Source organism: Miscanthus floridulus, chromosome 7 (assembly GCF_019320115.1).
Source record: "Miscanthus floridulus cultivar M001 chromosome 7, ASM1932011v1, whole genome shotgun sequence".
NCBI classification, from domain to species: Eukaryota; Viridiplantae; Streptophyta; class Magnoliopsida; order Poales; family Poaceae; genus Miscanthus; species Miscanthus floridulus.
The window spans coordinates 13,539,479-13,607,329 of NC_089586.1; the positions used below are offsets into that span (position 1 = coordinate 13,539,479).

At 46.1% G+C, this 67,851-nt stretch overlaps 3 protein-coding genes, 2 long non-coding RNA genes and 2 other non-coding genes across 12 annotated transcripts; 5 read left to right on the forward strand and 2 right to left on the reverse strand.

Moving 5' to 3' along the window:
• Nucleotides 1–151: 151 nt before the first annotated feature.
• On the reverse strand, nt 152–3,945 carry LOC136466545 (putative disease resistance protein RGA3). The gene is made up of 4 exons (XM_066464987.1): nt 3,798–3,945; nt 3,592–3,689; nt 3,412–3,450; nt 152–3,023 (listed from the first exon to the last, which is right to left on the reverse strand). The coding sequence occupies exons 3-4, from the start codon at nt 3,420–3,422 to the stop codon at nt 566–568; spliced, it is 2,469 nt and encodes an 822-aa protein (XP_066321084.1). The 5' UTR covers nt 3,423–3,450; nt 3,592–3,689; nt 3,798–3,945; the 3' UTR covers nt 152–565.
• Nucleotides 3,946–18,493: 14,548 nt separating this feature from the next.
• LOC136464948 (uncharacterized) lies at nt 18,494–19,086 on the forward strand. The gene is made up of 3 exons (XR_010761307.1): nt 18,494–18,626; nt 18,732–18,872; nt 18,991–19,086. It is a non-coding gene; the product is annotated as an uncharacterized lncRNA (long non-coding RNA).
• Nucleotides 19,087–44,062: 24,976 nt separating this feature from the next.
• Nucleotides 44,063–44,135, reverse strand: TRNAA-AGC (transfer RNA alanine (anticodon AGC)). The gene has a single exon. It is a non-coding gene; the product is annotated as a tRNA-Ala (tRNA).
• An 84-nt stretch (nt 44,136–44,219) lies between these two features.
• Nucleotides 44,220–46,399, forward strand: LOC136462608 (uncharacterized). The gene is made up of 8 exons (XM_066461686.1): nt 44,220–44,378; nt 44,724–44,828; nt 45,095–45,181; nt 45,274–45,324; nt 45,409–45,502; nt 45,670–45,754; nt 45,860–46,022; nt 46,099–46,399. The coding sequence occupies exons 1-7, from the start codon at nt 44,220–44,222 to the stop codon at nt 46,014–46,016; spliced, it is 738 nt and encodes a 245-aa protein (XP_066317783.1). The 3' UTR covers nt 46,017–46,022; nt 46,099–46,399.
• A 359-nt stretch (nt 46,400–46,758) lies between these two features.
• On the forward strand, nt 46,759–46,831 carry TRNAR-CCU (transfer RNA arginine (anticodon CCU)). Its single transcript has one exon. It is a non-coding gene; the product is annotated as a tRNA-Arg (tRNA).
• A 2,365-nt stretch (nt 46,832–49,196) lies between these two features.
• Nucleotides 49,197–52,530, forward strand: LOC136462610 (uncharacterized). 6 transcript variants are annotated; one of them, XR_010760775.1, is made up of 8 exons: nt 49,197–49,576; nt 49,944–50,095; nt 50,209–50,244; nt 50,346–50,570; nt 50,646–50,737; nt 50,903–51,015; nt 51,096–51,854; nt 52,251–52,530. It is a non-coding gene; the product is annotated as an uncharacterized lncRNA (long non-coding RNA). The 6 variants fall into 6 exon arrangements; XR_010760774.1 differs by having other exon boundaries at nt 50,646–51,015; XR_010760773.1 differs by having other exon boundaries at nt 50,903–51,854.
• A 1,249-nt stretch (nt 52,531–53,779) lies between these two features.
• On the forward strand, nt 53,780–56,455 carry LOC136462611 (mevalonate kinase-like). Its single transcript, XM_066461687.1, has 5 exons — nt 53,780–54,086; nt 54,190–54,448; nt 54,572–54,831; nt 55,353–55,766; nt 56,275–56,455. The coding sequence occupies exons 1-5, from the start codon at nt 53,918–53,920 to the stop codon at nt 56,382–56,384; spliced, it is 1,212 nt and encodes a 403-aa protein (XP_066317784.1). The 5' UTR covers nt 53,780–53,917; the 3' UTR covers nt 56,385–56,455.
• The last annotated feature ends 11,396 nt before the right edge of the window (nt 56,456–67,851 follow it).

Sequence of the window (67,851 nt, forward strand, 5' to 3'; positions counted from 1 at the left end):
TGTTATGAACATCTAAATTTAGGACTCCCAACTCCACTTGATCTTTCGGCGTATATAATCTTTAACAATGTCACATTTAGATTTGTCACCTAGGCCTCTACCATTCCAACAAATCTGGGATAAAAGTACATTAGAATTACTCATGAAAAACTGAAGGTCCTGCCACCACAGAATACCGGTTCAAAGAACCCCAAAGTACATGAATACACCACACATGGGCAGGATGCAACAACTGAACAAGGGGGAAACTAATGACAGGGGCAACAAACTCCCTGACAGAGAACAGACACTTAAACTTTGAGCTAAGAGAAGACACATTACTACTAAAGAAGGCTAATCCTGATAATGCGAAGAAAAGAGATACATAACGGAATCTGAAGTTATTCCCTAAGAGTTGCCACCATGCTGACAAGGGTTATTGCTAACGAAAAGCTTACAATAATATAAGATCAGTGCCTATTTTTGGGGGGTAAATGCATAGAAAAATTACAGATGAAATCACTTCTTGGTACCATCACACCTTTGGAGGAGCTTTCAATCAATCCATATATGCATGAGGGACGTGCTAGATGAGATGATAATCCTCCTCACCGGAATCCTCTTCGAATCCCCTGCTCAGAGCTGGGCAGTCTTCAATCCAGATTTCAAGTGAAGAGAAATCTTGGATGAAACTTGGCAGCTCCTCCAACCCTGCGCATTCTAGGATGGCAAGATATTCAAGAGAGAGAGCGGCGGATCTAAAGCTATCCGGAAATGCCACCAGCTTGGGTAGGCCCTGTAGAGTGAGAGATCGAAGGCTGCACAGCCCACTCAGCGCTTCTTCTGGTTCCATCAGATCAAGCTCTTCACAGTCATGAATCATCAACCTGCAGAGTGCTGAGAGCTGCCTCATGGAAGAGGGAAGAGAAGCCAGCTTTGGACAGTTGGTAATGCGTATCTCTCTGAGTGCAGCCAGGCTGCCGAGTCCCTCTGTCAGTGATGTTAACTCATAGCAATCCATCAGATATAGAAATTCCAAGCAAAGCCAACCACAGAATCCACTTCTCAACAAATGCTCCTGCTTTGACGTTAGGACCAAATACGTAAGATTGACAAGTTTATGGACATCTCTTGGTAGGTCCATCAGTTGGTAACACTGATATAGAAAAAGCGTTTGTAGATTCACCAGCTTACACAGAGAATTCGGTAGGTATTTGATCTTCTGATTCCATTGTATAACTAGGTACCTTAGGTGCCGTAAATTCCCAACTGAACTCGGTAGCTCTTCAAATCTAGCCTCAGAAAAAACTAGGACACGAAGGTGTTTGAAAGTTGAGAAAAGGTCCCTAAGGAAGGCTTTACTCACGTTACCAAAGTAGTTTCTGATTCCAAAACTTCTAGCCCCACATGCCCTTTTCAACTGCTTAGGAAATTTTATCTCTGCTGATAAGTCATGTTGATCCCACATAAGGTGCCTCACCCTGTCAGATACGTTCACCTTTTCACAACTAACAACTGCGTACTCCTTTTGGGAAACTTTAATCGCAAGATCATGAAGAAGATCATGCATTTTACAAGATGAAATAGTCCCATCAAAACTAAAAACCTGGTCTTGGAGGAGAGATCTGTCTAAAAGTTCACGAACAAAATTTTCTCCACTGGACATCACCATGCCCTTCGTTTTGCTCCCTCTATGCAGCAACCCTGATGCCATCCAGAACATAGCAAGAGTCTCTCTGAAAAGCACATAGTCTTTTGGGAAAAAAGATAAGGACGCAAAGCATCCTCTTAGGTGGGGTGGTAGTGCGTCATAACTTAGTTTTAATGCTTCCAAGATACCATCTGTGTCTTGTTTAGCATGCCACGACTTGTCTTCTTTTATACGCCGCCACTCTTCAACATTTCGACTACTGGACAGTAGGGAACCCAATGTCTTGGCTACCAAAGGAATACCATAACATTGCTCTACAATGGACTTTCCAATTTCATACAGCTTGGCGTTCTTTGTTTCTTCATCTCCAAATGCATGCCGAACAAATATTTCCATGCACTTATCATGCGGTAGCTTAGCTACATGATATGGTTCCAACGTCTTCACCACAGATGCCACATTCGAACCCCGCGTAGTGACTATGATGACGCTTCCGCTTCCACCTCTACGTAGAAGTCCTCTAAGCTCTTCCCATTTACTAGCTTCATAATTCCACATATCATCTAGCACAAGCAAAAATCTCTTTTCATGTAAAAGATCATGAATCTTTCTTTGTATTGCCTCTAGGTTTAATTGCTTGTGGCTTTCACCAGTAGCTGATTGCATTATGTCATCCAAGATCTTCCTAGGATCATATACATCAGAGACACATGCCCATATCTTCATATCAAACTCATCAGTAACCTTCTCATCATTATAAATCAACTTTGCCAGTGCAGTTTTGCCTAGGCCTCCTAAACCAACAATAGGGAGCACCGACAAAGGAGCTCTGGATTCTGCAGCGGTTAAAATCCTTGCAATGATCTCATTTTTAGCTTCATCTCTTCCAATGATGTCAGGTTTGTTGACGAAGGAATGTGATTCTCTGTTGCTGCTCCTAGATTCCTGACATTCGATTGGCTGATCAGTTAATCCAAAACTTGCTCTGTTGGCTGCTATCTCATCAAGTTTTTCGCGAACCATTTTTACTTTGTGGCTTAACTTGAAAGGATAAACAAGCAGATGTCTTACTTTACTGAACAAAGGATTATTGACTTGTTGATCAAGAGCTTCGGTTGCCACGTCGTCAATTACATCATCTATGTCATAGACTGCATTTTTTAGATTGTCCAGCCATTCCTGAAGTCCATGACTAGTAGACTGCTTGCTCTCAGCATCTCTAAGAACAGCACAGATGGATCTTAGGGACGTTTCCAACCTGCCTATTTCTTTCTTGGTGTTCAATGCTGACTTGACCTCGCTAACAGCCCATTCAGTGCCAAAGGATGAAACCTTCTTTAAAACTGAGTTTGCCAAGTTCGATACAAGCACCTCCGCCATAGTGACTCTGCAACTGCATAGGTTTTAAGGGAAAAAAACATCCATAAGATGACCATACAGATATTGTGTTACTGTTGTTTTGCAGCATGAAGCATCAAATAACCACGGATGGAAATATCATGAATGTAAAAGAAGCTACAATTTAATGTTTAATTTAATAGCACAAGTACAGAAGCAGAGTATGGATTTATGGGAGACGAAACTGTCTCTAGTTTGGTCGAGTTGTGCAGCGTAAATCAAGTAACTACTCCCTTGGTTCCAAATTGTGATTTGTTCTGGCTTTGGCTTTTTTAGGTACATATATTTTACTAAGCACCTAAATGTACATTAAATCTGGATACATAGTAAAAGCTATGCAAATAAAAAGCTAGAAGGATGTACAACTTGGAACGGGGGAGTACCATATATTCATATACGTAGTTGCAGTTCCTTTGGAGGTGCTGTCAGGAGGGTAAAACTCTTACTCAAAAAAATACAGTAGAAAACATGATAGAACAAAGCAAGCAACTAGATTGAACTGTCTACTTTTTTTTTTTTAATAACTAGGGTGTGGGTGGGGTGGGGGGTGGGGGGGTCTTCACCTGGATTTTATTCCAGAAGAGCAACCATGAACAAGGTCACAGAGTTCTCAGCCGGCGGCGTTACAGGAGAGCAGGCGAGCTAATTTGAACTCCCGACGCTGTTCCATCAAACCATAACAATGGCAGAGGCAGAGTTAATTGAACATGCATGGACATGAACACGCGAGTCGATTTTGCTTAAGATTGAGCTAGGGGGCAGCATATACCTCAAGATGTCGTGCACCTTGGCATCTGATCTGAAGGGCGCAGGCGCAGCGTTCGTTTTGACACTTGTAGCTAGTTACCGAGATCTGGATGCCCAGGTCATCGGAGTCAACTACATCGGAGTTGATTGAAGGCAGGGAGGGGAGGGGAGGGGAGGGGAATCCTCGAGACTGATTGGAAGGGCCAGGTCCATATGGGACCCAGACTGACAATAGTTAAAAAATAATTATTTAATTAATTGGATAGACTGCTTTAAGATACTTGCAATTTTTAAATAGATGGCATGAACGCCGCACTAGATACGGCATCGCGGCGGCAGCTCTTCTCTAGCGCATAAGTTAGGGGGTGTTTAGTTACTCCAAATTCTAGAATTTGGCACTATGCAAAAAGAAGATTCTCCGTCACATTAAATTTGTAGTACGTGCATGGAGTACTAAATGTTGACGAAATCAAAAACTAATTGCACAGTTTAGTTGTACTTTGCGAGACGAACGTTTTGAGCCTAATTAGTTAACGATTGGACAATTATTACCAAATAAAAACAAAACGGCACTGTATCAGGCGGCGCCAACTCGGCGCAACTAAACGTGGCCTTATTTTTCCCCTCTGCCTAGCCGCCATTGCTACTGAGTGGATTAATTCCTCTATTTTTTTTTTCTTTAGGAGACTTCTAAAAGTTGACTCCAGATGAGACAAATGTCTCTGATCCTCAATCCAATCTAATACAGTAAGGCATCTTTTAGCACAATTCAAGTGGAGTCTATCTGGTTTTAAATGTTTCTTCCATTGAGAAGCTTTTTTCCTGATATTCTTGAGAACAGTGGCCATACAAGCTGCAACATTAGAACTGGACCTCTTCTGAGTCCAACAGATGCTTATTAAGTTTCTAAAATCTTCCTTGAAACGCCAGTTATTTTCATATATGAAAATAGATGGCTTGGGTATGTTTGTCTGTAGTTCCAATCTTAAAGGCCAGTGATGTGATGTAGTTTAGGCAAAGAAGTGAGATTGGAGTTTGGAAAGAGAGTGAAAGTCCAGATTTATCAGGAACCTGTCAAGTTTGCTCAACACTGGGTTGGGCTGCATGTTGGACCAAGTGAAGAAATAGTCCAGCAGAGGTAGATCTTGCAATTCACTGTGCCAAATGAAATTATTGAAAAGATTCATTTCTTGCGATGTGGCATGTCCAGAAGATCTGTCACTGTTTGCACGAATGGCGTTGAAGTCTCCTGCCAACAGCCATGGTCCTGATACATCTTGGCTTTGCCGTGTTTACTCTTCAAAGAAAGCTTCTCTCTCTGAATCTGAATTGGGTCCATAAACATTTGTGACCGTGAAAGAAAGAGATGTGAGAGTTGACTCGAATTTGGTATTGAGGCAGAAACTATTTGAAGTGGCTGATACGAGGGATAACTTATTGGAGTTCCAGGCAGAGATGATTCCACCCAAAGCTCCATTGGAGTGGACAGATTTGAAAGAACCGAGGCTGGAGGGTAAGAAGGATAAGATTTGATGAGAGGAAGGGTTTGAAAGTTTAGTTTCTTGGAGGAGAACCAGATCTGTTTGATTGGATTGGAAGAGATCTTTTTTTTAAAAGGGAATATATATTAATATTCCAGCTTCTGCATCGACCGATACATATTATTGTTCCTCGTTACAAACACAAGCACTGCAGTCCACGGAATCTGAAAAACAAAGTTTTGAGCCAAAGTGAATAAAAGAAACGATTCCAAAATCGACATCTATAAAGCAATTATATTGCTAAATCTCCAACCGTGTCTTGCAAACATCTCCATCGCGATTGTCTATTCATCATTTGGCTATCATCCTCCTTCTGTAATAGGGACCTGAACCTAGCCAGTAAGTCCCCGTGAAGATAACTTGCATAAGATGGTGCTGGGACCTTGTCAAAAACTATATCATTCTGGGTTAACCATATCGTCCAACAAATTGCACTTTCACCCACAAGAATCTGAGATTTCAATTTCCTATTTAACCCATCTAGCCAGCGGAAATATGAACAGTACACCACATGAATTTAACAAAATGACAGTCAAAGAGTAAATGTTGGATAGACTTGTCGGAAGAACAGAAACAACACTTCCTATCTCCTTGCCACCGCTGCCTTGCTAAATTATTTTTGTTAAAATTACTCCCATATACAAATACCACATAAATAATTTAATTTTGAGACGTGGGAGACCTATACATGGATTTGACTGAAAACAACCCATTCTGATGTAACCCCACACAAAGCGATCCATCTAGCTACAACCATAATGACCACATCGTGCCATGCTTATAAATTAACACCTACCAAAGATTTCTTGAAAGCCACATTTAACGGCGTCATAGACAACACCGTTGAGTGTTTCGTCTAGGGCCCTATTTAGTTGCACCCCAAAATGCCAAATTTTTCAAGATTTTCTGTCACATCGAATCTTTGGACGCATGCATGGAGCATTAAATATAAATAAAAAATAAAACTAATTACACAGTTTAGACGAAATCCACGAGACGAATCTTTTAAGCCTAATTAGACTATGATTAGACACTAATTACCAAATAACAACGAAAACGCTACAGTAGCGTTTTGCCAAAAATTTTGACATCCAAACGGTGCCTAGGACAAGCCAAGGCCTAAGAGTCGTATCAGTCCAGCGTCTGTACCCGAGAACGACCGTGGTGGTAGCCAGGGGCCTTCAGTCACCACTGCGTCTGTCCAGGAAATGTCTTCTAGTTGGTCGTCGCTTTTCTGTTTGCACTTGCGCCATCAGGCCGGCTGCCATTGGCTTTCAGCTCCACCGGCACTGCTCATCTTGCTCAGCTCCATGTATCTGTCCAACTGAATTCTGCCTAAGGAATGCCATGATCAGTTTCTCCTTTGGAGCTACATGGATGTGTGCTGCAACTTTCCTCCCTGCATTATTAATTTTTATGAACCAGAGTCTACTCCGTGCAACTGAAGATGGCCTGTGGAATGCCACGATACTTTTTTCCTCTTGTGATCCATGGATGATTGCTGCAGGTCTTCTCCCTGCATTCCGAACATCTCTGAAACAGGGGTTACAATCAGTTACATATGGCACAACGTAACTGTCAACTGCTGAATTGGAATGTTAGAGGGCTGAATGACGGCGTGCGGCGAGATACAGTCAATGAGCTGGTGAGATCCGCGGGAGCCATGATAGTTTGTGTGCAGGAAACAAAATTGCAGATTGTTGACCAGAATACCATTACCCGTACAGTTGGTCCACAATTCTCCAACTCTTTTGCGGTCTCCATTACCTCAGCCTCGCCGTCGCCTCGGCCCCCATCAACCCCGACTCGACTGATCTGGCAGCTCCAGCTCTGCCGCTTGGGGCGGATCTGGTCAGGCCCGCGCCGCCTGCTCTACGTCGCCTGGAAGGTGGTAAACCTGCCCTTCTACGTGATCGCGGGCGGAATAGGCGTCGTCCTGGGCACCCTGCGACTCGGCGCACGGGCGTTCAACGGCGCGCTCGCCTTCCTCGGCTTCTCTCCTGGGCAGCACAAGCTCTACTCAGATGCCGTTGGGACTAGGGCGACACACCTTCCCCACGATATCCTCCTGGAGATCGCTTGTCGTCTTGGTCCTCCAAGGCGCAATGTGCAAGCGATGCGTTCTACTTGCCCGGCGTGGAGAGCCAGGGTCCCAAACACAAATGGACCGCTGCTGATAATGTCGCGCTTGGATGATGAGGTAATGCGGTTCGGGGTAGACAAGATGCTTGCTCTGCAAATGGTTGCTTCTGAAGGAGGCGCTACCTCGCTCGTTCGTTGCCCTTGTTTCTGACGGCCTCCTCCTCCTCCTCCCGATGCACCATGGGGAGCCGCGCGCGGCCTCCTGCCTCATGCTTCAGTGTGGGGAGCCGCGCATGGCCTCGTGGCGTTCCAGCAGGAGGGCACCTTCAATGTCTACCTGTTCTGCCTCAACTGTGGCCAGAACAATGTGCGTCTCCCACGTCTGCCGTTTGGATGCACTACCGGTTGTCGATGGGGGATGGCATCACAAGTGGCGGTATCCAGCCCTGTTCGGTTGGCTGGTTCGTATCGTTCTGGTTCGTGAAGAAGTACTGCTGGCTGATTTATGTGAGAGAAAAATACCGTTCCGGCTGAAAATTTACGATCGTTTACGACAAGCCACGGCCAAACGAACAGGCTGATTATCTTCCATGAGCTTCCAACTACGCCGTTGGCCATCCTGTCCACGGGCCACTCAACCCGAATTTTTCATATTTTAGCCTTTTTCGGAAGTTTCTCACAAATATGCCTCCAGTGGTATCCTTTCAAAATCTAGACCTTTAACTTGGCGCCAGCGTCGGTGGCGTCAAGGTAACACGCCACGACGCCAGCAGCTTTGGCGTCAAGCCCCTTGTACACGTGGACAAGCGTTGGCTGACCTGGCAGTAAGCTTGGCGCCAAGCATGGCGCAGAGAACGGTGGCGCCAAGCTTGCTACTTTATCCCCACGCCCAACCTTCCTGCACGAGCCTTCTTCCCCTTCTTTCTCCTCCCTCTCGGGTTTTTTCTCTCCCCACCTCGTCCTACCTCACGAATCGGCATATTGGAGCTTGAAAACTTTGATTTGATCCGTAGATCTTCGAGACCAAGGTATCCTCGCTCCCTCTTAGTATTTTTTCACATCGATTCGGTATATATCAATCGCTTTTTTCAACTTTAGAATCGTCGTTACTTAGGGTTTCATGCATTTTTAAAATTTATATTATACAACCTTAGGATGCCAAGGCGTGAAAAATCTAGCAAACCAAGGTAACATCAACACACGTTGTTATGTTATGGGTTCGTTGTTGTGGATCAAATGGGAAACCCTAGGTGTAGGGTTTGATGTTAATTGCTTTCGTTTCTTAGAACTAAAAAGGCTAAATTGTAGTTATGGCCGGATGACCGGAAATTCCTTCGACCCATTGCCTCTGCCTAGTGGTGTTCCAGTGCCTATGTGCTTTTGTGGCGATCCTTGCAAGGTAGCCAAGTCCGATGAAGAGGATACGTATAGGCAGAGGTATTGGATGTGTTCCAATTTTACGTTTGAGCCTACACTTCGTCAGCGCAGCATTAACAAGATGGTGAGGAATTGATGTTGTGTAATATTTATTTTGTGTAATATGACATCTTGTATGATTTTTTTATTTTGGAACAATTGCATTTGTTGCAGACCCCTCCACAGCTCTGTGATTTTGAGCAGTAGATCGACACTGAGATCAAGCCTGAAGACAAGGAATGGATGCAGAAACTTTTGCGGTGGGAGGCTGAGGACAAGGAGATGATGGAGAAGAGACGCAGAGAGGAGGCTGCAGAAAAGGAGCACAAGGAAGAGGAGGAAAGGAGGCGTGTTGCTGCGTATAGGGAGGATAGGGAGAAGAAGCTTGAGCGTGCCTGCCGAGCGAAAGCAGCGATGGATGAGAATCCCGATGCCCTGAGGAAGGGAAAGTGGCCTCGTTGCACTCAGTAGTTCTTAGATTTCGTAGTTGTATGGTTTATTACTGAACAATGTTGTCCAGTACTAGAGTTTTCATTGTGTTGTCTTGTATTGCATTTGAAGTACCGATGGACTGTACCCTTGTGCTCAACTTTTCAGTTTGTTGTCGTGTACTTAAATTTGCACTGTCTTTATCATTGTAGCCTTTTCAGTGCCATTAAATTCCAACAGTACGAGCCTTTTCAGTGGCATTAATTTGCAACAGGACTAGCCTTTTTAGCCCCATTAATTTCCAACGGTACTAGCTTTTTCAGATGAATTTAATTTGAAATAGTTCAAGCCTTTTCAGATGAAATGACTGAACATAGTTGTAGGCTTTTCAGTTCTAGCATCTAGGTTTTTCAGTAGCTTTTTTAGATTCAATAAATGCACTTTGCAGACTTAAGTACTTATATTTTACAGATGTTTTGCTTGGTACCATTAATGATGAACCTGGCTTCGACTATATATACGTAGTGCTCCTTCTTTTGCTCCATACCTTCAAAACAAGTGTTCTGGGAACTTTGGAGTTGAAATGTCTGGTGGAGGCTCCTCTAGCGGAAAGTGTGTAGATAGAGGGAGAGGAAAGGGGGGAGTAAGGGACCTCCCATTCTGTGGGATGGTTCTCTTGGTCCAGACTTCTTTGATGAGCCATTAGATGAGTTTCCTTTGGAGAGCAAGAGTGATTTCACCAACGAGGCACCTCTTAGAAGATACGATAACCGAAAAGAAGACTGGCCAAAATGCCGCCACGGTCATGATTGCTTAGTGCAGATGTGCAACGACGCTGAAGGTGGAGGTCGTCGTTTCTTCAGATGCCCGCGAGGATGGGTATTTTTTATGAACTATCTCTTGTTGCAAATATGTTTATGATGTGTAGTAGTACTTATAGGAGAGACTGATCTTATTTCAGGATTCGAGCTATGAAGAGAATTGTGGCTACACTAGATGGGTCGATCCTCCACCTATTTATCCCCATCGACAATACATCTTGTACCTACAGGGACGTGTTTTTGACCTAGAAAGAGAGGTTGAAAGCGTTACCAAGGACGAGGAGGAGGATGATAACATCGATGGTGGAGAGGAGCCACTATGCACTGATCCATACTGCCAGTGCCCTTATCACAAGAAGAAGGGCCCTCCTCCGCCACCACCGCTGCCACCAACAATGGGAGGCTATTGTGGAGAGGGCGCAACTCAGTTTGCTATGTGGGAACATTATTAGGAGTAACCTGTTAGTCTTTTTCAATGTTGATGTTCCGTACTTTTTCAATTCCCTAAGGCATGTTAGGTTTAGTTTGCGACTTCTTTATCTTGTTTCTGCAGAGGACGCCACATGCCATTGCTAGTTTTTAGTGGGTCATGTGTGCAACGTTAGTTCTTGTACCATGATGTAATTGAATGAATGAAGTTCTTTGCCGCCCGTCCATCTATATGTATTGGAAAAAACAATTTAAAGAGTTGCTTGGTGGGTGATGATGTGGATATTTGACGGTGACATGACAAATTGATTACTTAATTAACCCAAAAAAACTGATGGCGCTGAGTAATACGAACTTTAGGCAGAAAATTTCCGCATAATTTCCCCTCTTTTATGAATCAATCTATACATAAATATGAGATGAATATTTAACCTCAATACAACATGTTCAAACATAGAAATATATGCCACATTCATCTGAAACCATATACATGAGTAGTTTAATAGTCCACACAGTCCATAATTATAGTCCATAGAGTCCTCAAAAGTTCATAATGAAAGTACACAAAGTCCATAATATTACATAATAACATGTACAAGGAATCATCACTGCCTCCTACTCTTACCCTTACCCTTGTGACCAAGTGCATCGATGCCTGGAGTGTAAGGGTCAGGTGGACGGCGTCGCCTAGTGCCCGAAGGCTATGTACGCTGAGTGGAGGGAGCGTCCTGGAGCTGAGACGGGCCAAGCTCCTCGTGCCTCAGATCCACATCGTCGTCATCCTCCTCCTCCTCCTCGTCGTACGCAAGGCCTATGGACCCTGTAGGTGCTTGGCTAGACGAACCTGGTCCTCGTCTACCTGCGGAAGGAACGTGCATGTCTTGCGTCGTGCCTGTCCTGCAACCACAACGAGCAGCCGAACGGCGTAGCCGATGTGACAGTCTCTGTTGTACAAAATTATGTTAACTGAAAAAATTATGTTAGCTGACGTGACGTGGGTGCGGGCGCGGAGGTGCGGCGGCGCCTGGCGCGCGGGGCAGAGGAAGAGGAGCGAGCGGGAGGGAGAGAGAGGAAGAGAGAAAGGAAGGGAGGGCCGATACGTAAGGCAAGCTTGGCGCCACCGTTCTCGGCGCCAAGCTTGGCGCCAAGATCTATGGTGCCAAGCTTGCTGCCAGGTCAGCCAACGCTTGTCCACGTGTACAAGGGGCTTGACGCCAAAGCTGCTGGCGCCGTGGCGTGTTACCTTGGCGCCACCGACGCTGGCGCCAAGCTAAGGGTCTAGATTTTGAAAGGATACCGCCAGGGGTATATTTGTGAGAAACTTTCGAAAAAGGGCTAAAATATGAAAAATTCGGCCACTCAACTATGTTTACTGATCAACGTATTGATGATTATGGGCGCCGCTGGTGGGCTTTTTATCCTGGTACTGAGGAAATACCCATGAGCTCTGTTGGTTTTCTAGACGGAACTCACTTCGTTGCAGTTTGTGCTAATCTTACCGTGGTGATTGGGCCAGTTGAAGTCACATATCCTGGGCCCGTTATACCAGAGCAGTTGATTTTCCTTGATATACCGGCGAAGGGGCTTCAGTGATAGTACCATGGGGCAGTTATGGTAATCATGTCTTCAGATGTGGTGAAAGAGTTTATGTCTGTGTCACGAAACATTCTGTATCTGATGAAGAAGTGGTGAGCAGTACAGTCTACTCTCTGGATAGCCTCCCTGGTGGTGGATATGCCTAGGGATGAAAACAGTACGGATATTTTCCGACCGTATTCGAGTCCGAATCCGTTTAGAGGGGTTCAGATCTGTCAGTATCCGAGTCCGAATATTCAACATCCGATACCATATCCGTATTCGAATACTTAAATCGCATATTTATGATGTTGACATCTAATCGTATCCTATCCGGCATGGCTGATACTATCCGTATTCGAATCCGAATCCGACAAGAAATGTAAAAACAAATATAATATCAGTGATATCCGTTCGTATCCGATCCGTTTTCATCCCTAGATATGCCCTTGTCCGCACATATGACATAGGTGACTTTGCAGTATACCTGGGGGCAAACCAGGCCCTGGTCGTTCCTACTGCAGTGTCAATGAATCAGCTTTCCAACACTATATACATAGCAGACGACGATGGACTAACCAGCACTGCGAGGATCTGGTCAGTCAACATTGCTTCAGGTGAGACGGAATCCATCCCGTTCCCACCTGGTGTGATTCCTGGTCATTATGCGCGTGCAACGTGGGCAGCTCCCCCACCTCTCAACATGCCGTTCTGGCACTGTGACACTACGATGGGACGCTGAAACAGCTTGTCTGAATATCTGGTGCCTATCAGTAAAACTTTCTTCTGATTCTCGATGTAGTATTACCAAGTCAGGACATTTTAATCAGTTGCGCTCTTTAATGTCTTGTTCTAGCTGTCTAATGTAATTTCAGTGCACCATTGTGCTGCGTTGATGGTATACCCACTTCCATATATGTGCGATCAGCCGTACTTTATTTTGGGTATGCTTCTTTAATTGCATGCAGTCGCTGCCCATGCTTAGAATCGTCCCCCCCCTATCCGCAGCATGCCAGTTCAACTTTACTTTATTTCATTGAAAATTGGTTCCATCTATCAGTTTCTTACTGTTATGTCTGCAGTGGAATGGTGCTGTAGCTTGTAGTTCCGAATTTTTCCTTTTCTTATTTACACAACGTGCGGTATTACTGTATTAGCTAGTTCCTTTTCTTCCCTGTCATATTTGCCCAAAATACTCGTTCTATGGTACGTTTCTCTTCTATTGCATTGTTTAGTTACTGATGATCTGTATTTCTGAAACTGTTGGTGACCATGTTTGCCTATTAAAAATAGAGAGCTTGGTTGAAGTTTTTACTTTGAATACTCATGTATGCACTCTGAACCTTGCTTAGTAGTTTGGTTTCTATTTGTTGGATAATTACTATCACGTCATGTTTTTTTATGTTCTCCTAGTTTGAAAGAGGAATGCTGTTGGCACACTTCTGAATCTGATTGCAGATTTGTAGACTGACTATATTCTGTAGATTGGCCTTCATCATTAGAGAATAACTGAAAATCGATTTGGTCCTCATTGCAGCACAACCTACTGGATTTTTAATCATGTTGGCAAGGTTGTTTGAAGTTTGTGCAAACTTGTGATTTGGACTCCTGCATACTCAGTACTCCTTCCGTTCCAAATTGTAGGTCGTTTTGGCAATACATATACATACTAACCAAAACGACCTACAATTTGGAACGGAGGGATGTGTTTTAGTTGTGCGCATATGAACTCTGTGTTGATTTCTTTGTTTGATGATTCCTGCTGATTTCTCTAGCTAAGTTTAGTTCTTGCTGGTTCCTTACTACTGCTACCGCTTGTGTGAGAATTTTACGGTACTCTGTATAAGTACATGGTCTTGTATAATCTATTTATGAAATCCCACCTTCTACGAGTGCTAGTGCTGCAATTGACTGTTGTAGTTTCTGTGAGTTTTACAAAATGCCTTTGACTGAAACTGAAAACCCAAATGCCTAATTTTACAGTACTCTGTAAAGTAGGAAGCTTTTCATTAATTTGGATGTACAAGCAAAGTTTCTAATGTAGTGTGCATGTAGAAGAATGATACTTTTGGCTATATGATAAAAACAAGTTATCATGTATGAATGAAAGCTGATATAATTATTCCTTAAGAAGAATGATAGTGAACCAAATTTTTTCTTTGTTAGTATTGAGTTATCCTGTATGAATGAAAGCTGATATAATTATTGCTCAAGAAGAATGATAGTGAACCAGATTTTTTCTTTGTTAGTATTGTTGGAACAAGTACCACAAGGGGACAAAAATGCGGAGGCCGAACATTGAAGAGGGTAATAAATATTCCAACAACCTCCTTCTATTACATTGGTTGCCCTCTCCTTTTATAGGGCTTCATACTACTAGTTTTATACATTACTCTTTTACCCTTCAACTGCCCTGGGATATCCCCAAGATATTCCTATTCTAGTTGAGACCCCTCGGGGCATTCATGTATCCTGACCTTCCATGAAGTCAGTTTGCTTTGAGCCCAGTAAAGCGGCCTAGTACCGGCCCATCCCTCGTTGTTGGATCGGGCCGCCTTCGTCGTCGCCTCTGGTGCCTTCGCTTCTCCTCCGAAGGTCCTGCCAACAGGGATTAATCCCGCCTTCGCTCAGTCACCGTCTTCAGGCGGAGGCCTCACGGGTTCCTCCCCGGAGCTCGCACGCCAGGACCTCCGTGCTTGCTCCACGAGTCTCCGCCTTTCTCTGTCCTTCGGGCGAAGGTCTTCCGGGGATGCCCTGCCCGACATCCTCCGGCACTTCACCGATGCCTCCGCCTATGCTAGGGCGGCCTTCGCATTTCGCCATCCTCCGGGCGGAGGCCCCTCCTGAAGATGTCCTACCTTGTTCCTGTGAATGTACAAAAACAACCAAATTTGTGATGTCAACTTAGCCTCCGCTACTCCGAGTGCCGGTGTCCCAATAGTTCCCCCCTTGAGGGTTCGGTCCGGTGTAAGCGGGGCGTGAGCCTCAATGAACGCGACTCTGGCTTGGAGGGGCGGAAGCTCCGGTTTCCCCCCTTCCCCCTGGACCGCGTACATTGGGCCGTTCGTTGAGACGTCGTGTAGCTTCCTTGTTGGTCACGATGGCTCTAGATTGAGCCTTCAATTCGAACAGTCACGACCGTTGGTGTTCTGATGTCACCGTTGGTGCTCGGGATACGAAGCGTCGGTCTGTTGCCTATATAAAGGGGGGCGGGGAGGAGGCTCCCTACCCCGTCCTTGTTAGCTGTCGCTTTCATCACCTTTGCTTCCACTAGTGCTCTAGTCTCGCCTTCGCTTTAGCGCTCGAGACTTAGGATTTTTTGTCGCGCTTTCGCATTTTCACTAGTTCAACGTTGCCTTCGGAAGTGGCTTCACCTCCTAGTTCTGACCTCCGCTGGACCTCCTTCAGCGGCCCCTATTCTAGCTTAGTTGGTGTTAGGTCAGAGGGTTGGCTTCGGAGGTACGAGGAGTGTATGTCCGTTTGCGCGGAGGCTCGGGACTGTCTGGATAGTGTTGAGGCTTCAATTGGTGATCTGATACCGCTGTCACCTTCGGAGAGGTCGAAGACTCAAATGTCCAAGTCTTGGGATTTTGGGCCAACTCTTATGATAGAGGGAGCAATGAGGCAGCTGGAGTCGGAGGGCTGCTTTCCGAAGGGAAAGGGTCGCCTACCGCGTGGTGAGACGATCCCTCATCCTGAGGTTGACGAGGCCGTTGTTTATAAGGATTTCTTTGCGTGCGGCCTTCAGATCCCCCTGTGTACTTCCTTCGCCTGGTTCTGGAAACGTTCAACGTGCAGCTTCATCATCTTACGCCTAATGGCATTTTGACTCTGAGCAAGTTTTGCTATGCATGTGAGACGTATGGGTCCCCTCCGGATCTGGATACGTTCTGTGCATACTATGAGCTCCAGCGCCAACCTAAGAAAACGAGGGTGGGTGGGGTGGAGTTGGAGTATCAGTTTGCTAGCTGCGCCATCATGGCGAAGAGATCTCAGAAGGAAGGTGGTATGGAAATTTCCTTCGCTCAGAAGAACAAGTGGGAGAAGGACCGGTCCCGCTATTGGTCCTACGTTTAGACCCTAGGTGTTGTCCCGAAGACCGGGCCGAAGATCAAGAAGTATCCTTTTGCTTCTATTATGTGTGAAATGAAGCCTTCGACCCGGGTGAGGCCCCCTTCGGAGGTCGATGCGGAGAGGGCGGCTTGTGATGTCGCCTTCGGAAAGGCCTGCCGCTTCTTCGGCGGTCGTGATCTAGTCGAAGAGATGGTGGTTTCAAATTTCTGGCCTCTCAGGAAGCACCACCCCCGGATGAGCCTGAAGAAGATGAAGCTGCCTATTTTCGGCAGTGAGGATGGGGAGTTTTGTCCGTGTTTTTACCTTCAACGCGCGGAGGATGAAACGGACGAGGAGATCGTTAACGAGGTTGAGCAGTCTGCCTCGAGGATACTCGGAGACATTTTCGAGAGGGAATATCTGTCACGCCGCGCCATTGGCGGTACGATGCCCCAGTTGAACCGGGTTTTTGAAGAGATGAAGGTAAAGTATGGGGAGCACAAGATCCCTGAGAAAGTATTGAAGTCTATGGAAGACAAAGCCACGAAGGCTTCTCGGTTCGCCGCCGCTGCTCCTATTGCGACTGCGCGGGCTGAGTCGAGGAAAAGAAAGGATGGTGACGGTGCGAAGGTCACCACCAAGAAGAGGAAGATGGCGAAGGCTGCAGCCGACTCGACGGAGGAGGTTGCCGAGAGTGGCCAAGGCGGCCTTGAGGTCGTCCGCCCTGTTGATGTTGCTGATCAAGGGCCGATCTCCGTTGTTCGTCCTGACGAGGACTTGATGGGGTCATCTGTTAGGGCGCCCACGGATGCCAGGGCTGGGGCCAAGGCGGAGGCGGAGGTCGTGGGGGTTAGTTCACTTCCCTGCGTCCTTGGAGTCAGAGGGCGAGGCCGCTGTTGCTGGGTCTGTCTCTGCAACTACCAGTGAGGAGACCTCCGACAGGGCTACCCGGTCGGCGAAGGCTCAGGTTCTGGAGGAGTCAGAGGCCGAATCGGAGGAGCGGCCGATTTCGGCTTTGCCCCGTGTGCCGGCGGCCCAGGCCACTCCGCGCGCGTGCCCCGGTTACTGGGACTTCGAGCGAAGTCGCGGGTGCTATGCTTTTTGGTAAGTTGCTTTCTTTTTGGTTTTTCAGAAAGCATTGCCTTTATGGTGTTGCCGTTGTGATTTTCTCGCCTTTTGTGTTAGTTAATCTGACCAGGGCTATGGAGACACCCATTCCTGGGGAAAGCCCTACCCCGGAAGGTGTGGATCTTGCTCGTGTGGGTCTTGATGCGCCTCCGAAGGCCCCCCTGCCCACAGGGGCTGGTACCTCGGCCGGTGCGGCCCCTGCTGCTGGTGATGATGCGGCTCCGACTCCTGCAGGTTTGGGCTGTTAGGCTCTTCGCGTTATTTGTTTATTAATATTTGATGTATATATATATTTTTTCTTACATTACTCATGCATATAGGTGGAGTCTCTGCGAACACATTACGTGAGTGGGCGGAGTCTTTACACACTCTCTACATGGATATCGGAGGTTGTTTTCTGTTTTACTGTTTCGCTTATGATTTTGTCTTACCTCTTCTTATGGTGCTTTGCTTTGATAGATCGTGCCTGCCACCATTTCGAGAGGGTGAACTTCTACAAGCTGCTGCGCTACAATTTGGAGCACAATTGCCTGGTAGGCTGCGAAGGCTGATAGGCCTCTTGTTTTACTTTTTCGCTTTTGCGTTTGTCTACTTGCATGGGGTTTCCCTAACTGTTTGCTCATTCCTTCGTAGGGGCATCATTTGTCAGAGATCCTTGAGAGCCGCGCCGCTAATGAAACTGTGAAGCGGGACGAGGCCATTGAGAACCTCCAAAACGAACTATACCGCTTGGAGGATGAAAAGAAGCAATTTTCTGCGGACGCAGAGGACCTCCGCATTGCTCGTCTGACAGTTGAAGACCTGAAGAAGCAAGTGGGGGCCCTAGAAAAGGATGTCTCGGGCTCGAAGGCTGCCGAGGAGGTCGCCCTTGCTCGGCTGGAGAAGGTTGTAGCTTCCAACGAAAGCCTCCGCAACGAGATTGCCGCGGAGAGGTCTTCGAGCCAAGCCCTCAGCGCGCAGGTGGAGCTTCTGCAGAAGCGCTTGGAGGAAGCTCGAGTTGCCGGGTTAGCGGCTGTGGAGCTTTACCAGGCAGCTTTGGGCGGCTTTGGGGGTACCACCTCGCCCTTGCCTGCTGACGCCTCCGCGCTTAGTATCTTCGGCTGGTTCAAGGAGAACGTGGCGAAACTCCCAGAGTTTGTCGGTGGTGCAGTGGACTTCGGGGCCCTTTCCTGCGCCACCAACCTCTGCAAGACCCTGGGTAAGCTTGGCTGTTCTCATTTTGCCAGCTTGCGAACCTAGAAGGAGTTTGAAGGCCCTTCGGAGCTTGGCGAGACTTCCGCGGAGGTCTCCAAACCGGTGCGCAATTTCATGAAATACTTCTGGCTCCGGTTTGGACCTGCTGACGCTCGCTCTATGGCGGAGGCTCGTCGTTCCACGGTATGTATTTTTTTCTTTTTTTGTTAGTACTTTGTTGCTTTGCTTGCTTTTTCTTTGGTGGTTCCTGTCTTCTTATCGTTGCTCTGTTTATCCTCGCTTGTGCAGGATCTGCAGAAAGCTGGGGCTCACCGAGCTGCTGAGGGGGGTGCCCCGAAGCCTGTCGAAGAGCCGGCTCTGGACTCCTCCGCAGCGGCGTCTGGCGTACCTGCATCCGGGGAGACAGCCTCCGCTCCTGACGCACCGGAGGTGTAGTTTTTAGGTCTTGTTAGATGTTTTTTTAGGTTTAGTTGACAGGTGGCCTTCGCGATCTTAGATTGCTTTATTTCGTAACTTCGTCTTTTAATGTAAATTCAATCCTGTGCAGGTTTCCCCTCAGGGGCCTCCGTGAGACCTTACTCCTTTAACAATGATGAAAGATGATCTTTATGTTCGTGGAGAGTTATGGGACTATTGGCATGATAGTTTTCCCCGCCGTTCTGTCAGGGATATGTTTGATTTTGTGGCGCAGGATATTGAGGATGAAAGTGCGGCACTCGTTCCCTAGCTTGGCGAGGGTCTTGGCCTCCGGTGTAGTTTTAGCGTGCATATAGTGTCGGTAGCCTTCTCGGCTTTTGTAATGTAGCGGATTGTTATAAGCCTTAGGGCTTAGTTTGTTGTATATGTATTTTTCTTTTGTTATGCTTTTGCACCTGTAATCTGTTGCTCTCTCTTAATAAATGGAATTTGCTCTATTGAGAATCTTTTGATTTACTCTTTCAAGTTGTTTTGAAGGGTTACAATTGTTCCTTAACTATCTTTGTCGAGCCTTCATTCTTTTTTGGTTGTCTTGACACTGAGTGCGAGTGCAATTTTTTTATTTTTAGCCCTTATTTTAAAAAAATATTCATAATTAGACCTCTAAATATTTGAATTCTGTTTTTGGACCCAGAGGGTCGGCGTCGTGAACCACGACGCCAAGATACCACGCGATGGCGCCAAGGTTCAAGAGGCCAGTTGTGACGTGGCACTGACGTAGCCAAGTCTCCACGCCAGAACGCATGGCGCCGACCTCGGCGTAGTAGATCTTGACGCCAAGGTCACATATGCGTTGTACAGGAGACATGGCCTGCATGGCTGTGGGGCGCCTGTTCCCAAGAAATCAACACACCGGCCAGTCAATGATCGAGCCTCTACTCTAGGATACTCCTATATGCAATGCTACTCTAGGCCTCGTTTAGATTGCAAATTTTTGCAATCTAGACACTGTAGCACATTTCGTTTGTATTTGACAAACTTTGTTCGATTATAGACTAGCTAGGCTCAAAAGATTCGTCTCGTGATTTACAACCAAACTGTGCAATTAGTTATTTTTTTACTTATATTTAATGCTCCATACATGCGTTCAAAAATTGATGTAATAGAGAGAGTGAAAAAACTTGGAATTTGGAGGTGATCTAAACAAGGCCTCTACTCTTGACTAGGGCCTCCATGCAGCGGCGCAGTGCGCCAGCGAGAGGAGAGGCCCGACTGCTGCCTTGGTGATCCTCCATGCAGCGGCGCAGTGTGAGCCAGTGACTCATGTTGGTGGACCAATTGTATGCATGCATGCTCCAACTACATAGTGCATTTACTCCTACAACATGCACTCATGTTTCCATTATTTAGAGTATTATTTATTTACATTGCAAAAATAAAATATGCTATCTCCATCCAAAATAAATATATAATTTTAGTCTTACAAGTTTAACCAAATCTATAGAAAAAGATAATAATATGTTAAATGGTAATACTCTTTTCTAAATGTTTGGCCAAACTTAAAATGATTTTATTTAGGATAACTTAAAATCCCATATCTAAGTACTTGGCGTCTGGCGTGCTATATTGTTTATTTCTCCATTAATTCCTCAGCCAGGACAACCAGCAATAAGGACATGAACGGTTTTTGCAACTTTCTTATTTTCAATAGCTTGGATAGCTTGAGATATGCCCAAATCTACGATATCAAAATAAACGGTTTATGTAACTTTCTTATTTTCAATAGCTTGGATAGCATGAGATATGCCCAGATCTACGATATCAAAATGAACGGTTTTTGCAACTTTCTCATTTTCTGGTGACAAGTTCAAATCCAAACCAGCAAACGCTTCATTGTCATCTAGTAGAGTGCACATGAACATGTACACTTAGACTTCAAATGTAGGGAGTATGCTAAATATTGTTCAAAACAACTTTATTTTTTAATATGAAGGGAGTATGTAATAAACCTTTTGATGCCAATAATCAAAATTTTTATTTTTTGATCAATGATTGACCAATATTTTTTAACTAAATAAACCTTTTGATGCAACCACATTCATGTTGATCAATTGTATACCAACACTAGATGAATTGAATTGCACAGCTATAGATGGATGTGAAAGATTTCTACTCAGTGCCTGTTTAGTTCCCAAAATTTTTCAAGATTCCCCGTCACATCGAATCTTTGGATGCATGCATGAAGCATTAAATATAAATAAAAAATAAAACTAATTACATAGTTTAGACGAAATTCACGAGACGAATCTTTTAAGCCTAATTAGACTACGATTGGACACTAATTGCCAAATAATAACAAAAGTGCCACTGTACCATTTTCCAAAAAATTTCGCCAACTAAACCGGGCTTAGCCTTAGCGTGAAAAAGCATGCACATCTTTTAAGGACGGAGGCAGGAGACATGCATGCATGCATAGCATATGCATGCTGCCTGCTAGTGTCAGGTTGCGTGCATGAGTGTAGCTGCCAAAACGCGTGTCTGATGCATGGCTACTATGCGAGGACATGCGCGGGGTATAGGACTACGGCGTTGAGACTCAGCCACGTCGGCGGCACGTCACATGTCCATGCTGTCAGCGACTCCAACTTCGGCGCCATGGCCTATGACGCCAAGACGTGTTACCTCAGCGCCATGGGTTATGGCGCCGTGCCTTGGGTCCAAAAACGAAAATAAAACGTTCAAGGATCTAAATGTGAATATTTATCAGTAAAAGGACTAAAAATAAAAAATTCGGTCTGCGCATCGCGACGGAGTTGTTGAAGTGCTAGTATTTGATTTTGGGGATGCTGCGAATGCTTTGGTGCAATTTGATCATTCATCGGAGGTGCTGATGTCGATTCTTGCAGCTTCTCAAGAGGCCACTACACGATCTGGTCGAGCGGCGAAGGCTGAGGAAGCATTTCTTGTTCGCCTCTCCTGCTTGTAGCTAGTAATTTTGCCTCCGGCCTTCGTCCTTGATCAAGCAACTGTGCTCCCGTCGAACATGGCTGATCCTAAGTTGTGTCAGATGGTATCTTCGGTTGAGGGGGATGTTACAAGACTTCGTGCGATATCCTCCCGCAACCTCTGACACTGACTGGCTGTGCTTAGGATTTGCCTGCGATGGGCACTGCAAAGGCCTTGGCCAGCTAGAAGGTAGATGCGTTTGTTCTCATCGTGGCCTTCGCAGTTTGGCGCGAGTTGCTTGTTTTACGAGTCTTCGCGTGATATCACTCTTCCGATTTTTTCTAAAGAAATCCCGGCTTCCATTTTTTGGTTGGTTGGCAGTGGTTTGTGTTGTTTTTTGCTTTGGTGGCCCTTCTATTTTATTGTGGTCTGGTGACGATGGCGTTCTGGTGTCCGAATTTTTTACTTTTTAGCCCTTTTTCAAAAGTTTCTCACAAATATGCCCCTGAATGTATGATTTCAAAATATGGACCCTTAGCTTGGCACCAGCGTCGTTGGCACCAAGCTAACACGGCAAGGCGCCAGCAACTTTGGCGTGAAGCCCCTTGTACACGTGGACAACGTTGGCTGATCTGGCAGCTGTCTTGGCGTCATGATCCATGGCGCCAAGCTTGACGCCAAGATCTATGGCGCCAAGCCTGGATTACGTAATTACCGTTCATCCTTTCTCTCTTCCTCTCGCTCCCTCACTTCTCTCTCTCCCGGGCCGCTCACCGCCCGCCCACGCGCCGCCGCCGTTCGCGCCCGCGCCGCCCGCGGCTGCCCACGCCGGCCGCGCCATGCCCGCCGCCGCCGCACGACCGGCGCGCCCGGCCGCGCCCGCGCCCTCGCCTGCGCAGCGCCCTCGCAGGGCCCGCGCCCGCGTCCGTGCCCTCGCCGGCCACCGCCATGCCGGCCTACACGCGGCCTCGGCCCTTGACCTCGCCGGACACCGCCCTGCCCGCGCCTCGGCCCGTGCCCTTGCTGGCCACCGCCGTTCGGGCCGCTCGCGGCCCCTGCCTTCATCGATCCTGTCCTTTGCGTCACCTGGACAGGTAAAATTTTGTGATATGCAATGTAGGTATAAATTTGATGTTGTAGCTAATTGATTTAGTTAGTAAGATAGATATAGTTAGATAGCTAGTGTACATAGATATAGTTATTAGCTAGCTAGTTGATTTAGTTAGTGAGATAAATATAGTTAGATAATTATAGTTAGATAGCCAGTGATAGTTATTTAGGATTTATGGTGTAGTTGGTTAGTATGTATTATTAGAGAGGTACTATATATATAGCCGCTACTTTGGACTAAATGGACTATGTTTGGATTTTTGTATGAAGTAATAGATGGACAACCTAGTGACCATATATCATAGAGGCACCGTGGAAAGAGATCGCTATGGATATGTTGAGTTTGTTGAGATGCATAACGTGCCTGTGTTATTCACTGAGAAGCCTTCATTTAGTGAGTTGGTTTCAAGGGCTCAGGAGAAGCTACATTGCCTTGGAGATGATGATGATGGCATCGAAGTTGAGGGTGTACTTCACCTAGGTTCTCCTCCCAACATGCTAAGGAAGATGATCCCAATTTGGTGTGCAGATCAGTGGGAGAGATATGTGAGATCGGCTATGGAGAGCCAGTTCCAAAGTTTGGATGTGGTTGTGCGTCGGGTGTTAGTCGATCCCATCCCTCATGGGGTTTTCCCGCCAATGGGTCAGCAGGCACACTTTGACCCTCCCGTCCCGGAACCTGATGCGGATGTGAAGGTTGCACCTACGGTTCCAGATGCTCAATCTGCCCCCCCCCACGAGGCAGTTGGAGATGCTTTTCAGACTCATGATGTTGTGGCAGATCCTCCTCATGAGATCCCTTTGACACTGAATCATCCGAGTAAGTGTCATATCCGCCTTGTCTTATCCGCCATGTCATTCTTTTCTCATTTCTTTACTTATGGTGCAGGAGATATTCCTGACAATGTGTATGTGCTCCCTGTTGTTGCGCAAGTGCACTATGGAGATGGATTCTGTGGCTCCAATAGTGTTGAAATTATTAATGATTCGGAGCCATATGAGATGGCAAGGGCTCTTGATTCTGATGATGATCGCCCGGTTGGAGAGCTGACAGAGAGTGATGTTGAGATGATGAGGCGTATCTTTCCCGACCGCTGTGATCTAAGAGTTCACGAGTTCAGCGATCTTACTCTTTCTGATCAGGCATGTGCAGAAGGACATGATGATGAGCTCCTAGAAGCTCATGAGGCCAGCCCTAACATGGTAATTGAGGAAGGCAGGGTATTCAAGGACCTCCCTGCATTGAAGAGGTGGTTGCAGGTGTTTGTAGTGATACGAAAGAGACCTTACAAGGTATTGCATTCATATACAGAGCGTCGTTACACTGTTGTGTGTGAGAAGGAACGCTGTCCATGGAGGGTTTGTGCAAGGAAGCAAAAGGTCACCGAAAAATAGAAGATCACAAAAGTTGTGGGGCCACACAATTGTGCTGACCATGTGCTGACACTAAAGCATCGACAGTTGACATCTACCCTCATCGCCAAGTGGTTGATGGGAATATTGTAGGGAGAACCCAACATGAAGGTTAGGACAATTATCAGAACCGTTGAGGAGTTGTATGGAGGTTATGTAATAACTTATGGTAAAGCTTGGAGGGCTAAGCAGCGAGCGTGGAAGATGATATATGGGGACTGGGAGGATGGGTATGAGCAGCTGCCAGTACTTTTCAATGCAATCAAAGCGGTGAATCCAGACATGCATTATGAGTACATCCCAAAACCAAATGCATGGAAGGATGGTAGGAAGATATTCTTTCGTGCTTTCTGGTGCTTCCCTCAGTGTGTCAAGGCCTTTAGGCACTGTCTCCTATCTTCTCCATTGATGATACGTTCTTGATTGGCAAATACCAGGGCACACTTCTTATAGCCATATCATGTGACGTGAACAACAAGTTGGTTCCTTTGGCATTTGCTTTGGTTGAGAAGGAGAACAATGATAGTTGGGAATGGTTCTTGAGGCTAGTCCGGATACATGTTGTTGGGCCTGGTAGGGAGGTTGGTGTCATATCTGATAGGCACCAGGGCATACTTAATGCCGTGCGAGAGCAGGTAGAGGGGTATGCACCTTTGCACCATCATTGGTGTACTTGGCACCTTGTCGAGAATCTACTCCGAAAGGATGGTGTGAAGGATAACTTTGACCTATTCTAGGAGGCTGCTCAACAGCTTGAGGACAAGTACTTTTAGAAAAAGTTGGAGCAGGTCAGAACCACATCAAATGCAGAAGGTAGACAATGGCTCACAGGTTTGATGAGGGATTTGGACAAATGGATAAGAGCCCACGATGCCAGTGGATGGAGGTACGAGTTTCAGTGCAGCAACATGGCAGAGTCATTCAATAAGTTGCTATTGGGGATACGTGGTATGCCCATGAATGCAATCGTTCAATTCACATTCTACAAGCTTGTTGCCTGGTTCAACGATAGACACACCCATGCATTGAAGTTGCGGAGTGATGGAGAGATATGGGCTCCGAAACCAAAGGCACATCTAGAGAAGGCAAATGAAAGGGCTAGCACACATGAGGTTACATGTTTTGACCATGCCACATGGACTTATCAGGTCGAGCATAGGGGCGGTACAACGTCCGACGGTGAGGTTCGAGAGTCCAAGATACATGTGGTAATCCTCGAACATTTCACATGCACTTGTGGTAAACCATGGCAGTACCACTTTCTATGTTCTCATTTGGTGGCAGCAGCTAGGCATCGCAACTATAATATCGAGAGCAGGATACCTCACGAGTTCAGTGTCGACATGCTTGTGCACACATGGAGCCCTCTCTTCGTGCCTTTTCAGGACCCTGGAGAGTGGCCGCCATATGATGGGCCAAAGTACATTGCGGATCCAGCTTACCGTTGGAACAAGCGTGGATCCAGGAAGAGGATGAGGCACATGATGGTTATGAATCAGATACCTAGAAGAACCAGGCGTGGGAGAGGAACCCCATTTCTTACTGATCCCAAGCAGTACGAGTGCGGCAAGTGCGGTAGACTGGGCCACAATTCACGCACTTGCCATTGGCAGATTAGTGAGGTGGGGACTATTGGTTGTTTTTATTATTTCTTTTTGGTCGTATTCATTGAATTAATTATGCATGCCTCAATTTTTTAAGTTTATGTATCATTGTACATTGAATTTCTAATTCATTGACTTCTTTTTGTAGGATGGCGCAATTCCACCTGCTCGACCCAGCGTACGACGCGACGCACCGAGGATGTCTCATAGCGGAGGGGCAGGTAATAATCTATATGTCTTGTTCAAATTTTTGTGAGCGTACATGTGTTCGTGAACTAACGGCCCACGCTCATGTTTTATTCCATGCAGGACCTTCCGCTCCTTCATTCTAGAACCCACGATGGGTTCTTGGACATGCAGTACGACGACAGGTACACCTCGTTCCTACAAAGAGCTGGCCTAGATGTCATCTCTTTTTAGGTACGTCGGGGGTTGCCCAAGTTCAACTTAGCGGCCATAACTACCTTGGTTGACAGGTAATATCTTCAATCCTTGCCTGCATTCATGGCCATTTGTTCATGCGCTTCTCTTTTTGACAAATGATCTTGATTTGTCTAAAATGTAGGTGGCGGCCTGAGACTCACAGCTTTCACATGCCTTTCGGAGAGATGACAGTCACGCTTCAGGACTGTCAGAAGATGCTAGGTGTGAGGATTCACGGCAACGTGGTAACTGGCCAGTGCAGGTCAGAAGGTTGGAGAGCACGAGTTGAGAACTTCCTTGGGCGTGAGGTTCTCGAGCAAGGGGCTCGCACTTCTGGAGTTCTAATCTCCTAGATCCGGCAAGAGTTCGCACAGTGCCCGGAGGAGGCCGATGCGGAGACAGTTGGGTACTACTGTAGGGCGTGGATCCTACACCTGTTTGCATGTGTTCTCTTCCCTGATGCCACTAGTGACACTGCTTCGTGGATGTGGGTTCACTGCCTTACTGATTGGGACCAGGCGGGTCAGTACAGTTGGGGCTCCGCAGTGTTGGCTTTTCTTTACCGCCAGCTTTGCGAGGTGTGTCGTCGGACGACGTCCTCATCGTCGGTTGGTGGATGTGTGTACCTGCTCCAGTTGTGGATGTGGGCTCATCTACCAGTTGGCTATCCCGAGGTTCTAGCTCATCGTGACTGGTTCCCAGGTCAGCCTCCAAGTCGGTAGCCGACTTGGGCGTACTTATGGGACCAGGTTAAGGTTCCACGCGTGCGCCAAGAGCGGGCATACAAAGAGTTCACGAACGAGCTAGACGCGCTCACGGCGTCAAGTGTAAGTAAATTTAATTTCCTAATTTCCCATGCGAGTTCCAAATGGTTCAGTATAGCTTCTGACATCTTTTGTGGACATGTTGCAGGTGTCTTGGGAGCCGTACGATGGAGAGGGGGATCTTCCTTTTCAATTGAGCAACATTTGTTAGAGCGACGAGGACTTCTACAAGATGACGTGCCCTCTGATCTGTTTCTATGCTATTGAGTTTCACCTGCCACATAGAGTTGCACGCCAATTTGGACTGAGACAGCTTTGGCCAACGGCTCCGTTCTCGACTAGCGTCGACTTACACAAGTAAGTGTTTTCATATTTCAATTGTCTCGAGATGGTCCATTTCCATTAATTCTTATATAGCTTAGGCGCCATCGTTGTTTACTATCAATTTCATCCCTAAGAAACTAACATCGTAAGTGGCGTGCAGGTTGGATCGCAAGAAGAACAGGAAGATTTTTGATTGGGAGAAGCACCACCAGCACTACATTGACGAATGGGTGCTCTGGCACAACAACGTTGATGACAACAACTTGCCGCACATGGACCGTGAGTACAGGAACTACCAAGCTTGGTACCAAGGTGTGACATGTTGCAGGCTAAGGCCTCAATGGACACAAGATGACTATGCCGACATCGAGTCCTCCGACGATGAAGACACGGCGTACGACCAATCTACTCGTGAAGGAAGGTAGGTGGAGGCAGGACTAATCTTAGACAGAGTGGTAAGTCCATTACCTTATTTTTCTATGTTAAGTTTCATACCAATAATTATCTGTTTATGTTTGGTTGTGGAGGAGGCAACACACAACCACATTCTTACTGGGAACTTTGTTGCAGGGCAATACCCTCAAATGCTCTATTGAAGACATTGAGCGCTTTCACCCAAGAGTCAAGGACAACGAGATGCGTACCTTCCTAGACGTAAGATTAAAAATATTCTTTCAAATATATTATTAATACGTTAAATTCTTTCAGTTAACATAATTTTGTACAACAGAGACTGTCACGTCGGCTACGCCGTGCGGCTGGTCATTGTGGTTGCAGGATAGGCACGATGCAAGACATGCACGTTCCTTCCGTAGGCAGATGAGGACCAGGTTCATCTAGCCAAGCACCTATAGGGTCCATTGGCCTTGCGTACGACGACGACGACGAGGACGACGACGATGATGTGGACCAGAGGCACGAGGAGCTTGGCCCGTCTCAGCTCTAGGACGCTCCCTCCACCCAGCGTACACAACCTTCAGGCACTAGGCGACGCCGTCCACCTGACCCTTACACTCCAAGCACTGATGCTCTTGGTCGCAAGGGTAAGGGTAAGAGTAGGAGGCAGTGACGGTTCCTTGCACATGTTATTATGTAATATTATGGACTTTGTGGACTTTCATTATGAACTTTTGAGGACTCTATGGACTATAATTATGGACTGTGTGGACTATTAAACTACTCATGTATATGGTTTCAGATGAATGTGGCATATATTTCTATGTTTGAACATGTTGTATTGAGGTTAAATATTTATCTCGTAATTGTGTATGGATTGAAGCCCAAAAGAGGGGAAATTATGCCAAAATTTTCTGCCTTGAGTTTGTATTACTCAGCAACATTAGTTTTTTCGGTTAATTAAGTAATTAATTTGTCATGTCACCATCGAATATCCGCATCATCACCCACTAAGCAACTCTTTAAATTGTTTTTTCCAATACATAGAGATGAACGGGTGGCAAAAGTACTTCATTCATTCAATTACACCACCGTACATGAACTAACATTGCAAAACTAGCAATGGCATGCAGCGCCCTCTGTAGAAACAGGATAAAGAAGTCGCAAACTAAACATAACATGCCTTAGGGAATTCAAAGAGTACGGAACATCAACATTGAAAAAGACTAACACAGGTTACTACTAATAATGTTCCCACATAGCAAACTAAGTTGCACCCTCTCCACAATACCCTCCCATTGTTGGTGGCGGTGGTGGTGGCGGAGGAGGGCCCTTCTTCTTGTGATAAGGGCACTAGCAGTATAGATCAGTGCATAGTGGCTCCTCGACACCATCGCTCTTATCATCGTCCTCCTCGTCCTTGGTAACGCTTCCAACCTCTCTTTCTAGGTCAAAAACACATCCCTGTAGGTATAAGATGTATTGTCAATGGGGATAAATAGGTGAAGGCTCGACCCATCTAGTGTAGCCACAGTTCTCTTCACAGCTCGAATCCTGAAATAAGATCAGTCTCTCCTATAAGTACTACTACACATCATAAACATATTTGCAACAAGATATAGTTCATAACAAATACCCATCCTCATGGGCATCTGAAGAAACGATGACCGCCACCTTCAGCGTCATAGCACATCTGCACTAAGCAATCCTGACCGTGGCGGCATTTTGGCCAGTCTTCTTTCCGGTTATCATATCCTCTAAGAGGTGCCTCGTTGGTGAAATCACTCTTGCTCTCCAAAGGAAACTCATCTAATGGCTCATCAAATAAGTCTAGACCAAGAGAACCATCCCACAGAATGGGAGGTCCCTTGCTCCCCCCTTTCCTCTCCCTTTGCCTACACACTTTCCGCTAGAGGAGCCTCCACCAGACATTGCAACTCCAAAGAAACCAGAACATTTGTTTTGAAGGTATGGAGCAAAAGAAGGAGCACTACGCATATATAGCCGAAGCCAGGTTCACCAATAATGGTACCAAGCAAAACATCTATAAAATATAAGTACTTAAGTCTGCAAAGTGCATTTATTGAATCTAAAAAAGCTACTGAAAAACCTAGATGCTAGAACTAAAAAGCCTACAACTATGTTTAGTCATTTCATCTGAAAAGGCTTGAACTATTTCAAATTAAATTCATCTGAAAAGTCTAGTACAATTGGAAATTAATGTCACTAAAAAGGCTAGTTCTGCTGCAAATTAATGCCACTGAAAAGGCTAGCACTGTTGGAATTTAATGGCACTAAAAAGGCTACAATGATTAAGACACTGCAAATTTAAGTACACGATAACAAACTAAGAAGTTCAGTACAAGGGTACAGTCCATCAGTACTTCAAATGCAATACAAGACAACACAATGAAAACTCTACTATTGGACAACATTGCTCAGTAATAAACCATACAATTATGAAATCTAAGAACTACTGAGTGCAACGAGGCCACTTTCCCTTCCTCAGGGCATTGGGATTCTCCTCCATCGCTGCTTTAGCTCGGCGTGCACACTCAAGCTTCTTCTCCCTATCCTCCCTAAACGCAGCAACACGTCTCATTTCCTCCTCTTTCTTGTGCTCCTTTTCTACAGCCGCCTCTCTACGTCTCTTCTCCATCATCTCCTTGTCCTCAGCCTCCCACCGCAACAGTTTCTGCATCCATTCCTTGTCTTCAGGCTTGATCTTAGTGTCGATCCACTGCTCAAAATCACAGAGCGGTGGAGTGGTCTGCAACCAATGCAATTGTTACAAAATAAAAAAATCATACAAGATGTCATATTACACAAAATAAATATTACACAACATCATTTCCTCACCATCTTGTTAATGCGGCACTGACGAAGTGTAGGCTCAAACGCAAAATTGGAACACATCCAATACCTCTGCCTATACGTATCCTCTTCATCGGACTTGGCCACCTTGCAAGGATCGCCACAAAAGCACATAGGCACCGGAACACCACTGGGTAGAGGCAATGGGTTGAAGGAATTTTCGGTCATCCGGCCATAACTACAATGTAGCCATTTTTGTTCTAAGAATCGAAAGCAATTAACAGCAAACCCTACACCTAGGGTTTCCCATTTGATCCACAACAACGTACCCATAACATAACAATGTTACCTTGGTTTGCTAGCTTTTCCACGCCTTGTCATCCTAAGGTTGTATAATATAAATTTTAAAAATGCAAGAAACCATAAGTAATGGCGATTCTTAAGTTGAAAAAAAGCGACTGATATATACCGAATTGATGTGAAAAAATACTAAGAGGGAGCGAGGATACCTTGCTCTCAAAGATCTACGGATCAAATCAAAGTTTTTAAGCTCCAATATGTCGATTCGTGAGGTAGGGCGAAGCGGGGAGAGCAAGAACCCGAGAGGGAGAAGAAAGAAGGAGAAGAAGGCTCGGGCAGGAAGGCTGGGCGAGGGGCTAAAGTAGCCAGCTTGGCATCATATATATTGGTGCCAACCTCGCTGCCAGATCAGCAAACGTTGTCCACGTGTACAAGGGGCTTCACGCCAAAGTTGCTGGCGCCTTGGTGTGTTAGCTTGGCGCCAACAACGCTGGCGCCAAGCTAAGGGTCCAGATTTTGAAATCATACCTCCAGGGGCATATTTGTGAGAAACTTTCAAAAAAAGGACTAAAAAGTGAAAAATTCGGTTCTGGTGTCCCGACTGAGACAGTCTTGGGGGGCAGGGTGGCGTTTTATAGTGCTGGGTTTGAGTTGTCAATAAATTTTGGTTGTTGAGTTCTGTTTTAATGTCCAGATACGCTCTTAAAGTGTGATTCTTTTGTACTTTCCATATCTTCTTTCTTTACTGTTATTGTACCACTCGGGTATTAATTTCGCTCGCCCAGCGAATGTTCATTGTTGTTGTGGTTTATCCCGATGACTACAGCGAAGGCAGGTCTTCATCGGGTCGGTCTTTTGGCCTCTTGTCTGGCCATCAAAAACTGGTCCTTGATGCCTGAGTATGGACATGTCTTTTTTCAAGGTTTACGGGCTATCCTGAGCCACGGAGGTCGCTCTACATTTTAGGCTCTTGGCCTAAGACGAAGGAGGGTCCTCTTTCGATAGTGATTGTTCGCGTTGAATGTTGTGGCCGCGTTGCTAGCCACTTTCGACCTTTGCTTTTAAGTTTGGGGATTTTCCTCTTTATATTTTCAGAGGTTTCTTACATAGGAGCTTGCCTCGTTAAAAACCTCACCTCCGCTAGGGAGACCCATATGTGAGGAAAAGAGTGCAAGTCCTTTTCTCTTTTGTAAAAATAAAAAAGAAAAATGAGGAAATCATAGATGACCTTCGCTTATAGATGCGCGGAGGCCATCTATTTACACTTTTAAATATAAAATCTAAGGAGGCAGCCGATGTTCCAAGTGTGGGTTGATGTTTTGCCTTCGGCATCGATCAGGCGGAATGAACCAGTTCGACCGGCGGTCTTCGCCATGTAGGGGCCTTCCCACTTTGGCTCGAGCTTGCCGATGTTCTCTGCGTTAGGCCTCCTTGTGAGGACTAAATCTCCATCTTGTATTGTCTTGTTATCTTGCTGTCTCTCCATTTTTTTGTCTGCTCTTGGTACTTTGTAATATTTTCCACTACTTCCAACCCGGTTCCTTCGATTATTTCCTTTGAGTACTCTTCATCCTCTGTGAGGTCTTGCTTTATAACGTGGAGGCTCTGGTGCTTGGCTTCCTCGGGCAGCATGGCTTCTTCGCCGTATAGAAGCTTGAACGGTGTAAATCCTGTTGTTCTTGAGGCTGTGGTGTTATGGGACCAGACTACCTTTGGTAGTTCATCGGCCCATTTGCCCTTGCGGAGGTTGAATAGGGTCTTCGCTATTGCTGAAAATATCACCCTGTTGGCTCTTTCCACTGCTCCGTTGATTCTAGGTGGTAGACGGAAGTGAAGGCTACCTGCGTTCTGATACTTTTGTAGAATTGCTTGAAGCTTTCTGAATCGAACTATTTTTCGTTATCGACTATCAGGGTTCTTGGTACACCGAATCTGCAAATTATGTTTTGCCCAAAGAACTTCTTTATAGTTTCTGAAGTAATTCTTGCCAGCGGCTTGGCTTCAATCCATCTTGTGAAATATTCTATGGCTACTACTGCGAACTTGTTCCCCCCTTGCGCTGTCGAGAGTGGCCCGACCAGGTCCATCCCCCATCTTTGCAGAGGCCAAGTGGGTGGAATAAGTTGTATGCTGGCCAAAGGTCTGGATTGATCTGGTGATGTACTCTGGCAAGCTAGGCAAGTTTTGAAGATTTGTTCCATGTCTTTGATGTGTGTAGGCCAATAGAATCCTTGTCTAATGGCCTTCGCTGATAAGGCTCTTGGGCCTATATGTGAGCCACAGAACACTGAGTGGATTTCCTGTAGAAGTTCTTTGTCTTCTCTCTACGATATGCATTTGAGTAGTGGTTGTACTACCCCTTTTTTGTAGAGCAGTCCGTCTATTATAGTGTAGTTTCTTGCTTTGGCGTTCATTCTTGCCGCATTTGCTTTGTCTTTGGCTTTGTATTCGTTGCTGAGACAATCGAGAATGACCTGTCTCCAGTCCTCCAAATCGGTGACTAGGACTGTTTTGAAGGCCTTCGCTGTGACCTGAGTTGCCGGAGATTGCAAAACTTGATAGAAAGCGCCATGTGGTATTGTTGCGTTGTTTGCTGCAGCCTTCGCTAGCTCGTTTGCCTCGTAATTTTCTGCTCTTGGAATGTATTGCAGGGTAAATCCTTGGAATCTTCTCTCCAGAGCTCTCACAGTTGCTAGGTATTTGATTAGCTCCGGTTCTCTTGCTGTGTATTCTTTCTCCACTTGTCCTGCCACAATTTGGGAGTCCGTTTTCACAAGCAACATTTTTGCTCCAAGTGCTTTTGCTTTGTTGAGTCCTAGTATGAGACCTTCGTACTCTGCTGTGTTGTTTGTTGCTTTGAATTCTAATCTTGCTACATACTTTGTGCAAAGGCCAGATGGAGATACAAGCACGGCGGAGGCTCCGGCACCTAGATGTCCCTATGCGTCGTTTGTGTACAATGTCCAGACTTGACTTTTTGGTTGTAGGCCTTGCTGGGCTGAAGGTGCCCAATCTACCACAAAGTCTGCTGGTGCCAGCGATTTGATCGCAGTTCTTAGGACACAGTTGATTTTGAATTGGGACAATTCTATTGCCCATATCCCTATTATGCCGGAGGCTTCCTTATTGCCGAGTGTCTCCCCAAGCGGTTGAGAGGATGGTACTGTGATTTCATGTGCCTAGAAATAGTGCTTTAGCTTCCTTGAGGATATTAGGACTGCGTATGCTATCTTCTCTATTTCTATATAATTTAGCTTTCCTTTAGATAGCGCTTCTGAGATGTAGTAGACAGGTTATTGGGTGACCTTTGCTTCTTCTTGTTTTTCTTGTACTAGTACTGCACTGACTGTGTGATCGAAGGCTACGACGTAGAGTAGCAGTGGGGCTTCAGGTTCTGGTACTGTGACCACAAGCTTAGTGGCCAAGTAGTTTTTTAACTGCTGGAAGGCCTTCGACTGTTCGGGTCCCCACTCTACTTTGTCTCCGCCTCTCAAGGCTTTGAAGAACGAGAGGCTTCGCTCTGCTGATTTTGAGATGAATCTGTTCAAAGCCGCTATTCTGCCCGTGAGCTTTTGGACTTCTTTTTTGGATGTTGGTTCCACCATAGTGATTATGGCCTTTGTTTTGTCTAGGTTGGCTCTTATGCCTTCGGGCCCTATAATGTAACCCAACATCTTTCCTTTACTTACTCTGAAGACGCATTTTTCTGGGTTGAGCTTTAGCCCTGCTTCTCTCAGATTGGTGAAGGTCTCCTTGAGATCGGCTATGTGATCTACCTCCTCCTTGCTCATGACGACAATATCGTCTATGTAGGCTATGATGTTCTTCTACAATTGTGTACTGAGGACGGCCTTCGTCATTCTTGCGAAGGTTGACCCGACATTTTTCAGTCCTTCAGGCATTCTCATGTAACAGTAGGTCTCGAAGGGTGTGGTGAAACTTGTATTTTCTTCGTCCTCCTTGGATAGCCAGATTTGATGGTAGCCTGCGAAGCAATCCAAGAGGGAAAAGCGCTTGCAGCCTGCTGCCTTATCGACGGAGGTGTCTATTCAGGGTAGTGGAAATGGATCTTTTTTGCATGCTTTGTTCAAATCTATGAAGTCTATGCACATGCGCATCTTCCCATTCTTCTTTGGTACGAGGACTACATTTGCTAGCCATTCCGGGTATTTGACTTCTCTGATGACGTTGGCGTCTAGCAGCCTCTGAACTTCTGCTTTTGCTGCTAGTATTCTTTCATCTAACATTTTCCTTTGCCACTGCTTTTTTGGTCTCATCTTGGGGTTGATGTTGAGAGAGTGTTGTATAATGTCTCTACTGACTCCCTTTAAGTAGGAGGCTGACCATGCGAAGACATCTTTGTTCTTAACCAATGTTTCTATGAGCTCTGCCTCTTCCTCCTTGGATAGGTTACCTTTGATTATGACTTTTCTATCTGGGACTTCATTTTCTAGAAGGATAGTTTTTGTTTCTTCTTCCTCCTTGAGGTCTGTTTCCCCTTTGGCATGTCCGGAGGCTCTATCAGGCTATTTCTGGCTGCTTCGACGGAGTTGATGTTATGCTGGAATTTGTAAATGGCTCTTTCTAGTTTTCTTGCTTTTTTCTGACTACCGTGAACTGTGATGACTCCATGCAAAGCCAGCATTTTCATACACAGATTACCTATGTGGATGGCTATATTGAACTTGTTTATGAAGCCTCTTCCGAAGATTACGTTATAGGGGTAGTATAAGTCTACCACATCAAATGTTACATATTATATTCTTGCATTTTCTTGACATCGGAAGGATACCAGGAGTGATATTTTTCCTAGTGTGTCTATTTTCTTTCCTCCGAAGCCGATCAACGGTGAGTCTAAAGGTTGCAGCTGATTCCTTCTTAGTTTCATCTGGTCAAAGGCATTCATAAAGATGATGTCTGCGGAGCTTTCGGAGTCTATGAGGACTCTGTTGATTTCCCATCCAGCGATGTTTGCCTTGATTACCATGGCGTCGTTGTGGGGATAGCTTTCTAATTGCAGATCTTGCTCTGAAAACATGATTGGGGTCTTGGACCAATCCGTATGGCGCACTGGTCCTTGTACTGCTATATTGTTGACCAACCTTAGGTGATCCTTCTTCTGCTTCTTGGACTAGAATTCCATAGAAGAGTCTCCGGCTATGGGTAGGATCATGCCTATGGTTGGTACGGGTGTGTGTGGGTTTATCTGATTCTCAGGGTTGGGTTCGCTTTTGGGTGCCGGTAGCTGTAGTGATGGTGGGGGCGGTACGGGTTCTGCTTGCCTGTTCACGCTTAGGGATGGCTGGTTAGTTTCTATGAAAGTTATGTGCGGAGGTCTTAGGGATGGCCTCCGCACGTTGGTTGCTGGGCGATGCCTACTGCTGGGTATTCGGCCTCCAGGTAGGAAAGAAATTTGGGTACTAAGCGGCTGCTAGGGTGGACGGGTGAATTTGTGTGGAGTTCAAGCTTGGGTATATTGGGCAGTACTGTTGCTGTGTTGCTGCGAAGGTGTGGTTCACTTCTCTAGGTGGCAGTTGTGGCTGAGGTGGTGGGTTGTCTCTGTTCTTAATTCTTTCTTGTGTTTCCTTGGCATGTGGGCAATCTCTTGTTACGTGTCACTTGTTTTCTCCATAGAAAAAATAGTACTGTCTCCGCTGCTTTTGGTTTTGGTTTTTGTTCCAATTTCTTCCTTGGTTATTTCTTTTGGGCTCAGACTGCCTTCGCTTCTCATTGCTTGGGTCTGTCTGTGCTAACTGATGCCCGTGCCGGGTATTTTCTTGTTCTATGTTGAGGACTTGTTGGTTCTGGGTTTGCTGGGATTGCGACTGACTTTGGCTTCTGTTGAACTTTTGTGTATTTCTGTTAGTGTTTTGTGTCTGTTTGCTTTGACTCTGCTCTTCCAACCTTCTACGGAGGTCATTGTCTGATCTGCAGTACTTCTCGAACTCGTTGTAGAGCTCTTCGATGGTGCGGGGCTTCTCTCTGGTAGGTGGGCTGCAAATGGGCCTATGCAGAGACCTTTGATTGCTGCTTTGATGGCTATATCCTCTGGGATGTTAGGTGTCTTTGCTTTCATTTGTACGAATTTTTGGAAATAGTCTTTTAGAGCTTCTCCTTGATTCTATTTGCACTGAAATAGGTCCATTGAAGTGAGGGACTCGCTTGCGAACCCTTTGAAGTTTGCTAAGATCTCGTCGCCAAGGTCTTCCCATGAATATACAGAGCTTGGCCTTAGCATTGAGTACCAGGCTAGAGCGTCACGTTCGGCCGCAATGACGAAGGATTTGGCCAACACTGCTTCATTTTCGCCCGCGGAGGCAACTGTCGCTTTGAAACTCATGATGAATTGCTGGGGATTCATCTTTCCACTAAATTTTGGCAGGGTGATCGGTTTGTAAGAGGGTGGCCATGGCAAATTTTGGAGGCCTTCGGACAGTGGAGACTTGGAATCAATTGTTCTGATTGCTTGCGATGTTGATTGGTGCTGGTTGGAAGCATTGAGGTTGGACCTCATACATTACTCTTTTACCCTTCAACTGCCCTGGGATATCCCCAAGATATTCCTATTCTAGTTGAGACCCCTCCATGAAGTTGGTTTGCTTTGAGCCTAGTAAAGCGGCCCAGTACTGGCCCATCCCTCGTTGTTGGACCGGGCCGCCTTCGTCATCGCCTCTGATGCCTTCGCTTCTCCTCCGAAGGTCCTGCCAACAGGGATTAATCCCGCCTTCGCTCAGTCACCGTCTTCAGGCGGAGGCCTCATGGGTTCCTCCCCGGAGCTCACACGTCGGGACCTCCATGCTTGCTCCACGAGTCTCCGCCTTCCTCTGTCCTTCGGGCGAAGGTCTTCTGGGGATGCCCTGGCTGACATCCTCCGGCACTTCGCCGATGCCTCCGCCTATGCTAGGGCAGCCTTCGCATTTCGCCATCCTCCAGGCGGAGGCCCCTCCTGAAAACGTCCTGCCTTGTTCCTATGAATGTACAAAAACAACAAGATTTGTGATGTCAACTTAGCCTCCACTGCTCCGAGCGCCGGTGTCCCAACAAGTATTGAAAAACTGAGGAAACTTTTCAATTAGTCAACCAGATTTTCATTTGCACAAATCCAATTGCGTGAAAATCTAGCATTTCAAAGGGGCCTAAGTATGCAACCTGAATCCGTTTTTGGTGATACACTATGTTTTGAGTGCAATTACCAATTTCACAAATGATATTTGACTAGAAGTCGTTACCAATTTGATAGCAAGCTTGATAGATACTAATAACCATAATAATTACAGGTATTGACGTCAATTTAGTCTGATAGTATGTTGCTAGCTATGATCTTGTGTGCAGTTAACATTAGTATTTGCAGTTCCTATATTTACATCTGTGATAATGACAATGCTCGTTGATGCAGGTGTGAGTGTCCAGGACATTTGAAGAGGCATCTCATGAAGTGTCAAAGCTACTGAACGTATCAGTCAGTGAGAAATTTCCAATTTGCCGCATTCCACGATGCCGCTTTTATATTTATTCCTTGCTTGAACTGGACATGTCTGTCTTTATTTCTATAATCTTGAAAGTCTATGCAAATGAATTATGTATCAGTACTAAATTTATCTGTGGTGCTAAGTTTCAGCTTGAGAAAACATAATTTCTGAATTCTGTGTATTTTTCTGATTATTCTGAATATTTTTGGTCGTCCGGGATTTGTATCACCATGTTTTCCAAACGGTAGCCGGTAATTTTTTCCACTAGGGGATTCCGTCTCCTGGGGGACAGGGGTGGCGAGTGCAGTGGAGAAAACCCCTCGGGGGCTTAAACACACGTGGTTTTGGGCACCCTTCATCCAAAGGAGCCCTTAATAAGGGGTAATTTCCTTCCATTTCTTCACCTGCAAGTAAGGCTGGATAACGAGCCGGCTCGGCTTGTTTCGGCTCGGCTCGTTCTGGCTCATTAAGATAACGAGCTAGCTTGGCTCGGCTCGTTATCCTAACGAGCCAGAAAGCCAGCTCGGCTCGGCTCGTTAAAAGCTTAAGCTGGCTCGTTAAGCTCATACACAAAATATAATATTTGCATTTATTTAAAGTTTGAGAATAATAATAATACAAAAGAAATGCATCTAGACCAGTTACCAGTCAATTTATAGGGTCTAGACCAGTTACCAGTCAATTGTAAAGTGTTAGACATGAAGTAAAACAAAAACTAATATAAGTTTTGATACTTTTTTTTCCTGGAAGCTTGACTCGTTTAGCTCGCGAGCGATTTACGAGCTGGCTCGAGTTGGCTCGTTATAGCTAACGAGCTAAAATCTTAGCTCGGCTTGGCTCGTTATCATAATGAGCCGAGCCGAGCCGAGCCAGCCACGAGCCGAGCGAGCTAACAAGCTTGAGTTTTTCGTCCAGCATTACCTGCAAGTAGTCTGCTAGCTGCAGCCGCCGGCCTCCCTCCCCCCCTCCCTCCCTCCGATCCTAAACCTTAGCCCTGAGGAAGAAGATGGCCAGAAGGCAGCAGGGTGAGCAGGCACCCTAGCTCATCGAGATGCCGCCGATCCTCGGCTCGCCTCGCTGCGCGCGATCTGCCTCCGTCACCTGTTGGCGCGGTCGTCGTCGTCGCCAGCGCCGGCGCCCAGCAACAGCAGCATTGTTCCCAACGCCGCGACGCTGGCCACGGCTACGAGGCCGGTGAGTGTATACACTCCGATCCGCCTGCAGGCCTCTTATTTACTGATTCAATTCGTTCTTATATTAATCTCCTCGGTATATATGATGATGGGTCCTCCTCTCGTGGTCGTGGATGATGAATCACTGCAGTGTGCTAGCTAATACATACTCTGCATCGATCGCACGCCATGGGACTTGCAACTTATCTCCCGATCCAAATCTTAGCAGAAGGTGCAAAAAACTGTCTCTACAACACACCTTCATTCCGTCCCTGCGCATATATACTACATCTCCCAAGAGTTTGTACTCCTGTTGGAAGGAGTTCTTTTTTTAATACCAAAAGTCGTTTTTTTAGGAAATATATTAAGGTCAACTTTGAAAGAACAGATGATCGACCAATGCCTAGCTACTGAATGTCTTGTCTTACTAGCAATCATTTATCTGTTGCTCACTGTTTGACCCTGCTTAATTATATATCGTCGCCTCGCCTTCATGAAAATCTTGTCCGGTCGACCATTATATTATCGAGTATCAATCAACGATATACGTGTATATATCTCAATAATAACTTTACCGGTCTATATACCGTCATTCTACAGGGTTTTCCTCTGTCCATTCAGGAACTTATATCCCAATGGGTACCAGGGAGGCCTGGGATCCCTAAGAGGATAGTCTTTACTTTATTTGCAGGTCTTTCATGTTCTATCTGGAAGAACCGTAATAAAATGGCCATTGAAAAATGCTTCCCACTAAATCCTGACCCTGTGATTCATATGGCTATCAATCATCTGCAGATGTGGGCAGATTTGTCCAAGGAGGCCGACAAGCAGGTCAAGCTGGAGGGGGCAATACAGCGTTTTGCGGGATGGATGAACCAGAAGAAAAGTTTTCAAGGATCATATTCAGATATTATGGTCATATATGGCGTAGCTGCTGTTGCTAAGGATGAAAACGGTACGGAAATATCCCGTACCGAATCACATCGTTTTCTACATTTAATCCGATCGAATTCGTATTTTCGGACAAATTCGAATTTGGTTCGAAATTCGGAACGGCAAATTCCTTAGAAAAATTGTATCTTTTTCATACGATCTCGGATGAAGATGATTTTTATATGAAAATTGTAGCTCTCGACGAGATCTACAACTTTCTAGTTTTCAGTTTTTTCATTTGAGGTATTTAAGATGTTCAAAAAAATTAAACAAAGTTTCAGTGGTATATTAAATCGTGTACTTGCCTTAGAAAAATCATGTCTTCCTTACATGTTGTCGAATAGAGATACATTATAAGAAAGTTATATGACTTGTTAATTATTATTCACTTGTTAATTGTTATGCACTTCGTCCTCCGTATTGATTTTCCGTATACCCGCTCGAATTAGTTCGTTTTCGAAATTCTCAATATTCCGTACGTTCGTGTTTGTTTTCGTATTCAAATGTAACGATAGAAAACGGTTGAGAGGTTTTCCGACCGTGTTTTCTATCATATATGTGTGTAATAGCCAGTAGAACGTTCTTCGTTTTGTTTCTGTAAGCTGGCGCTGAGGTGTGGAGTTTGCTTTTTCCTTTTTGAACTGGAGACCCCAGTGTGTAAAACCTTTGTCGGCGTTCGGATTCGCCGATCAGTAAATTTGTATATTTGCGCGTCAAGGTTTCGGATGGCTGTGTTAAAAGGACACGAGGGGTTATACTGGTTCGGGCAGAACGTCCCTACGTCCAGTTCGTGGCTGCTCGTGTTATTGGCACCAAGTTTGTGGTAGGGGATACAAACGGTCGAGAGAGGGAGCGGGTCCCAAGTCTCTGTGGCTTCGAACGATGTCTAAGTGCTCTGTGTGTGCTGTGCTTTTTCGGTGGGTTGGTCCTCTGCCTTTGCTGGGCGTCCGGCTGTCCCTTTTATAAACTAAGGGAAGGACCTAGGGTACATGAGACATAGAGAGGAAAATGGAGTACAGCTCCTGTCCGGCGCTGCCCTTCTCCTCCGCGGGCGGGTCCTGCAGGCCCTGTTGACGATAGTGAAAATACGCGGGCGGCGCCTCTCCCCTCCCTGGCGTGCGGTATGGCAGACATACCGTGTGTCTGCAGTTGGCTCAGGAACCAAGTGGTACAGGGGCGGTCCGCCCGACACTGTTAGCGACGCGGGTGTCGAGGTGTGGTTTTCCAGAGACCGCCAGTCACGTCGGGGTGCGCCGGGCCCTCCCAAGCGTTGGGGCGCGATCTCGAACCTGCGCCCTACATTTGTAGCGGTTTGAGTGCGGCAGAAAACTAGTGGCACGGTACCGACCTTTCGGAGAGTCAAATCCGCGCGTCCTGGGCGTTTAATGCGGTGTCGATCCCGCCCCTGGATCTTATCTTTTATACGGGGGCTATCCGACCCCTGGGGGTCGGGCGAGGTGGAGCCCGCGCCTTTGCAGATGGATGAGGTGGGGCCCGCGCCCCTTGGGGTCGGGCGAGGCGGAACCTGCGGTCCTCGGAGTCAGACGAGATCGGGGCCCGCGCCCTCAAGCAGGGCGGGGCCCTCACCCCTTGGGGTCGGGCGAGGCGGAGCCCGTGACCCCAGGGACGGGCGAGGCAGGGTCCACGCCCCCTAGGTTGGGCGAGGCGGAGCCTACGCCTCTTGAGGTCGGACGAAGTCGGGGCCTGCGCCCTCGGGCGAGGCGGGGCCTGGGTCCTCGGGGTCAGACGAGGCGGGCCCCGTGCCCTCGAGGTCGGACGAGGCGGGCCCCGCGCCCTGGGATTCGGCCGAGGCGGGTTCCGTGCCCTGGGGGTCGATCGAGGCCGTCAGGTCGTTCTCAACCCTCGATTGGGTCAAGGTTAGTGGTGGTCATCTCATAACTGTCGGATACCTTGATATTTATACCCGACAACCTTGTTATTGGCTTTCTATATATGTTTTTTTCCCTGCAGAGTAGACGCAACTTGTGCCCTACAGACAGTGCACGGAGCGCTACGACTGGTTAACCTGGAGAGTGCTACCAATCCTGGGGCTACTCTTCTTCTAGACAGAACAAGCGGATCAAAAAGCTCAAGGAGAGTCTGGCCGACAAGGACGAGAAGGAGAAGGAGAAGACGGGTTGCAGTTGTTCTGCTCCTCCTGCAAGGGGCGCGACGGCCTCTAGTACTACTGCTACTGCAGCTACTACGTCCCATCCATAAATTTTGTGGTTTCAGCGTAGGCCCTGTTTAGTTGGGAGGCGAAAAGCCTATATGTTCGGACGGACGGGCGGGCGTCCCCGCACCTGCAGTCCGCTTCCCATGCCAACACGGGCCCGTGCCACCTGGCACCGTCCGAGAGCTGCCTCAAGCCGCCCCTGCCCGCTGCCACTCTAACTGCCGTGGAGGTGAGAAACACTGCCGAAAATCTAATCCACACCGACCAGATGGAGATCCGTTGCACTCGGCTGATATACTTTTGAAACATTAAGATGCAACACTTGTAACCTAAAAAAAGACAGATAAAACACTTGAAACATGCTTAAACACTTGCAAAAACACCTAAAAACACTTGAAAACCGTTGCAAACATACGCAATATCGAAATAAAACACTTGCAACATATGTGTGAAACATATGCAACATCCAAAGAAACACACTTGCAACAATACGTCCGAAAACACAGATGAAACATTGGGAACAGACCTTCGCAACATATGTATAAACCATTGCTACATTCTGATCTACTTAGCAACATCCCACTAAAACACTTGCAACATACATGCGTTTTCAGCACATCGCAATATCTCCTTGCTGCATGGGAAAATAGAGCCTCGTCGGCGTGTGGAGTTTGCCGGAGGCAGTAGCCTGACAGGACGGCGGCTGCACGATGCGACAGGGAGACATCGACCGCGCACTGTGCCTGGCAGAGCCGACAGCCGAGAACAACGACTCGCCGGCGACCACGTGCCGAGACTAGGAGAGGGCAGCCACGCACCGTACCTGGTAGGGCTAGCAGTCGAGCACCGCATGCGGGAGTGATTCTTTTAGAAACGGGCGAGCAGATAGTGGAGAGGGTTGTTGGGCGAGCGGTGCATGCAGGAGTGAGCGGAGCAAGGCGCCACGGATGGTACGTTTTAATTGTATCATTATTGATGAAAAGGGAATAAAAAGAGCTGCCATAGAAAGGACATAAAAAATAGAATGGAAGACAAAAAAAAAAGAATGGAGATGCACTTGAAGTAAAAAATAGAATGGTAGTGGAACTAAAAAGGAAAATTTTGCTGTGGGACACTCCAGTTATGTGAAATTTGTTGTGGGACACTGGAATATTTTTTCTTTGCTGTGGGACACTAATTTCTTTGCTGTAGGACACCGCCAGTGTGCCTAGAGGAAAGAAAAAAAGTACAGTGTCCCACAGCAATTTCACGAAAGAATAGTGTCCTGTAGCAAAATCTCCCAAATAAAAAAGTACATAAAAAAAGTAGAATGGAAGATGCACTTGAAGTAAAAAGTAAATAAAATAGTATGGTTAAAATGGAGATGTGGGGTATCGATCCCCGTACCTCTCGCATGCTAAGCGAGCGCTCTACCATCTGAGCTACATCCCCAAAGATGTTAGCAATCCAAATATATTTTTTTTGTAATGAGACACTGCAATGATTTGCCTCGTCCTCACTGCGGTTTGCTGGTAGATGGACATTTTACACTCTAGAGGCGTCGCGATGGATGGCGGCGGCTCCGGTTGCCGGGCCGCTGCCATTGCCCCCGCGCGTATGACCACCGTCTCGCGCCACTACTTCGGCGGCAGTGCGTCCGAGCATCACCACGACCTCCGCGTCGACATCATCGAGGTACGCGCATCCGTGCCATCTCGTACCTCCCCACGCTCGCGTCGGATAGCTAGCCGAGAGCCACTGATTTGCTCATATGCTGGGGGGCCTGGGGCCGGGTGTTTCATCCGGACAGTCGTTGCGGCGTCTTTAAACCTCGATCGCGTCGCGTCTAGGCGGCGGTTGCCATGCTGGTGCATGCTGGAACGCCGAGCAAGTGCTTGATAATTTGCCGCCAAGGCGTTTGCTGCCTCGTGGTGCTACGCGAAGCACACGCGCTTGGCTTCGATCCTTTATTAGTTTTACCCACGCTTCTCTTGCTGTGCTCTTGTGTCCTGACATCCTTTTGGTTGGGTTTACATACAGAACATCGAAGAGGACTACGGCATGTTTGTGTGGCCATGCAGTGTCATTCTTGCAGAGTGTGTGTGGCAGCAGAGGTCACGGTTCCCTGCTTCCAGAGTTGTTGAGGTACTACCACTACTTCTCATCTTTGTGTTCGTTCAACTTCCCATCCACCGATCACCAATGTGGTCCACTTGCTACTGTGACCAATTGTAAATGTGAGTTGTCAGTTCACTGAACAATCTTGGGTCAATAGGAGTACTTATTCTCCACGTCTGAGGCCGAAAAATCCTCTCTTTATGGAATCCTGCATTCCTCTGCACGTATATTATTGTTTGACGGAACAATATTACAGTTAACGCTCTTATCTAATTTGCACATATCATTTGCAGCTTGGTGCTGGGACGTCATTGCCAGGATTAGTAGCTGCAAAGGTTGGAGCAGATGTAACACTAACAGACATTGCACAGAATTCAGAAGTGAGTTTCAATCCATCTTAGGAATCCTTACCATTTGATTCTTGTCAGAACTTCAGTATGGTTGATTTCCTCCTTGTTTCTACTGACTATAGGTACTAAACAACATCAGAAGAATATGTGCTCTCAATAGTGCCAGTTGTACTGTATGGTTTGATTTCACGTACAGAGCTTTACATGTTGCATGCCATCGAATTCAGAGAGTTTAAGACTAGTTCATAACCATGCAGGTTTCAGGACTTACGTGGGGAGAATGGGATGAACCACTATTTGATTTACATCCTGACATTATTCTTGGAGCTGATGTACTTTACGACTCAGCAAGTGAGCTACCATTCTACTCTACCGTGTTCAGTGTATCTATTATTACTGTTATTTCTCAAATGCGAATGATCATTTTGTGTCCCATCCATTCACTGACTACCTACCCATTTCCATTTGTATTGTCATTGTTTTGGCTGACTGACATACCACTGCGTCCATTTGGCAAGATTTTGATGATCTGTTCGCGACGGTGACCTTTCTTCTCGAAAATTCTTCTGGGGCGGTTTTCATAACCACATACCACAACCGCAGGTACCAACGAATCATTTCACACCCCTGTTTGCTGTTGCACTTGGAAGAAGTGTGGCAAGCACCGTTTCTGATAAATTACCTCACCTGTTGGATTTGTCTACGCAGTGGTCATCATCTGATTGAGTTTTTGATGGTCAAGTGGGGTTTGAAGTGTTTGAAACTGCTGGATGGTTTCTCCTTCCTGCCACCATGCAAGGCTGCTTCGCTTCAGGGGAACATTCAGCTTGTTGAAATTGCGCTTGACAAGGAAAAACATAAATGACTTGAGGTGAGGTAACTTTTTTCCTGGATCAGAAAAATCTGCAAGCCTATGTGGACAATAGCTTATGTTTCGTGGGTTACAGTTTTACAGGAGTTGACAAAAGGCGCAGAGAAATGGAATGGCATATTTGGTCCTCTGCATACATGTAGGAGAAACTCCATGTGAATTCATCCATTTGGACTGTCATCACAACGATGTTCTTTTAATTAAAAGAAACTCATGGGGAGCATTGTACTATGAATAGCCTATGCATGCAAGAAAAAACAGGAAAATGTTAGCAGATATGTACTCTTTTGTTCCAACTGTAAAGAATATGTTGGTTGCCTAAAAAAGGTGCACGCATGTCCTTTTTTATTATTCATGTATTCGAAACAACGAGCTAAATGCATATCTTTCCACAACAAGCTTTTCTCTTTTTTTTTTGTTGAAATCCTCTTTTGTCCTTTTTTGCGAGAATTCCTTTTTATTTTGATGCTGAAACCTTACAAGGTAAGTAAATGATCCAGGTTTTTGAAATTTTTGCCATTTTCCTGCTGTTAGTGCACATCTTCTCTGGCATTTCCTCAAACTTTACAAGTTAACGATCCAGGTTTTTGAAGTTTTTGCCATTTTGCTGTCGTTAGTGCACATCATTTATTTCATGCTCAACAATGAAAGAGGTAACTTTTATTTTCAAGTGTTGGAGAAATAGACAGAGAGTGATCACTTGTCAACATAAACACTATCAGATACAGCCACACAAGCGCCTGTAGCTCAGTGGATAGAGCGTCTGTTTCCTAAGCAGAAGGCCGTAGGTTCGACCCCTACCTGGCGCGTTTTTTTTTGAAATTTTGTTTTCTTTCTATTTCTTGGGTGATAGATTCTGCATAAATTTCAGCACATGTCTTTGCAATTATTTTTAATTTAAATAACTACTTTGATGTTTCTATTGCTTGGGTGATAGATTCTGCATAAATTTCATCACATGTCTTTGCAATTATTTTGAATTTAAATAACTAGTAGTCACCTAAAGAATACGATTATCGCTTCTCAATAAGTCAAACAATCTTAATTTTAATCATCTGTATAAAAACAATACTAGTATTTTTTATATCATATAAGTATCAGCATAGATCAGATTAATTATGACATGCACCTTCTTAACTAGGCCCCGAGTTCAGCTCGTACATGTTTAGGCTATATAGATCTTCAAATCTAGCTTACCTTGCATCCCACAATTCGGCTAAATCATGTGTATCCAGCATGCACATTTTCTCTTGCACTCGCTCCACAATTCAATACACGGTATGGCCACTTACGCAGGAAACCAATTACAAACAGCTTCTTATTCAGGCAAAACAAACGACAACAAATTGCATCATCTAATCCAGATTAACATCTAGTGTAACGCAATACTAATGCGACTAAGGCTCTGTTTGGATTCCTTGACTAACAACTACTCTCTCCATCTCAAATTATAAATCATTCCAAGAGTCAAAGCATCTCAAGTTTGACCAAATTTATCTGATAAGATAATAACATTTATGATACCAACTAAGTATCATTAGGTTATCTATCTATAAAGATCTCTATTTTTTGTGAACGTTCCTGTAGTTCAACAGTGCATCCCCGGTTGTGAACGTTCCTGTAGTTCAACAGCGCATCCCCGTTTTCTCCTCACATAACTTTGGTCATCCACAGTCCAGCGCTCATGTCCGTCCGATCCTGTGTGACCAACTAAGTACTGTTGGCTGATTTGTGGTAAGAAAAAAATAATATTCGTTGGCTGAAAAAAGTACGGCTTATAAGCCAAGCGAACAGAGAAAAAATTCCTGACCACTGTCATTTCTCCTTGATAGTGCTAATAACATTATTGTTGCCCAATGAAAGTTGAGACTTTTCCCTGTGTGCCCTTATAAAAGATCGTAATTCCCTGTGTGCCCCTGAAAAAATTCAGCGGTCTTCAGCGCCACTACTCCAACTTTTTCGTGTCATCCATGCCACTTCCGTCAGTTTGGGCTCTAACGCCGTTAAACGGCAGGTGTGAAAAGACGAAAATGCCCTTAAGTTCAAATATGTTATTAATTTTTTTTGAGCATCTTAACGACTTCAAATGAAAAAACTCAAAACTAGAAAGTTGTAGATCTCGTCGAGATCTATAATTTTCATATAAATTTTTTTTTCATTTAATTTCGCAAAAAAATATGATTTGATATGATTAATATATCTTAGAAAAATCATATTATTTTTTTTGCGAAATTAAATAAAAAAAAATTTATATGAAAATTATAGATCTCGACGAGATCTACAACTTTCTAGTTTTGAGTTTTTTCATTTGAAGTCGTTAAGATGCCAAAAAAAATTAATAACATATTTGAACTTAAGGGCATTTTCGTCTTTTCACACCTGCAGTTTAACGGCGTTAGAGCCCAAACTGACGGAAGTGGCATGGATGATACGAAAAAGTTGGAGTAGTGGCGCTGAAGACCGCCGAATTTTTTCAGGGGCACACAGGGAATTACGATCTTTTATAAGGGCACACAGGGAAAAGTCTCATGAAAGTTTGGACACATCCAGTCTGTACCACATACCTTCCTCACAGTATGGGCTCCATAGGTTTAGGTTTCCTGACCTCTTTTTATAATCATGGCCTTGTTTAGATTGCAAATTTTTGCAATCTGGACACTGTAGCACGTTTCGTTTGTATTTGACAAACTTTGTCCGATCATGGATTAACTAGGCTCAAAAGATTCGTCTCATGATTTACAATCAAACTGTGTAATTAGTTATTTTTTTACCTACATTTAATGTTCCATACATGCGTCCAAAAATTGATGTGATAGAGAGAGAGTGAAAAAACTTAGAATTTGGAGGTGATCTAAACAAGGCCCATGTTTCTATTTGGTCAATAAACACCACTCTGTTGTCATAAGCTCGCCACTGCACCTAGATCTGTTGGACACCGCACCTATTCATTTGTCTGATAAGCCATGGCTGAGATTATAGTCGGTTGTATGCCTCTCACAGTTTTCGGTAGATCTACAGGTCCCGCACATGAACCGTCCGATCCTCAAATGCCTCCTTCCTTCACGTACCATCTGCCGTCCACGTCCCACAGCTTCTAGAAGCACCGAGACATCAGCCTTATCCCTCCCCATCGTATATACAAGGGAAAAAAAAACCATCGACCCGTACCTTTCCCGCACAGCCTCGCTCCTTCAGTCGCGCCGCTTCTCCGCCGCCTCCTTCCGCAGCGCCGCCCTTGCCCATCGCCTGTGCCCCCGCTGCGCCCGCTCCAGCTCCCCTGCTCCGCCCTTGCTGCGCTTGCGGACGAACCCCGACGCTCGGGAGGCCCAGCTGTGTCTTCGTCTTCCTCGCCAACACCCGCGTCCATCCTGCCGGCGCGCCCATGGGCCCCAGCATGGCCGGATCCCCGCGATGCGCGATCGCGGCGGTGGGCGCACCCGGCCACGGCGCGGCGCGAGCGCCCCGCCTTCCACAACACTAGGGGAGCGGAACGGGAGCACCGATTGGTGCACGCGACCTCGAATGCGTCCGATCCATTGCTGCGGCCACGAGTGGTGAGTCCAACCTTCTGCCTTTCCTCTCTAGATGGATTTGATTTGATTCGATCTAGCCATCTCAAACAAGACCTCCGATGCTGTGGATCATTTGGTGTTGCCTCCCTAGATGGAATCGATTCCATTCGACTTAACCGTCCCGAACACGACTTAGGTCCTCAGTGAGGGCAGACTCAGCCCCAAATCACAATTTTTAGTAACCTTCTTTCGCATTAAGAGTTATTTGTAATTCAGTATCATCTGGAGCTGGTAGCTTATTTTGGATTTGATTTGCAGTTTATCACATTGCTGCCTGCATCGTTAGTGTACATCTTAACTATTAGGACCCATCATCCTCTCACTTTAATCGGTGCTATTCATGTGACAGGTTTGATCAATGTGCTATTTGTCCACTGTCACTGAAAGCCACCAAAGATGCTGGAGATGAAAGGATGACCCAGGTTTGATCAATGTGCTATTTGTCCACTGTCACTGAAAGCCACCAAAGATGTTGAGCTACTGCGCCAATAATTCTTCAAGGTCAGCATACATGCCAAAACACTACGGCTAAATCCCGAACTATGATAAAATCCCCAAACAACGATTTCTTTGGACCCCTAGAGTAACATCTGAGTGTTTTTTTTTTCCTGCAGGAAGGGATGATCTTGCAAAAGCAAAGACAGAAATAGGTAAAACAGTTGTCTTTTTGGTATTCCTTGCCTTCTCAGTCCAACTGATCAATTTTACTGTCATAGCACTTTACTAACTGTTGCGGTCTGATTTCTTTTAGAGCAGCAACGAAAACATAGAGAAATCACCAATCCTACGCCATTCAGGCTTACGGAACGATGTGAGTTTTTACAACCTCCAGTTGCCATTGCATCTCTGAAATATAAAAGGGCGTACCCAGTGCAGAGAGCTCCCGCTCTGTGCGGGGTCTGGGGAAGGGTGTTAGTGGCAAGCCTTACCCTCGCCTGTGCAATGCGAGGAGACCGGGACCTTCCGGTCACAGGCGGTAAGACTCTACCGCTTGCACCAGGCCCGCCCTTCCATTGCATCTCTGAAATATGCTTACCCGAATTGTTTTCAGGATCCTTGGCTTACCATGTACAGCTGCCACCCTGAATATGTGCTCCATGGTTACAATGAATAGTCCTTCGATGGGTTCAATGTTCGCTATATGTAAGTTTTGTTTGTGGACAGTAATGCTCACACATAGAATGCAGACTTGGGTTAGTTGTTTCATTTACTAACCATGTACAAATGCTATGCAATGTTCATGTCACCACTTTGTTTTATCCTATATGCTGGCTAAATTCCATTTTTTCCCTGTTTTCTATGCCTTAGCTTGAAATACATGAGCCCTGTTTTATGGCGTCCATGGTCACATGACCTCTCATTAATGGATTTTGGCTAAATATATCTACCATATCATGGACCAATATGTTCTTCCTGAAATGGTTTGTACTTCAGGTCTTTATATATAGTCAATCCTTGTTAAACAATATCATCATTTAGCAACTACATGCTTACCTCACAGGCTCACAGCTATAATGGACAGCCTTCAAAATAATGAGGTTCTGAATAGAAGTAACAGGGAGACATCATGTCATTCACATATTTCCTGGTAACACGTGTCCACATTTTGTGACAGCACATTTAGACTTAAAAAAAATTGAAGTCTGATACAATTGGTCCATTTGAGTTTAAAAGGCATATATACATCTGGGGTTTGGTTCAACCAAAGATTGTAACATTCAGACAAATATAAAATATAGAGATATGTTACCTACCTTACATGGATCTTTCTATAGATTTAGGTTCAATGTTTTCTATATTTAAATTTTGTTTGTAAACAGTAATGCTCGACACATATAGAGCAAAAAAAAACTATATGGCAGAATAGATGTTCTGTCCACATATTGCGTGCCTTATGTACTAATTGCAAGCCTGTGTGTTAATCTTTTGTTATTATGGACAGAAATTTGCTCCTTTATATTCTTGCAGGTTCCTCACACCTCTGTACATCTTTGGTTTTTAGGCTACGCAACTAACTTGAGAATTATTGCTTCTAATACAAGCGAGACTACCCACAGTGTATCAAATATCGATGCTCAAATGAGGAGAGAGAACGCTGAAACGAAGAGAGAGAAGAGTTCAGCATCGATGCAACACAGGGCCGATGCTAGAGCAAGAAAACTCAGGCGTCGAGGCATGTAGATGCATCGGTGCTGAAACGAATAAAAAATTATTTCACGAGCTGTTTCGGCATCGCTCACATTGTGCGCAGTCTAAGTAGGTAGATGCTCCCCACTCTAGCAGCTCTGTTTCTCTCTATCTATCTAGTGGTCTACAAATCTCACTTAGCTTACATTTGATTTTTATCCAACATTCATGTTTGCAACCCATATATTGGGTTTCTTTCCTCCGCTGTTCAAATAGGATTTACCATACGTCATCAATGCTTAATTCTAGAAATTGTTGATTGTGTGATACTGGTGCGTCGTTCTCCATTTCAGACAAAATATGTGGCTTCCTATCCTATGCTAGGGCTATCATTTTTATTCGCCGCCCATCACCATTGATGACCCCACCTTTTGCTCTGTCGGATTGTGATATTTACTGATATTCTAAGGTACATCTTTTCTATGATGCATTTGTATTCACAAGCTTAGCTCGTTTTTCTAATTTACAGAACCTGCATACTTCCTTTGCGCCGCACGCTGCCGCTGGGAATTTTTGGGTGGGCGTCGGTCGATGTGGGCAAAGGATAAAACCGAGGGGACGAAGCAGGAGGGGTGACACAGGCATCTCAGCAAGTTGCAAAAAACCTGTACGAGTCCAAGGTTCAGCCAACAACATTGATCCCAAAACAAGATGGGAATATGTGTACAACATCACTCTATGTCGCCCTTGCATTGGTTATTTATAATAAACATGAAACTCTGGTATAATACTATTTAGTATTTACGGTATGTGTTTCCCCTAAGCTTTTGCAAGGCTGGATTCTAATCGCGCGGGGGTTCTGGCTAGTTAATTATATTTTCATAGTATATTTATCTGGTGTTATAAATTTTTGTAATTTTTTTTATAATTTTGGTTAAACTTGAGATATTTTGACTCTCTAAGATTCTTATAATGACTTATAATTTGGGATGGAGGGAGTAGTTGCTAAACTTAGCCCTTCAAGATCCAAACAAGAGGATTAGACCCCGTTCGTTGGTCTGAAACTTGGCTGAAACTGGCTGAAAACATTGTTTCGGCTGAAAAAAGAAGTCGAACCAGCTGAATATGGGGTAAGCCGAACAGAGCCTTAATGGGTAGGCTAAAGTTTCGTCAAAGTTCTAACCAGTTGTTAGCTCACTAGTCTATAGAACCCAGCTATCAAGAGATTAACAATTAGCTGAGGATTCAAATAGGACTAGGCTAAACTTTAGCTAGCTAACTACTAGCCAACTAATTACTAGTTCTGGTCAATCCAAACCGACCTTAGTATCTTCAAAACCTGCTAATAAAACTAATAGTGAACAACACCAATCTGACTAGCTATGAATAGCTTATGCATTGCAATAAAAGGTCGATAATATTAGCAGATATGTACTATTTGGTTCTAACTATAAACAAAAAAATGTAGAATGCCTAAAAAAGATGTTCGTTTTCTGATTTCTGTATGTATTCCATTAGCTAAAAACCCATATACCTAAAAGATTACATATATAATTACTTCTATATCTAAAGTCGTTGTAACATATAACGATCACATTATATGAATGATAAAGAAAAATGAAAAAGGCACCAGAACTAAGCATATTTACCTGATCGTATCGGTCATGCTTATAAATTATGATACAATATTTTTGTCGGAGAAACAACATCTAAAGCGAACAGGGTTTAGATGGCTCCACGCGCGTCGCCGAGCGAGCCGCACTTCAGATTTCAGAGGGCGTCCGATCGCCACCACCACCTCCAGCATCGACATCATCGACGCTCGTACGCTCACCGCGCCAGCAGTCGCTGTGGCGTGTTTAAAGCACTGCAGCCAGCTGCCAGCGGCCAACGCTCTCTGTCTCAGTCTCTCTCGGGGCACACGCCTCGCCTCCCCGTTCGCCGTGGGCGTGGCCGGCCGTCGCTGTTCCTATTTCTTGGCAGCTCCGCCGGTTTGACTTTCGAAGGACCGACAGCGACGACGCCAGTAGATGCACTACTGACGCCACCGGCCACCTCGAGCTCCAGAGCCAAGGACGCCGCGAGACCGTGAGGGCAGGACAGGGGTCGCGCGGCTCTCACACCCTCCCAGTCCCTCCTCCAGTTTCGTTTTCTTTGACCGCGGATCGATCCACGGATTTCGTCGTCTCCGGTGCCATGGATCCAGTCGCCGGCACGGCGGGGTATCGGGGACCAGCGGAAGTGCGCGCCCGCGCGCCCGGCAAGATCATCCTCGCGGGCGAGCACGCCGTCGTCCACGGCTCCGCCGCCGTCGCCGCCGCCATCGATCTCTACACCCGCTCCTCCCTCCTCCTCCGCCCCACAGGTGCTCCCGCCCACCCTGGCTTGTTCTGGCTCTTCGTTTCGTCGCGTCGCCGCCGCTGCCGCTGGTACCCTTCTCACAGCTCCTCTCCCTCGGTGCCACGCAGGAGAGGGTGGCGGCGCTGACTCCGGCGCGGTGGAGCTGTACCTCAGGGACTCGGGCCTCACCTTCTCGTGGCCGTGCTCGCGCCTCCGCGGGGCGCTAGGGGAGGAGATCAGCGCCAACCCCGGGGCTCCGGCGCCGTGCTCCCCTGACCAGCTGGCCGCCATTGCCAGGCTCTTGGAGGACCAGGAGATCCCTGAGGCCAAGATCTGGCTCTCCGCCGGCCTCTCCGCCTTCCTTTTCCTCTACACCTCCATTCTGGGGTTGGTTGCTTCTCCCTTCCGTCCAAATCAATCACAATCTTGCAGTCAGCCAGTCAGTGTGCTAACACTCGCCCTCATCACGTTTTTTTTTCACACGTGGTTGTTGGCTGTGTTCTTGTGCAGATGCAGGGCTGGCAAGGCAGTCGTGACCTCGGACCTGCCCATGGGCGCAGGGCTCGGCTCTTCGGCTGCATTCTGTGTGTCCATGTCGGGGGCGCTATTGACGGCTGCTGGCGCAGTCAGTGTTGGAGCACATAGGGGTGCTGAGGGGTGGGAGGTGTTGAAGAAGGGTGATCTTGAGCTGGTCAACCAGTGGGCGTTCCAAGGGGAAAAGATCATTCATGGCAAGCCTTCTGGCATCGACAATTCTGTCAGCACTTTTGGTATGCTATGAAATTGATTAGTTTTCGAATCTTTATTTAAAACTGGTAGTATTGAAATGCCTTTGCATTCATGGTTGACCTCTAGTGGAATCCATATCGAGGTTGTTCGCGTTTTCACATCAATTCATATCCATATTTGGGGAATAACTTAATAATTGATTGCTTAATGGCACTGCCACTCTAGTTGCAGTCAGCATTGCTTCTAGTTTATTTATTTATTTTTTTCAAACAACTCCCTAGTTTATTTATGGCATGTTAGTTATATATGTTCTTTTTTTAGATATAATGAGTTACATTGACTTACAGCTACATATAGACATATAGATGATGTATCTATATATTGAAATCAATAATTTAACCAAAAAGACTTTTACTCTTGTTAGTTTTAGGTCCAAGGCATGGAAACCCTTGCAAATGGGCGTTAAGTAATTTATTAGGAAGCCTGAGATCATCTGGATGTTAATTGCCTTATCATTTCTCCTAATTTGTTTTGGTTCACTAAATCTTCTGTTTGAATCTAGGGAAAATGATCAAATTCAAGAAGGGGGAACTGACAAACCTCGAGTCCAGGAACCCAGTCAAAATGCTTATTACTGATACAAGAGTTGGTAGGAACACAAAGGCCCTGGTTGCTGGTGTGTCTGAAAGAGCATCTAGGCATCCAGATGCTATGGCTTCTGTCTTCCATGCAGTGAACTCTATTAGTGAAGAGCTTTCAAGCATTGTTGAATTAGCAGCCGAGGATGAGATAGCCATCACCTCTAAGGAGGATAAGCTAGCAGAGCTTATGGAGATGAACCAAGGTTTGCTTCAGTGCATGGGAGTCAGCCATTCTTCTATAGAAACTGTGTTGCGAACCACTCTGAAATATAGCCTGGTTTCAAAGCTAACTGGAGCTGGTGGTGGTGGCTGTGTGTTGACTCTAATACCGACATGTATCCTTTTTTATATCCCCTAATTGCATCTTATCCTTCATAGTTTTATACAAAATAAACACCATACAACTTATGTGTGATTTCTGTTAATCTTTAGCATTTCAACTCAAAGCTTTTCAGAAATCTGGGCCTTGATTTGCATTAATAAAGAATCTTACAGGATAGGAACTTCAGAACTACAATGGCCTATCTTGTATTCCCTCGGTTTAAAATCGTAGACCTTTGTCCTAAGTCAAATTTCTTTAACTTGGAATGGAGTGCTCATTACTTAATACTATATATCCATGTAGAGTGATTCTGGGTTCCATTCCATCTAATATAGATGAGTTTTTGTGAATAAATCTATCAATGTGGAATGACAGGAACTCTAGCATTTTAAATTTCTAAATATCCTTTGATTTCATCATATCCGAGTTTCTGTTCTGTACCTACTTAGGGAATAGTCCTGCAAGTTTTTCATCTGTCTGACCCTTCAATGATGCTAATGCTTCCTTGACATGATTATCAGTATCGGCCAATATTGTTCTGGAGAAAGTCACCACAGAGCTCGAATCTCATGGTTATCGCTGCTTCAAAGTTGAGGTTGGTGGGCGAGGTCTCCAAGTATTCCGAGGATAACACTCAACCTATTTCAGGAGATGTTGTACCATAATTTTAGAAAAGAATTAAGTTAACTTTTGGTCCCTCAACTATTGTGTCGGTCTAATTTTAATCCTCAACTACAAAACCGTCTATTACCGGTACCCCAACTATCAAAACCGTTCACTTTTAGCATCTGGGTGGGGGCAAGGCTGTTTTGACCGACGTTGAGTGGTTTTGACATGTAGCCTCCATCTCAGTGACATGTGGGGCCCACGCGTCATCGACTCAATCCCTCCCTCCCCATCCTCATGGCCACGGCCTCGCGCTCTTGGACGCCGACGAGGGAGGCGGCCGCGGCAGCACACGCGCGGTCCGCGAGCGAGCCGTGGCACTTGGCACTCGCGCGCTTCCACGATGGGATTGTTGTGGGGCCCACGATGGGATTGCTCCTGCTATGGGATTTCTCGCCGCCGATGACCCTTCCGCGTTCGTCGCTGCCGTGCAGGAAACGAGCAGGACGCCGCTGCCGTCGCCCAGGCAGCAGGCCGCGCTGCCATCGCGTTTGCCGCTGTGAAGGCCGTCGTCACGCGAGTCGCCGCTGTCGTGCCTCCGCGCCGCGCAGGCTGCGGATCCACGCCGGTCGTGCCTTCACGCCCGAGATGGTCGCGCCTCCACGCCCACGCAGGCCGTGCTTCCGCTTAGCGCGCTCGTCGTTGGCCCATCACCTCACCGGCCACCAGCGGCCTCCGCACAGCAAACACATCACCACCCACAGCAAACGCCATCGCCATCGCTTGCTCCCCCATCTCTCCTCTCCCTTCGCACGTGCTGGCTCATCGCCGCTGCGTAGCCGAAGGAGCCAGCAAGCAAGGGAGGCGATGACAAGGAGGCGTACGGCGAGGTGGACTGCATCGTCTCCAGCCGCACCGTCAGCAGCCCGGTGTTCGCAGAGGACGGCTTGGCCACCGCCGCCGTCGCCACGGAGTACCTGCTGGAGTGGAAGGACGGGCACAAGCCGTCGTGAGTGCCCGCGGAGGCCATAGCGGCGGATGTCGTGGCCGAGTACGAGACGCTGTGGTGGACGGCGACCAAGAAGGCGGACACGGAGGGGCTGGCGGCGTTGCTCGTGGACGAGACGCTGCAGCGGGACCCCGACGCGGAGGACGCGCAGGGGCGCAGGTGTAACACCCCGGTGTTATGCCTACATTTAGGCACTGCAAATCACGCATATCATGCATCATCAAGCATCCAAATCATACATGCTTAATCATGTGAATAACAATTGAAACATTGCTTTGAAACATCTGAAACATGCGTGAAACCTGAATGTTGCATACACCTGTTTAAGAATTGTTTTGCCCTGAATTTTTCTTGCTAGGTTAGTAAAACATGTTTGGCTACTATTGTAAATCATCTAGCAATGTTTAGTTCAATTTTTGGAGCAATGTTTGTATTCAAATTAATTCAAAATTTGGCTTCAAAAATAAATTCCCAAAATTAGGGTTTTGAGCTAAACGTGGACTTTGATCTTATAATTCAAAATCTAGAAAGAATTTGGCTGTGGTCCTAAAAGCAAAGTTGTAGAGAATTAAATTCTAAGCAACTTTCATTTTTGGTACATTTTCAAAAGAGGTCATTTTCTTGCTCAAAATAATATTTGAAAGATGGCATTTAAAAATTCCTTGAAAATATATTTGGAAAAAGGATTTTTCTCCTTCGCGGGCCGCCGCCTCGCTTCTGGCCCGCCTGCCGAAGCCGGCCCAGCGCGCCAGCGAAGCCCCCGCGCCGCTCCAGCCCACCTCGCCTCGGCCCAGCCCAGCGCGATGGCTCCTTCTCCCGCGCGCTGCGCCCGTCGCCGCGCCACGCCCCGACCGCGTCAGGACGCTCTCGCCGCGTGGCGACCATGCGTCGGCGTCGCCCGCCGCGCGGCAGCCACGACCTGCGCCCACACCCACGTGCCCGCCTTCAACTGCCGCAGCCAGTGCGCTCGCTCACTCCCGCCCGCGCTGCCTTCCCTCTCCTCCAGAGCCGAGAGCCCCAAGCTCTGCCCCTCGCCGCGCCCACGCACCCGCCGACGCAATTCGCCGCGGCTCCTCCACCTCGGCCAGAAATCGCGCGCCCGCAGCTCCGCCTCGCCCTCCTTCAAGTCGCGCTCGCGCTTGCGCCGCCTCCCGAGCTCAGGTTGAGCCTCCCCGAGCCTAGCCATCGACGGCCATGGCGCCGCCGTGCTCGGCCGCCATGGAAGTCGACTTCCTTCTCTTCTCTAGCCCCGCCTAGCTACCCTACCGCACTCGCCGTCTTCTAGCGCATCACGTGCGCTCGCCAGCTCGCCCTGCCGTGGCCGAAGATGGCCGCCGGCCTCGTGGCCGAGCCGCGCCGCCGCGCCAGCGCAAGCACCAGCGAGGCACTCTGCCTCAGCCAGCCAGGCCGGCCAGGCCGAGCGGTAGTGGGCTGACGCCCTGCTGGGCCGTCTTCCCCTCCCTTGCGCTCGGGCCGCGCAGGCCGAAAACGGCCGTGGGCCAGCTGATTTCCAGCGGGCTGGCCCAGTATCGTTTAAATGAATTGTTTTTCATTTATTCTTTATTATTTAAAATTTGAAATGGTTTGAAAAATGTTTGGGTACTCAAAGTTGCTCCAAATCTGTTGAAATAAATTTGTCTAGGTTCCTTATAATCAGATCTACTAGGGAAAATTATTGCATGTCATTTTTGAAATACTTTTATGTAGAACTTTATTTAATCATGAATATTGCTGATAACTTAAAAAATATGTAGAAAAATCTATAGGCTTCAGAAAAATATGATTCCAAGTTTGTTAATCTTTTTATGTCATGTACTTCCTAGGAAAAATATGTTTCATGCATGTGCTGTGGGAAAATTTTTAGGTGTAGTACAAGCACCTTTAATAGCTGATTTTTGTTATTTTTGCTAGAGAGCAAACTTTGTATAAAACATGCATGTGATAATTTTTGTACAGTCATTGTATGCTATGAAGAACATAGGAAAAATACTAACTCTGTTGTTTGACACTTTTCACAGTACAAAGTACTTTCATGTACAAAATCATGCCATAGCTTGTTATTTTTGTGTAGGCTAATCCACTCACTCAAATATCATGAAAATCTGTTAGTAAACTTAGGGTAGTACTATGCTGTAGTAATTTTCTAAGAATTTTTCTAAACAATAAAAATAGAGGTTGCTATTTAAACCTGTTATTAATTAGGGTTTAATTCAGCACTGCTTTATGTGTTTAAGAAATTAGCAAAGCTTTGGTGTATCTTTGAAGCAGTTAATAAAATATGTTGACTTAACATATTAGTAGTAGAAGAGAATGCAGTAGATGACATGTGCTTATAGTATATTTTCTTGGATGATGTTGACTACCTTGCATTTAAACATATCCATTGCATTCATCTCATTCGATGCACCGTTTGCATAAGCACTTACGCACATTGCATCATACAGGATCACAAACCGAGAACCCAGTTGTCATACCCGAGGAGCTCGAGGAGCAGCTCGAGGTGCAGCCGCAGGAAGTGCCCGAAGCCGACGAGGAGGACGTTGAGGAACTTCCGGAGTGCCTCGATCACCGTCCGAGCTCCTTCGAGAGAGGCAAGCCCCGGAGCATTTTCTCCCGGTTTGCAATTATGAATTAAATGTTTTCCTTTAATTGATGCATTACGTTCAGGAGTTGTTTGCAACCGTTGCTGCATTATACCTTGTTTACCTTTGTTATACTATATCCTTGTTACCCTGGTATCCGCAGTCGAGTCAATGCTTAGCTGGCTTAGACCGGTAGAAGTCGGGTGATTTTCTGTCACCTGCGAGCTATAGGTGGTTACCTGGATCTGCTTGGATGACTATGAAGTCATGGTATAACTAAGTGTTAAATGAAGTTGAGACCGGACGGAGACTTGCAGAGTTTTGGACTGTAGTGCTTTCCGTCTGTGTCGATTAAGGACCGACCGTTGTTGGGCCTCGAGTCATGTTGAACGCATGCCTTACATTTAGCTGGCCGGATAAAGTACCTTCCGACCGCGAAGCTGGGAGATTTTTCGGGCCGAGTAGATTGCCCGCAACGCACTATGCCGGAGCAGGTGTGGTAGGACACGGGGGCGGGATGATAAGACCAAAGTGTAGTCGGTCGGCCCCCGGGTACATGTGGTTCCTAGCAAACTCGAGATTCCTGGAAAGTTGACTCGGTGATCAATATCTCACTTTAGCGGGTGAGTAAGGTTTGTGTAAGGAATAAATCACCAGCTGGTTAGGAATCGATTCGAATCGCCATCGCTCCTGGATAGTGAGCACTTGACTTGAGTGACTTCATCGTAGTAAATGTTTATGGGACACTTGGACAGTTATAATGAATATGACAGTATGGAAGTTGTTTAATGATCATTGGTTATCATTATCTGCTTAATCACATGTTTACTCTAGTATAGGTGCAAATCTAGTCGACAGGTTCATAATAATTAACTTGGCAATAATGCTTTTAAAAAGGGTCTTGAAATGTTAAAAATGCTTCTTTTTGCAAATGAGTCAGCTAACCTACTATAAAGCCCTTTATAATCCTTGGTGTCATTTATTTTTGGTTATGTCGGGTAAGTCTAGCTGAGTACCTTCTCGTACTCAGGGTTTTATTCCCACTTGTTGCAGATGGGCAGATATATTACGGCTACTGTATCAACTGCCTGTATCCTGCGATGGGTGATGCTTAGGACCATGGGCATGGTCATTCCTTACGTCTCGTCTGATGCTTTTGTTGGAGATGATCATTCGCTGGCACTATATTTGAACTCCGCGTGTGTGTCTGTGGTTTGAACAAATGACTTCTGCTACTTTTATTCGAACTGGTTTTTGTAATAACTATGTTGAAACTCTGATGTATCCGTGATGCAAACTTTTATGTAATATGTGATGGTGACCGCTAAACTTATTACGATCTTGGCTGGAATGGAAGTTGGTTTGAAATCCTTCGCGATTTCATGGACTACCGGGTTATACGGGCTTAAGTTTGCTAAATCGTCTGCTCTGACGGATGATTTTCTTACTTAATTTCGTATAATTGGTCGGTTCTGTTACAGCTGGTATCAGAGCATGGTTTAGCATGTTACTGTTCACAAGTGTATTTAAAACAAAAAGGCATTTGGAAAATGTGATTTTCAAAATATAAAGTGTGCTAGTGATCATATCCTTTATGCCTAGTTAAGGACTTTAGGTGGCTTAATTAAGTACTGACTGGGGTTCTTGCATCATATTTCTCTTTCGTCGCTCATACGGCGTGCTATTGTATGAGTGCCACTTGTTTGAGTGGTGATGTATGGATCAATTGCCTCTGCGCATCGGTAAGTGTGAGCTGTGAGAGCATGATCGGATACACCGCCGATCTAGGGTGAGTGCTTATATGATGCTGGAGTAATTACATGTTCTACACATGTTTTACAAAGGTATCTCATGTATGGGTCTTCCGCCTGTGGAGGCGATGCCGTCAATAGGACGATGGTTCGGGTAGTTACTACCGTTGTACATGTATCTAGGGATTCGTGTAGAGCGTGTAGATAAAACTTTACTGCTTTTATGCATTCATTGGGAATTGGGCTGAAATGAATCTTCTACAGGTGCATAACAACGCTATCATGTAGAACGTATTAGCTACGTATTTGAGAGATCGTTTGTATGCCACCGAATTCATCGTTAGAACTTATTTATTTCATAAGTTTGTGAGAACGTACGGCACGTACATACATCATGTTACTTGTGCATTTCATTCATGTCATGCATTCCTCCCCTTATAAATTGATTATCTCCTTTTGATAAAAGTTGTATCACCTAAAATATGTTTCCCCGAGGTAATAAAAGAACTTTTGCTACAGATGGCCCGCACGAAGCAGACCGCCCGTAAGTCCATCGGAGGAAGAGCACCTCGACGTCCATTGGCCCTGAGGGAGCACCACACCACGGACACCTTCTTGAGCGAGTTTGGCATGTCGACCTTGCTTTGGAGAGTGCTCCATGATGTGGGGTACCCAGAGGGTCAAGAGCCGGTGTACTCTTGGAATGAGAACCAGTTAGCAGAGGATGGACTCACAGTGGTAGAGATCACGGTTCCTGCTCTCAGTGATGCTCCAGATTGGGATGGTTGGCATTTGGAGTTTGAGGGTCGCACTCTAGTTGAGGGTGCAGAGGGAGCAGCCTTCCGTGTCATCAGGGACATTATGAGCAGATTTCCCAGTGAGCTTGCAGCAGCTCTAGCTGGCACTTTTCCTAGGGATGATCCTCGTGATGCCATTTGGGTTCAGCCTCAAGGAAGTGCATTGGTCAGAGGTCCAGCCGAAGGACAGGCTAGCGACAACCAGGCAATGAGTGCTATGTTCGCCGCCATCAGAGCGTATGAAGGTCTCGAGAGTACCTACTGGACTTTGACTGGCTTGCGTAGTGAAGATAAGCTCAAAGGGAAGAAGCAGAAGAAGAGACAGGCACGTGCTATAGCTAGTTTGCAGGAGCAGCTGGCTGATATGAACTTACAGCGAGATCAGGCGGTTGAGAGAGGTGATAGAGCTATGCAGCGGGTGCATACGTTGACTCAAGCCAACAACAATGCAGACCGTATGATAGGACAGTTGGTTCAGGAAAGGAATAAAGCCTAGAACGCAAGAAACCTTCTACTACAGAGAGTCGATGAGCTAGAGGAATACAACGGCAACCTGCACGAGGAGTTTCACGCGCTCTATAATGGGGTTGGCCCATATGCTCCACCGAATGCCGCTGGCATGGACATCGACGACAACAATGAGGACGAGCCTGTAGTTTCACCTGGAGGCGATGGTGATGTCTCCGATCCCGACAATGGCCCCGAGGAGTAGGCTAGTTGCCTTGCGCTAGTATCTAAGTCCTGTCGCAATAACCTTTCTTTTGTTGGCATGTAACCTATTGTATGTTGCTTCGAACGTATGAGACTTGGCATGTGGTTGGAACTTGATTTTTGAGTGCGATATCTGAACGCATAAAAGTCCAGTGTATGTATGCTGGCAAATTGGTTGTTTGGACGCGATGTTTGCCGTTGAAGTAATTTGATTAAGTGATGTTGTTTTAATGGGGATACGATTGTTGTGCCTCTGTTTTATTGTATGAATTTATTCTCTCCAGTAAATTCAGTACGGCATAATTTTTCCTTCACTCGCAATTATTACAGCTTCACTCAATCATTACTTGTTGCTGAAATATGCAGATGACAAACACTCACCGAACCACGTATGAGGCCGCTGAGACCGGTGCTAACGGTGCGGGGACTGGTGGTGGTGGTGGGAACCATGGCAACAACAATGAACCTCCCCATGAACCGCATTTGCCACCTCCTCCCCCGTTTACCCTCGAGATGTTCCTCGCACAGCTGCTCGGGAGTCAGCGCAACGCGGAACAATCTCAGAAGAACATGGAAGATTTTCTGCGCACCATCACCAACAACGTTCAACGTGGTAACAATCAAGGTGGTGGCATGGGAGTGAACCAATATAGCAGCTTCAAAGATTTCATGGACACCAGGCCGTCAGTATTCAAGGAAGCAACAGAGCCACTCGATGCTGAGGAATGGATCAACACGATGGAAGATAAATTCCGTGTGTTGAGGATGACTGAGGTGCTGAAAACAGAATATGCTGCACTTCAATTGTAAGGACCGACGGGAATGTGGTGGAAGCACCATCGCACCACCTTCCCTCCAAATGCACAGATTTCTTGGAGAGAGTTTGCTGAGGCCTTCCGTGGAGTCTATATTCCACCCGGGCTGACCGAAATGAAGTTGGGAGAGTTTCTGGCATTGAACCAGGGCACCAAAACCGTGACGCAATACCTGCATGCCTTCAACAACTTGTGTCGCTATGCTCCCGACATGGTTGACACAGATGCTAAAAGAATAGCCAGTTTTAAGAGGGGTCTCAATCCAAAAATGATGAAGCATGTTGGTACCAACAACCGCGTCAGATTCAACGACTTCATCAGTGACTGCCTGAAGCAGGAGAAGAATAACAACGCCAGCACCGCAGCCAAGACACGTAAGAGAGCCTTTGAAGGTGGTCCATCCCAAGCTAGAGCACCTATGGGAGGTCGTCCTCCTTATCACCCATCGGCACCTGGCGCTAGGTTACGGCCACCTCAGCCGAGAAGTCAGAATTTCCGTGGACCTCAGAAGCCGTATAAAATGGTAGTACAACCCAACAAAGCAGCCGCAACTGCGGTACAAAGCAGTTCCAAGGGAGCTGTGGGATCTGCCGGGACAGTGAGAGGACCCTGCTATAACTGTGATCAACCCGGCCATTTCTCGAGGTTTTGTTCATACCCACCCAAGAAGAAGCAGCAGACTTATAATGCTAGAGTGCATAGTATGATAGTGGATGAAATTCCAGAGGGAGAACCCGTCACTGCTGGTAAGTTTCCTGTCAACGAAAACCCTGTAGTTGTTCTATTTGATTCTGGATCATCGCATTCTTTTATGAGTCAAGCATTTGCACAGAAACATGGACAACTATGCACAGAACTAGGTTATGGGTACCGTATAAGTTCAGCAGGGGCTGATGTTTTGACCAACCGGATGGTTCGAGGGGCAACCCTTGAATTAGGTAGCAGGAAGTTCCGAGTGAACTTAATAGTTATGCCTGGATTAGTTTTGGATGTCATTATAGGGATGAATTGGATGAAGGATTGGGGAGCAGTCATAGATACTGGAAGTCGAGTACTTACCCTTAAGGATCCCCTGGGTGAGGGTACTTTCCAAGTACCATTGCCTCGGAGAACAGACCTTATAAGTGTTACATGTGCTACGGCAGTCATTCCTATTCATTAGATTCCGGTAGTGTGTGAATTTCCAGATGTATTCCCGGATGAGCTACCTGGTCTTCCGCCGGATAGGGAGATTGAGTTTGGAATTGAGCTAGTCCCCGGAATAGCTCCGATTTCAAGGAGACCCTATCGAATGCCTCCAGATGAGTTAGCTGAGCTGAAGAAGCAATTAGAAGATTTATCAAAAAAGGGGTTTATACGGCCAAGCAAGTCTGAATGGGGATGTTGAAAGGTCCTAATATGGCTAGAGGGGGGGTGAATAGCCTATTTAAAAATCTACAAATCAACTAGAGCAATTTGATTAGTATGACAAATAGCGTAATGCAAACTTGCTCTAGCTCTACAAGGGTTGCAAGCCACCTATCCAACAATTCTAGTTGCAATGATTACTTAGGCACACAAACTTGCTATGTAATTACTCACTAAGAGCTCTCAACCTTGCTACTCTAAAGAGCTCAACTAGATGAATATAAATAATAAAGCAAGCTCTCAATTCTAATTACACTAAAGAGCTTGTGTCAACTAGTTTGCAAGAATGTAAATAAGTGAGTAAAGTGATTATACCGACGTGTAGGGGATGAACCAATCACAAGATGAATATATAGCCAATCACCGGGAGAATGCCAAAGACAAGAGACAATCGATTTTCTCCCGAGGTTCACGTGTTTGCCAACACGCTACGTCCCCGTTGTGTCGACCAACACTTGGTGGTTCGGCGGCTAAGAGGTGTTTCACAAACCTCGTCCACACGATTGGACACCGCAAGAACCTACCCACAAGTGAGGTAACTCAATGACACGAGCAATTTACTAGAGTTACCTTTTGGCGCTCCGCCGGGGAAGGTACAACTCCCCTCACAATCACCGAAGGCGGCCACGAACAATCACCAACTCGTGCCGATCCTTCACCGCTGCTCCAACCGTCTAGGTGGTGGCAACCACCAAGAGAAACAAGCGAAATCCGCAGCGCAACACGAATACCAAGTGCCACTAGATGCAATCACTCAAGCAATGCACTTGGATTCTCTCCCAATCTCACAATGATGATGGATCAATGATGGAGATGAGTGGGAAGACTTTGGCTAAGCTCACAAGGTTGCTATGTCAATGAAAATGTGCAAGAGTCAGCCCTTGAGCCGGCCATGGGGCTATAAATAGAGCCCCCATCAAATAGAGCCGTTATACCCCTTCACTGGGCAAAACGCGCTCTGACCGGACGCTCCGGTCATACTGACCGGACGCTGGCCCTCAGCGTCCGGTCGTCCGATGGACGCCACGCGTCACCAGCTTCAAACGCTGTTCGTCAGATTTCAACGGCTACGAAGCTGACCGGACGCTCCGGTCAAAACTGACCGGACGCTGAAGCCCCAGCGTCCGGTCATTTCCAGTAAGCTCCCCGAGGCATATTTTTCCGACCGGACGCGTCCGGTTCACCTTGACCGGACGCAGCCAGCGTCCGGTGCTCAACCCTTAGCCACTGTGCAGACATGTCAGTTTGACCGGACGCAGAAACCAGCGTCCGGTGCATCTCAGGTCCAGCGTCCGGTGCAACACCGAAACTGGCGACCTCTCTGCCAGCTCGACCGGACGCAGCCTTTCAGCGTCCGGTCGCTGAGTGACCCAGCGTCCGGTCAGTAGACCGACGCCAGCATCATTTCGACCAACTCCATTTCAACTCTAACTTCTTCACCCTTGCTCAAATGTGCCAACCACCAAGAATTCTGCATCCGGCGCAATAGAAAATACACATTTCATTTTCCTGAAAGCGCCGAATCCCGCCGAGCTTGCGAGGCGGGAGGGAGAGAGGGATCCAAACCCATCTCAACCCTGCAAACACCTTGTGCACATGTGTTAGCCTTTTTTCACAAATATTTTCAAGGGTGTTAGCACTCCACTAGATCCTAAATGCATATGCAATGAGTTAGAGCATCTAGTGGCACTTTGATAACCGCATTCCGATACGAGTTTCACTCCTCTTAATAGTACGGCTATCTATCCTAAATGTGATCACACTCACTAAGTGTCTTGATCACTAAAACAAAATGGCTCCTACATATTATACCTTTGCCTTGAGCCTTTTGTTTTTCTCTTTCTTCTTTTCCAAGTTCAAGCATTTGATCATCACCATACTATCACCATTGTCATGATCTTCGTCATTGCTTCATCACTTGGAGTAGTGCTACCTATCTCATAATCACTTTGATAAACTAGGTTAGCACTTAGGGTTTCATCAATTAACCAAAACCAAACTAGAGCTTTCAGATGTCCCGCCTTGTTTGTGAAAAAGAAGAAAGAGGGCACGTTGAGGATGTGCGTAGATTATAGGCCACTCAATGCTGTGACCATCAAGAATAAATATCCCTTGCCACATATTGATGTTCTGTTTGACCAATTATCCAAGGCCAAGGTGTTCTCAAAAATAGATTTAAGATCCGGTTATCATCAGATTAAGATTAGGCCTCAGGATATACCAAAAACTGCATTTTCCACCAGATACGGGTTGTATGAGTATCTTGTCATGTCTTTTGGCTTGACAAATGCTCCTGCATACTTTATGTTTTTGATGAATACAGTTTTCATGCTAGAATTGGATAAGTTTGTGGTAGTATTCATCGATGACATTCTGGTGTACTCCGAGAACGAGAAAGATCATGAAGAGCATCTGAGAAC

What these genes read in the sequence shown, in the direction of transcription:
- LOC136462608 (XM_066461686.1), top strand. Translation starts at nt 44,220, where the DNA reads ATGGACATTTTACACTCTAGAGGCGTCGCGATGGATGGCGGCGGCTCC. An exon ending in TCCGCGTCGACATCATCGAG is followed by an intron (nt 44,379 to 44,723) that starts GTACGCGCATCC and finishes GTTTACATACAG; the next exon opens with AACATCGAAGAGGACTACGG. An exon ending in TGTACTTTACGACTCAGCAA is followed by an intron (nt 45,503 to 45,669) that starts GTGAGCTACCAT and finishes CCATTTGGCAAG; the next exon opens with ATTTTGATGATCTGTTCGCG.
- LOC136462611 (XM_066461687.1), top strand. Translation starts at nt 53,918, where the DNA reads ATGGATCCAGTCGCCGGCACGGCGGGGTATCGGGGACCAGCGGAAGTG. An exon ending in CCTCCTCCTCCGCCCCACAG is followed by an intron (nt 54,087 to 54,189) that starts GTGCTCCCGCCC and finishes GGTGCCACGCAG; the next exon opens with GAGAGGGTGGCGGCGCTGAC. An exon ending in CTCTACACCTCCATTCTGGG is followed by an intron (nt 54,449 to 54,571) that starts GTTGGTTGCTTC and finishes GTTCTTGTGCAG; the next exon opens with ATGCAGGGCTGGCAAGGCAG.